This window comes from Hirundo rustica, chromosome 3 (genome assembly GCF_015227805.2).
Source record: "Hirundo rustica isolate bHirRus1 chromosome 3, bHirRus1.pri.v3, whole genome shotgun sequence".
Lineage (NCBI taxonomy): Eukaryota > Metazoa > Chordata > Aves > Passeriformes > Hirundinidae > Hirundo > Hirundo rustica.
In genome coordinates this window covers 52,424,506-52,496,594 of record NC_053452.1, presented here as the reverse complement: position 1 = coordinate 52,496,594, position 72,089 = coordinate 52,424,506, and the positions used below count along the sequence as shown (strand labels likewise).

The following is a 72,089-nucleotide window of genomic DNA, read 5'->3' as shown; positions in this document are numbered from 1 at the left end:
AATCAAGTCACCTCTCAATCTTCCTCACTTTAAAGGAGTGTGAGGGATGAAAGACCTAACAGGCTATGATCTCCGGAGAGGTACTAGAATGGGAAACCCAGTGTTCATTACGGGACCTATCATTCACCCTCAGGCAACGCGGTTTATCTAGCCCCATGTTTTCTTACCTATAGATTTTTCTTGGTTGTTTAAATTGCAAAGCTTTTGGGTGTGTCTGTAGCACAACAGATTAGAGACCTTTTTCAAATCTTTACTAGCGCAATTTAAAGCAGCTAAACCATAGTACAAAGGGGGGTGTCAGTTGTAGCTCATTTACGCTTATTTTGTTGGTAACTGTTCTTATAATTTTCCCTAAAGCTTTTCTTTGTTTGCTTGTCTGTTTTGTAGATGAAGCATTGATTTAGAAGACACATGAGGATCTCTCTTTGGATCATTGCTGACCTGCTTTCAGAAAATGTAGGATCTAGTTAATATCTTTGTGTGGGTTTTGTGAAGAGTCAGATAACTAACGCAGGAAATTCTGTCCTTTTGCAAAATTAGTTGTACCATTTTAATTAAGCATAGACAAGATATCCTACCGTATAGAAAAAGCATAATTAATAATATCAGAAAAAAATGTGTACTTTGTTCATTGCTTTTGTATGTATTTCTGCAGTAATTAAAGGCCTTGAGTGATCAAGGCAGAAGTAAAAGGCACCATTTAATGATATCTGAACTCCACTCCATAATGCTTATAGGTTTTGATGCAGGTTGAGTTAGATAAACTCAGAGTAAAGGTTAAAATGTTAATCAAGGGCAAAGTGAAAGATTTTTGAAAGTAAGAATTTCCACAGGTATAACTGCAGTCAGGACAGAACAATTCTGGAAATGCTTCTGAAAGACAAAATAGCAAGGTAGGATGAAATAGGTAACCCATGGCAGATAATTTGTGATAGATAACATTCCCTCCAGCCACACAGTTCTGCCTGCATCGTATGGACGTCATCACTGCCAGCTAAACTATAAACCCTGCTTCAGTAAAAGAGACCAAACCAATGGAATAGGAACATGGTATATTACTTTCATCAAGGTAATCACTTCTTATTGAATTCTGCAAACATGACTGGAAGGAATACTAAAAAGTCCCTGCTTGTTTACAACAACAACAGCAAAAAAAGACCGATGAGGCATAATGAATAAAAAATTAATTTTATTATTTTTTCACTGAATTCATATGGGAAAAGTTGGAGGCAGAAAAAATTAAATTTTGAACATTAAGTCAGGAAACTTTGAAACACCACAGGAGTTCTTTATCTTCATGCTGAGCCACCTTAGATATGACAGCAATGAATTTTAGTATAAGCTCTAATTTTGAAATGTACCTTTTTAAAGCAGAGACGCTTTATGAAAATTGTGGAATCAGAATTAAATTAACATTTAGACAGGTACATGAATCTACAAAGAAATATGCTTTCATGAATTTTAGTTAATTATTTCTTACCTATCCCAAGAAATGAACAGGACTAGGGTTTATTCTGTATCTCAGTCCACTCTGGAGGTCCTACAAAATTAATGAAGCTGAATATGAAGCATCACACCAGGGAAAGAGCAAGCTAAAGTGCTAAAGTGCTGTAGAAGACATAAACAAACTGATCAGGACATTGTGAGGAAGTTTGATTTCAGTAGTTATGTGAGATGAGTTTACTTCATAATTCTGTATAGCAAATTCCACTCCGACCTAATCAATAAATATAGAGAAAGAGAATCAAAAAAGGTCAGAGATGACGGATCATTAAAGTGAAGCTCCATCCCATTTTAAAATAAGGGTTAGGGTCATCATGGGTCACCTTAGTGCCAGCACATTATTTATGCTGTCTGTTTTAGGCCTTAGGGCAGAAGCCGGAAAGTAAAGCAGGTGTGGGCTGACATTTCCTCACAAAACCCATTCCAAGGCTGAATTCCTGTAACTGTGCAAGACACAAATTGATTCCTATGATAAAACAGAAAAGATGGTAAACCTACCCAGGTATGTTGACCCTGTAGAATCCAGGGATTCTACTGGTGGCATGAAATTATCATCCATTCTAGTCTCTGGGCTAAACCTTGCTATCTGCCTTCGTATTTTTTGCTGGCTCTTTCCAGCTCCAACATTTACGCTTTGGCTCTCATGGCTTGAACCTTAACTTAAGGGATGGCCCATATTGACCACGAAGAGATCCAAATTGCCATTTGGGAGCAGCTCGTGTGTTAGCACGGTGCCTTTTGGACATGTCTCCCTGTACAACCCTCTATCCTCTCTGATCCTAATTTCAAACCAGAGGCTGTTTCCATAGCCAGATATCATAAATTGGGCACAGTTCATGCTGGCTGATGCTGCTCCTTGAGCCTGCTCTAGCCCTAGTCCAGTTTGGCCCAGTTTGACTCTTAACACCACTTGCCCTGTGTGTGTATATGTCATATAGGTATGTAAAGGAATAGGCATAAAAATATGTATCTCTCTAGGTGTATGCACACCGTATACACAAATATGAAAATACACACCAGAATACACAAAAATATATAAACATAAACATAAAGTATAAATAAATATATATTGATAGATACGTTTAGCTAGGCTGGTAAAAAATACCACTGTAAAATTGTGATCTATAAAAACACAGGTGATATCTGTCCATGACAGTGTTAGTTTCTGCTATATCCATAGCTCAAATTCATAAAACCCCCTAGCCGCAGCCCTCCAAATAATGTTGTAGCAGTGCTTTCTGGTACAATAACCTCTGTAAGTCTCTCTTTCTTACTAGAATTCTGACAAAAATATTAAAAAAACAAACAGGCAAACAAAAACAAAAAAGCAAAAAAACAACAACACATGCAAGGGCTCTTGGAAGCTTGGTTTGAGTTTTGTTTTTCAAATCAGCAAATCTGATGTGATTCTGAAAGTACCTAAAATGTTCATAATGTATCAAGGACATAGAAAGGCTCTTTAACTGGTGCCCTGGATGGCTTAAAATTGTACTGGCGCCTTCCTGCCTGCTTCAGTATCTTAAACTAGGCATGAATCACAAGTAATTGCCCAGTCTAATCAAATTCTTCCTGAATATATGTTACATAGAGTTACAGGAGATGAGCTGCATCTTGAAAAAAGGAAATATTTCAAGGTCTAATCAGATCACTATAAGTAGAAAAGCAGTGATCACTAACACCAAATGAAATTAGATTGTGGAAAGTACAGGGGGGGTTATTAGATAAGGCCCAAGTGATCGCTAGTATAAATTATTGATCACTACTTTCAAATTCCACTGTATGACTGACATTGCCTCTGGTGTTTCTACATGTGGCTCAATTGTTATGTGATCTAGGAATAGATCAGTGAGATATACAAAGCCTGATTCATCACGCTTTAATTTCAGTTTTGGCAACATATGCAATGCTATTGAGTTCAATGGCAAATAAGTAGAGGTAGTGAATAAAGTTATAAAGATCAACAAGAAAATTGACAACTATCTTAAATTCCAGTATGAGGGTTCCAGGGCTGCAGGACTGAGCTGAGGGGGAGAATGCTGCAGAAGAAGCAGACAGAGAAAAAGCTCTGTGATTGCAAAGAACATATCTAGTCAGAAGCTAAGTCTTTTTTCACTGCCATAGGTACTCAGAGAGCCAAAACAACAGGGTGAAGAGTGTGCATGTGTGTGTTGGTGTACAAGGAAGACATGAATAAGAGCAAGGATATTAGCAGCAGTGGGCTAAGAATTCCCTTTGTTATGAAAGGTAACATCCTTCCTCCTTGGAAGGCTTTCAGACACAACCAAGAAAGATTCAGTTTACTCAGAGCACCGAAAGCCTCAAAGCATCAACTTCACAGATATCTGGAAACAGAGGATCCAAGCCCAGCAGCTCATGGGGCTTTGCCTGTGCCAGGTACGGACAGCACTAAGCAGCTACATAAAAGGAAGGGAAAAAACTACAGAATGACTCACAAAATATGGATCATTGGACTGATTTTCCTTCAGAGGATCACTGAAAATCTGTATCTTTTACTTTCATTGCAATTTATACTTCATGCTGCCTAGTCTTCTGAGCCAGGTGCACACACCAGGTTTTTGGCTCACTTAACACTTTACTTTCCTGTGGTTTTCAAGAATCTCCTCCTGACTATTCCATCATATTCCTGTGAAACATTAAAAAAAAAATCCATTTTTCTTATGCAAGAGCTCTACTGTCTCCCTCTAGGGTGTATGAAACAGACCATTTTTGTATGAAATCCAAAAAGGGAGTGGAAAAGAAAACAGGCAAAATCAGAGGAAAAGCCAGTTGCTCTGAATTGCTTTGTTGCAGTCAAAACTAAGTTCAAGTACTGTGAAGAGAACAAAGGATGTCTTTTGGTTTTCATACAGAAGTGTACTCCTCAAAGATTTCTTGTTTGATATTTAAATAAAAAGCACTCAATAGAACTATAAGTTCACCTTCTGCTCAACATCATGCACTGTATGTCAAACATATTATTTAGGTCAAAAGTATAATTTTCATTTTATCCCTTACTCTGAATGTTCATATCTGACTTGTTTTTTGAAGTGAAACAAAAATTGAAACAAGAGTTAATGCACACTAACTGTCCACATTTTTCACGATATTTTTTGCCAAAACAAGTTTCTGGATCAATTGAAACCAGCTGGCTTGAGAACTTGCTCTCAATTCAGATTGCATAGGTATGAAATCAGTAGAGCTGTTGAAATTAATAGTGCCATTCTAAAGAATATTACCTGCTAACTAACCAACATTTAAATAATCACTCCTGGGCTCAATATAAAATTTCCTTGGCTTAAAACAGTAGTTTGAGCAAATACACATTCATTAGCATGTCAGATTTTTTAGATATGATTTATTGATTTTGAAATCAATGAAGGATAGTTTGGAAAATGCAGCAGAGACTATTTATTAAAAGCTCTAATTTCAATCCACAGAATTGTTAACAGAAACCGCTAAAGATAAAACCTCTAATGTATAAAACATTAAGATCAGTTAAAGAAGGGCATCATTTTTGCAAGTACATTATGATTTTCTACATCTATCTGATCTTCCTAGTGTATGAGCAAGTGTCAGAAGAAGTCAAAAGCAACACATGAGAACATATGTACTGATGCAGCCAATAATGCTTTTAAAATTCTTGAAAATCAAGAGCGAAGGACAAACCTGTAGAAATCTAATTGATCCCATTAAAAGAAAATGCAAGGTCAGGAAAAATACACTGAGAAGCATCTACTTCAGAACAGTTCATCACCACTCAAAAGAAAACATTTATAGTTATTATTGTTCTCTTAAGATTCATTTTGCAATGTCAGTTCTAGATCAAGGCAAAGAACTTCACTTGATTTTTAAATGAATTTCCTATTGTATTCACCTTCTCAGCAATCCTGTTTTCTGGCACAAATGCAGAAGTGCATTTCAACTACATATAGAAATAGGATTTTCAATTCACCCATGCAAATACTCACACTGGCAGAGCACACGCAGTCGTCCAGTCCATAAATAGAAACTACATTGTGGATTTCTGACCAGCTACAACTGAGCAACACTATTATAAACTCTGGCTGTTCGCATATCAACTAGTCACAGAAAATTTTTTATGATTAGTGCCTTCAGGCAATAAACAGTGAAAGATGGCAACCAGAGTCCACTCAAGAAACAAGGAATCCTAACCTGAACACAGTTATTTCAGAGAACAAGCACACACACAAAAAGATGAAGTTATATAAATGATAGACTTCAAAACTACTTCTGGGACGGAAACAATTTGTTATTATTTTAGATATGGTGATTCTAAGTGAAAAATTAATTCTTTCCAGTTATCCAAAAAAGAAAATCAAGTCAGCATTGCTGACTCTTCATTTACTTACTAAACTATACATGGGAATGTTTTGCAGTATTTAGCCACAGCATAATAAGCTACAGAGAAGCAACTGTGCATGAATTATTGGATATACATAAATTCTAAGTGTTATATTTCTTTAACATATATTTTGTCTGGGTTTTTTGATACTGATCTTCACTTGAAAAGATTTTTTTTCTTCTTTTTTCTTCTTGCAGGTACATATAGTCTACCTTAACACAATAATATCACACAATTTTTCATGTGTTTCTTTAAGTTGTACAATTAGAAGAAAAGCACAGTCCACATTGGCTGTAAGAACACTGTCTGTATTGCCCTTCAGGAAGTCAGGCTGTACACACAGATTATCAGCAGGTTATTTTCTGCTGCTTGCCAGTAGCAGCTGCATTGTGGGATTTTTTTTTTTTCTTTTTATTCAGACATTTGGAATTGTTTGTTTCTGTTGGTAATGAGTTAGTGTTCCTAACTCATAAGTACTTGAAATTTTCTTATTTCAGAAAAATGACAGCATAACATGAAAGATGCTGTCACTTACTGCATTTTTCTGTAACCTCTGTGACATATCTGAAGTAAAGAAACAGAACATTTTCCTCCTCCCTCACTAGGAAAAGAGACTGTGGTGAATTCAAACCAGTTTAACTCTCTTGTGTCTGACAGCAGAAGAGAAGCAGACAGCAAGCACTAAAAAAGAATGTCTGAGTCAAGGTGGGTCAGATGGATGGGTGGATGGATGGATGGATGGATGGATGGATGGATGGATGGATGGATGGATGGATGAGTCAAGTAGACAGGAACAACAAATTAGAAATCCTCCACCCTCTCCATTAATAAGGAAGAGGGACTAACCATCTCAGGAACTTGAAGAAAGATGACAGGAGCTCTTGGGAAGAAAGGATTGCTGGATCCAGCTCAAACCATGGTGCTCTGTATGAACACAGCAGGACATTGCTCTAAACTGATTAAATGGGATTATTTTCATTAACAAATAAACTCCAGGAAGAAAAAACAGCCTGTCTCACAACACTAAGCTAAAGATATCTCATTTAGTACCTCTATCAGCCCTAGCTACAGGATCACAGAGCATCAGCTTAGTTGCTTATTACTACAAGCGCTCTTCAATGAATATAAAATTGGCTTAACAAGCTTCAAATCAAGAGAACTGTGACCGTGATGGCTAATACCTACTGTCTCCTCTCAGACTGACACAATAGCAGTGATCTTTTGTGACTGACTGAGCATGAATGTTATTTTCCCCAATGTGGCTTAATCTACTCTGTCAGACTCACAGGGGGTAAACTAACATCTGTGGGAACTGTTCAGTTAAATCCCTGTGAACTATTCTTTAAATTTTCCCTCCACACACATCACCTTTTAGAAAGGCAATTATACTGCACAACACCCCCTGAGTCTCTGGCATCTCATTGCCAAAGAAGGAACACAGTTTCAAGCTATCGGGACAAGTAGGGGTAACGCGGAACATCCCTGCTAAGGAAATCTCTTCTAAGTGGAATGAAAATGGAAAATTTCTAATGATAAATGGGACACACTAACAGCAAGAGACCCTACCTTGTCACTGGCATCTTGTCTGCTGATGGAGCTACTGATACTCCATAGTCAAAAAAACATTTCCAGAGTCATCTACCATGTCTATATTTGGCCCTCTGACTGAAAGAAAGAAGTATTTGAGGACTCAGGACCAGATCTATTCAACCAAACATGCCGAGTGAACTTTGTGCTGCTTCACTTTCATTCTTAGGATTACTATCAGGAAGGCAAAGGAAGCCTTAGCTAGCAAAAATAGATTACCATACTTATGGGCTGAGGCATGCTAAGCCCTATTTACCTTTCAATATCTTTAAAACTTTAACTTTGAATTTTGATGCCTTTTTTCCTTGCAAGCTCCCCGTATGACTCCACATGTGTCATGCCTACTGCTTTAATTATAGTTACAGCAGTCATGACCACAACCAGCTCTCATCCTTCCCCATCATTTATCTTGCAATATGAATTAATGAACTGAAGGACTAAGAAATCTTAATTCAGATTTCATTTCTCTGTTTTGGCGGTGGCTAACTATCTGCCTGTAGTGACACAAAGCATTGTTTTCTATCCACTGCTGTGTGTGCTATACTCCAAAGAGAGTCCAGGCACTGCAAACCCAGACAAAGATCACTTCAAATTTCTGCTTATCACTTCTTGGAGCATTTTTATCCAGCAGTATTATTCTCCTACAACTTTTTTGCCATGGAGAAAAATTTAGGTTCAAGATGCTGGTAAGTAATTTCTTCTTTCCAAGACCTGAATATTCCACCAACAGCAATTCATTGCTACTTTTCTGTAAATGGGTTTGTATTCAAGGATACTAAATACCTCATTTTAAAAGGGGCACACAGAAATAAGTAACTCTTTTCCATTAGAGCTGTTCTCTCCACACTCTAGCTCTTCTTGTCTCTTCACATAAACACTTTTTTTTTAATGTAATTTTTCAAAAAGCATTAAGAATATATAATAATTTAAGACTAGTCTTTTTTTAAATTTTTTTCCTGTACCTATTTGCAACATTCATCATCTTTTCCTGAAATTCCCATCAGCTTCTCCCATTACAAGCGCTACACTGTTGCTTTTTTTTTTTTTTTTCTCTGTGAATATCCTGTGACTACAGACTTTAATTAGTAGAGCGTTTTCCCTAAGGGTACACTTTATTAAGGACCCTCCCAGGCCCACTGGATCTCTTCAGCTTAAAGTGAAGCTGAGAAATGCGGGTGGAATGAAAACTGTCAGAAGAAATTCCTAGAAGTATCTCTAATCCCATTCTATACTTCAGAGGAGTATGCTCAGGTTAGTATCAAGAAGAGTGGCATGGAAATTTTCTCCCCTCTTTTATAGTGTTGAGTCACTGGTATGGGGCTCATGAAGTTCAGCTGCTCTGGACAGCTTAGATGTGGAAAAGGTAAACATATTTTCCCTCAAAAATGTGAAATATCATATGCTGAAATTTGGATATATGCACACTCATTGTCATAAATAAAAAACGTGCAGAAAAGGAAAGGGCTTAAACAGTCCTATGGGGGACCATTCACTGGCCTGACACTTTAGCTCACCATGGAATATTTGCTTATGTTATAAACTACTATTGCCTAATAAGCAATTTTGAGTTTCACTTTGTTCTTTTTTGTATTCAATACTAGTTTGTACGTTGTGTTTCACATATTATCTTTGCACTGTATAGATCAAATACAATTCTCTTCAGAGTCATAGAGAAAAGATTACACCTGTAAGCAAGGGTCTGAAAAGCTTCTCAGTGAAAAACAGCTTTTAGTGCTCTTGTCTGAGCACAAGAGAACCTGGTAGGATATTGAAATATTGTCTGTGTTTCCCTTCCTCAGCTAGACACTCACCTTTGAAGACTGACAATTGTGCGATCCTTTTCTGCACTGCCTGGCAATGCTTATTGCCTGGATACCCTCTGAGGAACAGGGGTGAACAGCAGCTAAGGAGTGAAGCAAAGCTCTCAAAGGCAGTCAAACTACTGCACTTTCTCTTCAACAACATTGCAAATATTTATTCTTTTTAATTTCATTTCTGCAGCATTTAGATGGAGATAACCACCTTCTTCATACTTCCACACAGGTGAAATTATTTCACTCATCTTCCAGTTTGATAGCCACTGTTTCTTTTATTATCCCCAATATTTTGTGAGATCCCAAATTTAGAGCAAACAACCTCTGCCCTCCAGGCCAGCACAGGGTTTCTTAGATAAACAGCTCCATATATGCTAATGATGATGTCTGCCTGGAAGTAGGGTTATAAAACTCAGAACCACTCCTAGCTGCTTTTCCACAGCATAAAAGAAACAGGTCAAAGCATGCCCCTTGGGCTTCAAGAGCAGCTTATATTACGAAAGAAAAAATCCATGACAGCGTTAAGCCCCTGCACATTATTGCACAGGGAAAGTTAAGTTCTTTTAAAAGTGATGGATGCATAGTTTAAAAAAGAGCTGAATCCATTTTGGCACTTGCAGATGCAGGTTGCTCTCAGGTACAGCACAACGTAATTCCTCTTACTAATTGACTAATTTATGCATGAGAGACCTTTGCCAAGACCTGCTCCTGCTTTCCTCTCTCACACTATCAGGTGAGATCTTTCACTATGACTGGACCCTTGTCAAAAAAGAAGGAAGGGTGCCACAGTGCTCAGACTACAGAGAATGGGTTTTGTGCTGAGAATTCTTCTAGGACTCCGGAGCATCTAAATTACGCTTGTGCATTTTGAAATCCTACTTCAATGTGCTTCTCATACATCCTAATTCCTCCATCAGGAAGGTAAGACAGAGCTGGAACACCCAAGATTTCCTCCTTATATGAGATAACTTTTTCTCCTTATGACACCTCCTTTTTTATCGTGACAAAACACAAAAAGGTATCTGGGGTAGTGATACAAGGATCTAAGTCCTATCCCTTTTTAGGAATGTTCCCACTTCCAATCTAAGTAACAACTTGGACTGGAAGTCTTCTTATAAGTGCCTCTACATTAAGGTTGTTAACACCCCATACTGTGTTTCTTTAAAACAAACAAGATCATCTTTTTTCCTGCTGTTACTCATGGTTGAACAGTGAGGCAAACTAAGTAGCATATCTTGATTCTCAGCCGAAAAGTTGACGATCAGTTGAGAAAGTAGTCACTACCACTGAAAAGATGCAACAGCAAAGTATGTCAGGAAACAGAAGGGAAGGTGGGGTGGGCTGTTTATGAGACTTATATGAACCAAATGCCTGGACAAGCCTAGCCCACACACAAACACACACATACACACACACACACACACACACACACACACACACACACACACACACACAAAAAAAAAAAAAAAAAAAAAAATAGAGAGAGAGAGAGAGAGAGAAAGACATTAAAAAGAAAAGAAAAACCACACCAACCTAACTGTTCAGGTTTACTCCTAGAGACTACGACATGAACTTTACCAGGAAAAATTCTCATCAAATTTTTCTCAGGACAGATGGATATAGCACTATTACAAGTAAAGAAAAAAAAAGAAAAAAAGAAAAAAAGGAAAAAAAAAAAAAAAGTAGGAATATCTGGCTCATAATATGCCAGCTGGGATGTCTGGTTATATTACCCCACTCTTAGTCTATTAAATACTTTTACGGTTCTTACCATGAAAATGAAACCACTGGGTTTGTTGTGCTGTTTGCTTCTTCTTTTCTTTACAGCATTTAAGAATTACATGATAGAAATCTTATTCCAAACACAAACATTCAGCAAACTCACTAGTTTGATGGTTGTTTGCAGGCTTCTCATTCAGAGGAATTCATCCCCCAGATGAGTTACCAGATCAGAAGCACTCCCACCTGATCAGTCTAGGATTTGTTCCTATTTAGGAGTGCTAGGGGTGTGCCCAAGGAGGCTGGCTGGCAAGACGCCCTAGAGAGATGGTACTGCTTAGTGCTGAGGTTTCGAAAGTGGTTTAACAGAAAGAATCAGACAAAAACACTGGCACAGAAAAACAGGAAATTAATGTAAGGAAAGTCCTTCCACTGTATGCCTTTAGTCCTTGAAAATGGCTAATTGAAGCACAAAAGAAGAGTTTATGTGCTCAAATATTTCTGTATTTTTAATGTTATGACTTGCTCCCACAGAAAATAGTGCCTCTTTCCACAAACCTGGCTGATCAACAGGAGAACTCTGCTTCAACTGAATCAGCAAAAAGAAGTAGGTAAAAGGAAGAAAAAATAATATTAAACCAACCTCAGCAACAATCGTGCAAAGGCCTTGTTAGCTTGGTAGTTTATTTTAGTTTGGGGTTTAATGCGCACAAATAATGTTCTGTTTCACGTTAAGAAGTAGGAAACAAGTTTCATTGCCAACAAACAACCACCTCCAACAAGGATGTGACAACACCTTGAAATTAAACGCACTCTTGGTCTAAAATAAGTTTAGCAGAAGGAAGAAATTTTCTTGCATTTTTATCATTATAGATTCTTTTTGCAGTACATTGCCAACAAAGTGACGATTTAGACTTATTCTACCAGTCTGGAATTTAGACAATGTTTAAACGGTTACTTTTGCCTACACAAGCCCTTGAAATATTTTCTTTGGTGTTTATGGCCTGATTATCAAAAGAACCAAGCAGATTTTGAAAATCTGGACACCATATTTTACTGGGAGGCAGAAGGAGATTGATTGTGTGACTGAAAACTTTTCTGTTTTGTTTTTTTTTTTTAATTGATACCAAACCTTCATCATCACTAGGCACTGTACCTCAGAACTTTGGCATCAAACTGCTAACTTCTACCTTTTGAAATAAGCAACTAAACTGTTGGCTTCTAACTTTATGTCAACAGCCTTTAGAAAGGAAAGAGTTTGTATGGATTGTTCACCTATATGCCATTTCTATCAACTGAATCTCTTCCAATTCTGACACATGTCGTTTGGGCAACCAAAATGGAGACTCATGTGCATAGACAAATGGGTCACAGACAAGACCCATCTGTGAAAATACCCCTGGAAACTAAAATCCCATTAAGTCCTCTGGTAGGACTGCCTACACCTATTGGTACACACCCTTTAGAAAATAGTGCTCTCAGCAAGTATGAAGTGTTCTTTAGCCATTCCACTTTCCTTCAGCTTTCTGCATGCCTGTGAAGGTATGAGCATCATCAGAGCCCTACATATTTTCATTTTGAAACGCTGCACCAGAACAGCTATTTTTCATTGCAGCTGTGCTGCCCAGTACAGCACAGGAGAAATCAGCTTTAACATCTACAACAAACTTCCCACCCCAGCAGTGAGCTACTCTCCTCAGGTATTGGCAAGCTCACTGGACTGCATCATCAGGAAAAAGCTGCCTCCAGAGAGGACTGCTGAACTACCTGGATCAACTTTGTATTGGACCTGGAGGCAGCAGTAATATTAAAAAACAGATAAAACAATGGTATCCAGAGACTACTGCATCATGTCATGGTAATTGTCCTTGCAAGCAGTTGCCTTCCAGCCAAGACTAATGCTAGAGCTGTGGAACAATAACCAAAATATAGAACAAATATACTTTACCTACATGTTCCCTTGTCATGGGAAGAAAACAGTTTTCCCAAGAACACAGAACGTCTTTCAGCTCCATCATCCAATGACTTCTGAGAGTTCCAAGTTCATCTGATAGGAAACATTCATTATTAAAAGCAGGATAAACTGAGACTGTATCCACCACTAAAACTTTTATTTGTTTTTTCAGAAGATACACCACCACCCAGTTTCACAAAAATGAACTTTATTCACCTCATTTTGTATAGACTAGGCTCAATAGGGTTTACAACCTACTGTTGTATAATAAAAAACTATGATTATATTGGTGAGCCACTTGTTTTCACTGCAAACAATAGATGATTTTCACCATAAAGGCTGCTAACTCTACCTTGTCTCAGCTTCTGAGATCCTTAGGACTCTAACCTAAGTGTGGCTAACTAATAATTCTTCCTGGGAAAGGTTTGTTACTAAACAATTACTTTTATCTAAGAAATATGGCAAGAGACACACATTTATGGTAATATAATAAATCACCCTCCTCATCATAATTCATCAGGGTCAATTACCATTTTTTGACATAAAACTTGCATGTTATCATCACTACAATGTATGCTAACTCATAGGAACACAGTAAATAATTTCTTAAAGAAATAATACAGCATATTGTCTGTACAGTACAAAACATCTAATAGGATTATAATCTAGTCCGTCTGTATTCAGCACAATGTTTGTGTTACTCCATAATCCTAGAGTGTGACACTCTGTGTCATGTATTAAATATTTACTTTTGACTTATTGGGCTCTTAATATAATATAAAACACCTTTTGGGTCCACTTATCCTCTCATATAAACCAATATTATTTGCTAGGGAAAAGCATTCCATATTCCCAGGGGCATATTAACAGCTGCCTGGCTTAAATCCAAAATCAAAATGAACGACACATAAAAAAAAATCTTTTCAATGACTATTTTATTTCTGAGGGGTTTACTATCACAGGAGGCATTATCAAGTATGACAAACAATTTTCTTGTCTTGAGTTGCACACAAAATCTTGGCCACATGATTCACTGTCCTTTATTTTATGCAGGTCAGTGACTACCTCCTTCATTTGACACCTAAACCACCAATTTTCCCAGTCCACCTCAACATCAGGAAACTTTCATCCCAAACTATTTGCAAGGAATAATAGAACCCAAAATCAGTATCTGAAAAAAAAAAAAAAAAAAAAAAAAAAAAAATCAACAAATAATGGAGAAACCTTTATTAATTAAGCAAACCTTTACTTCATAATTTTTCCCACCTTTCAGGCATGGCATATGGACTTAGACTGCCTCTTCATACATTGGGAAGCAGAGCATGTTTCTTTGAATATCAGAGTGCTTATTTTAATATGACTATGGCACCAGCTGAACACACTTACATGCACATTAGGGAAAGACTGGCAGAATTGATTACTTGGTCCTGCCAAGCACTTAAAAATACGTGACTAATGACTTTTAACCTAGCATTTGAATGAACCTGCAAGTTCAATGAACCCTCATAAGGTGACAGAGTTACTGTGGACTGTCTTTTACAAACATTCTCATCCACGTCTGCCTTTTTTGGCACAATGTTGCAGTCAAACAAAATTTGTGAAAAGCACACAAACGAATGACCCTCTCAAGGTCATTCTCTTGCTTCTGGTAGCCTGCAACCCCTTTCTGTATAGCTTTCTCCAGCTTCTACCTAAAGTATTTTAACAGGCCATGTTTCTTATGAGCCATTAGTGTTGTATAGTCAAATTTTCACATTAGCTGCAAATATTTTCTCCTTATAACTGCTCCTTTTAATTTCCTTCTATTAAGATTCCTCATTTGCAAGTTGTTTTCCTTTTTTAATGACTAAGCATTACACCAATTAATTACTTGGGCTTATGTGTCCTGCATCTATGGACATATCATGTTCTGTCCTAGCTCTAATATTTGTCATGCAACTTGTAGTCATTACAGAACACTTTAGCCTTTATTTTATCGTGTCCTGTTTGACTTACTGTTTAGTTGAAAAGATCTCCCTACTGCTGCATTGTGTGGACCCTACAAACATCCCATAGAAATAAAAACTTGTCTAAATTAAAATATAAATCAGTATGCTACTTTACTGCAGTCACAAAAAATATGAGCAGCTACGACCATATCCTAACATAAAATAGTCTTTATCAAGCATCAATACATCTCTACACGTGATTGCAGTTTCCTAATTATTAGGAGAAGAGGTTTTTGAAATGTTGTGGATGGAAGGAGTCACTGAGTACCCTTGTCACAGTAGCTGAAAAAATGACATCTGGGAAATTGCAGTTTTCTGAGAGGGTGTGTAGCTGCAGAGCTAGTGCAGCTCCCTCAAATATAGAGAAAGAATAAGGTAAAGAAAGATCCATTAACAAACTTCGAAAAAGGTATTCTGTAAATCAAATTACCAAAAGCATTTCTGGTAAAAAACCAAACAAAAATCCCTGGGATTCATATCAGCATGGAGCAAAGAAGGCAACAAACATGCAAGGAAGTGACAAACCTCAGAGGAACATGGGGACACATGTCAGTGGGAATTCTCTGGGGCTTGGAAGACTGAGGAGGAAAACCAAAAGTAACCAACTCTGCTTTGGGAGATCAAGATAGCTCCAGGACCTGCCCATGTGGGAAAAGCCTGAATGCTTCATACACACAGATAGTCTGACATATGTTTTTTTATATATAACATATGGTCTGTGTGAGGACTGTAATTAAAGGGAACCACTCTTATGAATCAATATATGATCTCACAAAAGTTCAATATGCAAAACATATGCTGTTTAGGCATATATAGCACATGCATATAGCTTACATTTTTGATGCATCATGGGCAAGGATAATAGGAGACATTTGGATGACAGTGGATGCAGAGGGAAGGGATTTTCAAGGCAGGAGAAGACAATATTCTAAGGATGTATAATAGTGGGAATGATGGAAAAGACACAAAGAAAAATCAGTGAAATTACTTAAAGACAGTAAAACAGCAGTGTGAAAGGAGGAGGAGGAGGAGAAGGAGGAAGAGGAGGAGGAGGAGGAAAAGGTTTACTTCTGTTTTCTAGCTTGGAGTGCAAAAAACCTATAGTGAGAAAAATGCATCTCATAGAATGATTTCTATGACAGATGGGACAGAAGCAAAAAGCAGATACCAAAAAAATATAGTTATAAGAAAATAAATAAAGAAAACTCTCACAGAAAATAAAAAGAAAAATAACAGAAGAATGAAAGGAAAATCAATGTTAAAAGCAAGGAAGTAAAAGAAAATTAAATGCTAAAAAAAATCTCACATAAAGAAGTACAGAAAAAGAAACAAAAACAGTTGATTATTTTATTGATAGCAATTAAATGCATTAATACAGCTTGAAAAATAAAGTATCATTTTCTGTGTATTAACAAAGTAATATTAGACATTTTTTTCTCAGCCTTTGTCACATCATGCCTCCTCCGGATGTTGAGATTATACATCATTAGGATCCATTCCGATGAAAGGCACTATGTAAATTTAAACTTATTAGCATAGTAATTGTGACATTTTCACAAATGCATCATGATTCACTCTAATTTATTTGTTATTTGAAATGATTTGCCAACTAATTTCTATAATTCTTGGTCTGCAGCTCATCCATAGTTCATTGTGAAGAACTGAAATTCATAATCCAAGCTATTTTAGTTGAAGAAATAATCACATGGTGATATTTTTGTTTCCTGATTGGAGGACTGTGACTCTTAGAATATTCATTTTTCTCCTTGATTACCAATTTAAAATCTGTTTGTAGCTAACAGTCTGTATTTTTCATATAGAACCCTGTGCTCTAGAAAGAAATCTCGCAAGAAACTTGTTTGTCAGAATGGATATTGATGGAAAGTGAATAAAATAGTTATATCTACAAAGTCATTAAAATTCATTTAAAATTGCAAATGAATGTTCACAGTATGTTTCTTCTAGCATTTGCCAGCTCTGGAAATAATCATGGCCTAAATTACACCCAAGAACATGTGTGTACACCATATTTAAGACAGATTTAAAATTCTCACTAATTTATGTGTGAAAAACGGAGTCGATAACACTTCTAATTAGCTTGGTTTACAAAAGAGCAACATACTATTGTTCTTCTAAAGACAATAAGCTGATAGGCCCTAATACATCTGCAGCAAATGTAGTTATATCTGTATTTGTGTGTCTTTTTTTAAAATGTAGATTTGTTTGGATAATTCAATGTTTGACATGACTCATTAAACCTGAATTCACAGTAAACACCAAGCAATTTCTTTATTCTTAAGGAAATCTTGTGTCAAACTCTAGGATGAAAACACTGCTCATGATTTCATCTCACTTAGAAATATTGTGTGCATTTACATTTGTATTGAAGAACTGTCTTCCCGTCAGAAATATTTCAATTTGAACCCATAATCAATCTCTAGTTTCTATAATGGCTAATTTCTGTTTCACATGGAACTTTGCTGCATCAGCTTGTGTTTCACCTATAGAGAGAGAAATGAATCATAGCAAGGATACAGTAAGATACCTCCAGATGCAGATTTAACTGGGATTTTTTAATTACATCCACATACTGAGTTATTGGTCCTGTACATCACATGCTAATTCTTTGGCCCTCATAGCCATAGCCTCATCTTCATTTGAAGACACAGTTTTCTTTTACAACACTTTCTGCCCATTAGTGAAGTTTTCATTAGGGAGAGAGTGTTTGTACAACCAAAGACCTGAGATACCCAAATTTTTGCTGAGAATTTGAAATTAAACAGACTCTGTCAACAACCATTTGCTTATGTAAGCAAAATAACCTTACTAGTTATATGTTTGTAGTCAATCTGTGTCTCTCCCAAAATACAGAATAGAGTGGCAGGTCTACACACAAGCAGAAACAGAATATTCATAGGTAGGCTATAAATTGGCTCTGAGAATAACAAAGGATAATTTTTAATTCCATTATTTCATTTTCTGTCAACTTGATGCTTGTAAAAAATGACAGAATAACTGTCTATGGGAATTAGTTCCTGTGTTCATCAGCTGTAAATTTACAGTAGCACTAAGAGGAGTTTCCATAATTTTCCCTGAAAAATGCCTCAATCCTCATTTTGAAGATCAATAAAAAAATCATTCATCCAATTTTCTGTTTCTGTTAGATTCCTAACAAGTGGTGACTGTCATGATTTTATGTAGGTAACACTCTGAGGGCTCAGATACACAGCCAGTCAATCTAGATGCGTAAGATAATGTTTAGATTAGTAAGCAGACATTCTAGACAGCCACACTGTGGTGCATATAAATATTTTTCTGTTGTTTCCTGCACATTAAGGAATTACATTCCATTGAATGATAACTAACTAAGCAAGTAAACTAGTGCAAAATACTCTATATACTAGATGTTTGATAACAAAATTATAAAAATAAGAAGGGGTTAAGCCGGTGAATGCAATTATATTGTCTAAATTGGTGTTATTATTTCCCACTGAAAATGGATACCGTACTGAGGCATTTTAAATGACAAGACTCCATGATGAAAGAAGGACCAGACACTGAGGTATCTGAAAAAACATTTTTTTCTGCTAAAAGTGTGTTGTGTTTTTAGCTCTAATTATACTCTTCTAGGAGAATAATTTGAGTAGTTTGACATACTTAGAGGTTCTCCACAGAGCATCAATAAACTTCAATAAACTTCAGCAAAATTTTAAGAAAATCAAGCTGTGTTTTGAGCAAACTTGATTCAAGTTATGGAAACCATTCAAATTGTACAGTTTAAAATTATTCTTGTCACTAAACATAACAAAAATATAGTTGCCAGTTTGATTCCATTTTAAGAACTTAGTACTCTCCAATTTAACATGAAAGCAAAACTCTGTGGGTAAAACAAAACCAGAAACAAAATTATTGATGTGAAGGCAATCTGTTGAATCTCATAGAGTCCTATCAGTATCTCTGTGAAATTAAATATTATATTCAGAAACAACAGGCAGAAGAAACAGTACAGTTGCTGTTTACTACTATAAAAGCTTTTCTTATTGTTTTCCTTTCAAAGCTATCACTTGTTCCAAGATTTAATTGGCTAGTTATAAAAGCTGTCGAACATCTATTATAGAACTCAACATGGTCCTTAAACATATATATTTAGTCCTTCACATCTGTTCCTAAGCCCCCACACACTCTTAGACGCAAAGAGAATTTACAAGCAGGTGGAAAACCTCGAGTGTCGGATCATGTGACTAATCCAAAACACATTCAAAATAGATGAAGAGTAGGCAGAGCTAGAATCTAAATACACCCAAAAAAAAAAGCACAAGGAAAATATGTGGGCAACTTCCCCTAGTGGTGGACAACATTATTTTTTAAAGACTATGCTTACTATATAGTAAATTACTCATTAAAATACAAATTAAACTCATCAGGTTTTATGTAGAAGAAACTGTCACATACAACATGAAGAAGGTACCACCTTTCAAAGGGAGTATTGAAGTACAGAACAATGCTCAAAGGGAGCATTGAAGTACAGTTACTGCTCATCTTTGAATCAGCAGTATGCACTTCTGAGGGTAATGTAAATTTATTGAATGGCAGTGTAAAACTTTATAGTGTATTTATAAAAGAAATATACTATAATGTTTCCTCTGTAAAAGAAAACAGCATCACTCCAGTGATTACCTTTTTAAATGAGGAAAAAAAAAAAAGACAACTTACATAATTCTCCTAATAAATCAGTAATGGATATTTTTTTTTCTATTATATAACCTGAAATAATTTTCTTTGCCACTAGGGCAAGGACAGGCGTTTGAAAGATCAACATCGCAGTTTGGTCCTGTCATTTTTTTCAACCACAGTGTTCCTGAGACTCTCTAAACATATATGTTCAAAAATCAGACGTGATAGATTATATTTTCAGTCTCAGTAGCAATTCATATATCATCTCAGCCACACCATAAGGGGTAGTTCAACATATAGTTCAGTATTTGTGGAAGACAATTTTGGGACCAAATTACAGGACTGAGAGTGTTAGCTGCTTGAGTGAGCTGATTGGCTGAACACTGCTGAGTGTTCTTTAATAAGTGCTCTCTATATTCTTCTCATGTGGAAGACTGGGTTACAAAGCTGATGGGCTTTGTGGGTGGAAGCAGGCAATTAAAGTCTCTTTCAAAAGTGTAAACCCTTGTAAACTGAAAATAATCTTCAGCAGGGCATTTTGGTTCTTGAAATTTATTTTAGCTGCTTTGAATATTAACTTTGGTGTTAAATTGTTTTCTTCTGTTTTAATGGTGGAACTTCTATGCAGACCTCCCACACACATCTAATACAATATACTTCACGTTGCACTGTGCTTTCCTGTTCTTTCAGGCAAAATTTTCATTCAGGCTTGAGGCTTTTTCTAGGCTCCATGCCAATACAGTGCTCCTGAAGGTCAGTTAACTGCACTAAGAGGAAGATTGGTCCCAGTTGGAGGTTGTAGGCATGCACCATCCTCTCTTGGGCTCACCACTGCATTTCCCATATTAGTCTGCAACACCTCCAGGAGAGACTTTTTATTTGCAAATCTTCCCAAAACCAGGCAATTTGGTCACTGCCTTTGATCCCAGCAAAAATCTGCGAGGAGTGAGAAAAGTTTGCAGATGTATTTCAGCTGATCAACACTCGGCCTAGGTGCACAATTCTACTACTCAGATTTAGGTAGTTGCCATGAAGATACCTGCATCTGAGGTAGTCACCCTGGCTTCTGTTTGTAACTGAGAGGAGGGGTGAAGTCACTCTGAGATGCATCAGATTGATTATCAAGTGTTCACATTAGGAAAAGTTAAACCTTATGCTGGAAATGCCTAAGAGGCATAAAAGAGAGGGATGTTTGAGCAGGATGGAACTATTGGGCAAGTTTTTTCTGGCAGATGGAGACTTTTCAACTGTCAGCATGTGAGAAAATGGGAAGCTGGCAACAAAGGCAGGAAATGTAAAAGGAAAGGAGGAAATTTCTATTCAAAAGAGACTAGTCAAAATAGATGAAGACATACATTACACTGAAATTCCTGGACTCCTAAATGACCCAAAACATTTAAGTACCTTAAGAAATCTGATGGTTTCCCCTGTATTGCATAGTTATTTTTCTTTCTGGATTTTTCTTTTAACTAACTAAAATGCAGGTGGCTCTGCAAAGCTTGTAGGTTTGACTGTTTTCACCATCAAGTGTCATAGAAGAAATGAGCTGTAAGCCAGAGCCGTGATAGGGTAAATCTTCAGGGAAGTTTTCCTGGGAGCCTTTAGACACCAGCTAGTCTTAAAGAGCTGAAGCTGTAATTTCCCATTTCTATCAGCTGTGAAGTCTTTTTGCCTAGACAGCGTGCAAAAGAGGCCACAGAAAGTACTGAGCCTGGAACGTCCTTGGAAGATAAAGGCCCATGACCCAAAACAGAATGTGGAGACCCAGTGCCTGAAACTACCAAGTATTTAGCTGAAGTGCTTGGCCAGAATTTACTTTGCAGAGTGTTTGATCTCATGCCAAAGTAACTCTCATCCTCCTACCAAGTGCTCCTTTACAAATCTAAGATTGTATAAGAGGATTTAGATTGTGGCAGTAAAGAATTTAAGAAATAAAACATGATCTAATAAGCAAAAATTCCCATTTCACTAGCAGTATCACTGTGTCTTAAAACATTTGTTCTGCTTTAAATAGGTCTCCAACACAGTGACCCACACAACCAGTAAGAGAGAATTCTGCTAAGTGAAAAAAAATGTTTAACCATCTATGGGAAAAAATAGCTAAAGGAAAGGAAATTAAGAAATATTTTTGAACCTCAATGTGCAAGGCTGCAATCATAAGCATAATTAAAATCTGGAATTACCAATTTTCATGGGAAGTAGGAGAAATTTCATTCTTTTAATAATCTGAATTGCATAATATGCTGTAGGTTAGAATCTCAACATGGCAGAAAAATGGATAAAATGACCTTATGCCATTATTAGTATCTAGCTTGCATGACACTAGAAGTCAGATGCTTGGTCAATGTGAATTTGCATAGCTACAGTGAATTCAATGGGCCCTTGAAGATCAACAAGCAAAGGGAAAGAAGGGCACTCCTACGTACAGCAATTGGAGATTTATTAATTATGCAGCAAGTGTTTACATCTCCATTTGAGTGGAATACCATCCTATTTCTTTTGCAGGTCTTGAATTCTTCAGTGTAAAGATATTTGAAGCTGGCCTTAATTCAGTTCTGAAGGTCTAACAACTTTTTTCAGAGCCTCTAATTCAGTCTATAATGAATTGGAACACGTTCTCTTGACATAGCATAACTACATGATTACGTATGTTAAGAAGTGCTCAGGATCTTAAATCTTCTGTCAAAATATACAAAATGCAAGTGCTAGGTTAAGAGCATATGTGAATGCCATCACAGAAGCTGATCACACATTTTCCTTTCAACACTTCTTTTCATCTGTATTTAGCACTTAGCAATAGTAACATACATTAAATGATTTGGAGCCTTCGCAGGTGTAATTAAGTGAATGAACACAAAAAGAATGGAGAACATTTACCTCTCTAGCAACAGCATAATATTTATCTTTCAGATATTGAGTAAGGGAATATTTGTTTTTTTGACAAACACTTGATTTTTCTTATATTGCAAGGGTATCAGGCAGCAACAAAAAAACAATCTTAGTCAAAAATCTTAGCTAAAGTGTAATTTTCACAAACTGACACAAAAACTGCTTAATTGAACAAAAAATTTCAGAGAAATTTAGCAAAAAGTTTTATTTTAAAAAAGAATTTAAATTATTTTAAGTTTAGGGAAAAAGAAAGTATGTGTGTTAAAGAGGACTCTGGTTCCATGAAGACCCCTATAGAAAGTTTAAGGGCTTAAATTAACTATGATCTCATGGAAAAAAGGAGAAAGGTGGAATATAAAAGTCCAGAGCTGCATTTAGCACCAAAAAATTGCTTAAAAGGCAAGGAAGTATATAATATATAATTATATATTTCAGCAAACCTTGATATTTAACTTTGGGCCCCCAAAAATATTATTTCTTAGCATTTCCTCATCTGAAGATGTAAATTGCAGTCATAAATAGTTATCAGCTGATCCTTAAGGCCTAAAGTTTCTTAATGATTTCTCCAAAGAATCAAAGATTAGTCACATTCTAGCCCCATTTGGCAGGCCTGCCCTCTACTGAGGAAAAGCCTTTGGCTAGAAGCAGCCACCCCTAAGCCTCTGGCTTCATTGGGTTCCCCAGCTCTGAGCTATCTGATCTTCCAAAACCAATCCTGATGAAAAGCTGTGCTGCCCTCCAAATCATTAAAACAAGCTCATGACAGTGCAGTGCAAAGGCTGAGTTGATTAATGCTTGTAAGGGCTTGCAAACATTAAATGTTTACATTCAGGAAAATACATACAGGACTATCTGGGACTTGGAAGCCAAAAGGCCTCCAGCTTGGGCATTTCCTATAACATGTTCCCAAGGTCAAATTTTGCAAGGCTGCCCATGCAAACTGGTGACACTTGTGAGCAGAGTTGGCACAGATATCTGTGGGTCATCTTAAAGACAAGTAATTTATGGTTAGAGGAGAAGGGATGAGAAAAAAGACATGCAATACTTTTGCTGCTGATTGACATTACCATATTCAAATTCCTTTTCTCTAACTGTACAATATACTTTCCTATAAGATTTGCTTGATTCATTGGATGCCAATACCATTATTTTTGACTTTTAACCACTCCAGAGCAAGAGCTATCTTTTTCAACACTTTCTTCTTTCTTTTCCCTAGAATATCACCACCTTACAGGACTTTCTGTAGATTAATCCTTCCCCACATGATGATGACTTTTGTCAAAAGCCTCTTAAAATGCAAAGCAGTAAAATTTGCTTTAATTTGACACTGAAAATATCTTGACAGTTTTCTTTCTAAAGAGGATATATTTCTTAGCCTTGCTTTCAGAAAAGAAAGGACTTAAACTCACAGATACAAAATAATAATTACTGTTCATATTTCCAAACTTATATCGATTTCACCAGCAGAAAAACTGCAGAGTGTATCTTCATATCATAGATATCAGCCATGCTGCTCAAAGCAGATCTAGAAAGTGCTTTTCGGATATGATGGTGGCAGTAGAATTTGGGTTAAGACAATATCTATGGCTATGATTAATTAGACCCAGGCACCACATTTGATTCCATGATTGCCCGCCCATGTGGCATTTACCACATGGTTAATGTGGGAAACGGGAAGCTTTGTAAAGGGCTGGAACAGTACATGACTCAGATGCTAATTGTCCAGGAACTAGTTCCCCCTTTTTATCTCATTGCTCATGTTAACCACAACTAGGAGGCAGATCTGAAAATAAATAAGAGTAAATGGGGGACTCAGAGACTAACAGATCCAGCCTTTTGTAACTGAACGTCATTGCTTCTTGTATGATTTGTCCTGGTATTTTTTTGAAGAAATTGTTCCTAATGGTTTCTCTGTATAGACAACTCTGTTGAAAGCAAAGACCAGAGTTATACTGTGGGATTTAGGCGTGCTCTGTTGTGGTTGAAAGAGGGTGAATATCAGCCCTCTCTTTCTTACCACAAACCCAAGTTTCCACATAAGGACATCTGAGTCCAAGCAGGAAGGAAGTTGTGGTACACTTTAGTGCATCTATAATGAGACAAGGTGGGGGGACCAGAATTTTATTACTATATAGAATATCTATCATACAGTATAAACACACCTGACACATGACTTTGCAAGTGTATGAAATTAATCTAATATGCAGATTATTAAGGAATATTGAAAAGTGTGAAACCAGCACTGTGCTCAGAATTCTGAAATCTCACTTTCCAAAGTTGTTCCCTTATGCCATATATTTATACTTGCACTCTTCATCCATTAAAACACAGCTTTATTAGTCATGCTGGACAGGCACACAGCAAATCATGAAATTTCAGTTGCGCTGAAATTACTTGCTTGTGGTTGATCAAGGTGATAAAAGTGGGATATCTTCTCTCCCTCTCACACACAGCTTCTTGCTCAAACACATTAAAAAACCAGAGAGCTGACATTCTGAGGAAAGCATCCACAGTTTCCTATTTTAAATATCAGTGGAATATCACGACTGGAAAAAGCAGATGACCTGAAAAGTTACGAATATTTCACAGTCCTTCAAAGTTAAGATATCACATTTCAAAAACTTGATACAATTCCTTTAAAGGGCAGAAGTCAGAAAACTTGAAAGCACCTCATCCATTCTAAGTGCCTACTTTCCAACTGAATCAGTCTTTTTCTAGCAGATTCTTTGAGTTGGAGGTCTGTGTCTGAACTATATATAGAGATCACATCCCACTGAAATATTTGGAGTCACATGTGGAAACCAACTGAAACAGCTGTCTCATATTTTGAAGCCAGGCTATTAATTGTTAAGTACCCATTCATCCCATTCACAAACCTGTATCTACAGAGCTTTATAATACAAGCAAAAATAAATATTCTATGAAACATCTTGGCATGGAGCAGTATTTCTAAAGACCACATTCTGCACAACCTTAAGCATGCCTGCACAGGGAAATTGCCCATTGCAACTACAGTAGAATAAGCTCTCCCTGTAAGCTCTACCAGAACAGCTATTCAATGAATACTTCATTCCAGAATAAAAGTGATTTAATATCAAAATAATTATTCCACTGAGATTTACTTTGCCATTGGGAAGCTGGACAATTTCCCATTTCCAATTTTTCTGTTCCAACAGGAATACCTATCTGAAGGTTTTATCATGTACTAAAACCAGAAAAAAGTCAAATGTTGTTTGTGCTTTCATTATACTTCTGTTACAATTAACATTATTTATTTGCTCAAATGTGGTCTAATTTATGTGATATTATTAATTATTTCTACATTGACAGATTTTGTAATTCAGCAATCTTGTAATTCTGCACACCTCTAGCAAATACTGCAAGATAATTTTTGGAAGGATTTTGTTCACAACATTGCTACATTTTCTAAAAATGCAGAACTACCTTTTAGACTGGCTTCAACAAAATTACTTCCTATGCATATATAAATAGAGGCTTCATACATAAAAGTGAAAGTCTTTTGGTACAGTATCACTCCATTCAGATATGATAATGTTTTCTTTTTGCTTTAAGGAATTTATTTGCTAGTGACCATGTATTGGAATTCACTACACAACATTCTTATATTTAAAAAAGGTTTTGTGTGAAATATTTTTAAAGAACAAACAAGTGTGACTAAATATTTCTTTCACACACTCATGCTAGATATGCTAAAATTCAAAGGGAGTTAAAGATTTCTGAGACATCACACTTTTGCTCTTACTTTTCCCTTTCTCCATCATGGCCTTCTCATTCCTTTATAGGATATCACAAGTTAAATGAGGACTATTGACTTGTATTTACTCCTTATTTCTAGCCTTAAAACAGATGCTTATTGTAGTTCAAACATTTATGATGGAACTTAATCTTTTGAGTCATGTAAATATCTTCAATCGAGGATTTTCATATACCTATAATAAGTAGTTTATGCAAAATAAGTTTATAGCATAACTGAAGAGTTTTTGTCTTCCACCACTTCCTCTACAGCATATACTCATTGTATGAGTATATCTCACACAATGTTGATAAGGCCCACGCTGAACTAATAGTCGCCTTGAGCGGTGACTTGAAGCCAGATCGACAAGAGAAGAGGGAAAAAAGATTTCTCAGGAAACTCCAGTCTCCATAAAGTTTATTCCTCAGTTGCTTGTTTGAAAAGTGAACCAAGGAGAGAGAGTTTGATTAGCTGATGTATGTGCAGATCCTTCAAATGCAACAATGAAATTATCTTAACAAGCTCTGTGGTATTCTTATACCTGAGCATCCCCAGAAACTTTAGTTGTATTTAATCAGCCTAAAGACTTATCTTCTTCATAGTGAAAATATTTGAGAGAAAAACCCTAATCCCAGAAAAGCGGTAGATGATTGGATAAAAAAGAGAATTAACAACAATTGCACAATTATTTCAGAAAAGGATATAAAAAAGTTAGCATAGATTCCATATTTAATTTAAAGAGTATCTGTACTTGTGTCCTAGAACAGCACCCCAAAAGAAATACAAAAAAGCATGGTATTATGAAGTATAATCTCCTTTTGAAGGTCATAACCCTCTTTTAAATCTGGAAACTTGATACTTCTCTTCAGAGTCATTCTGAAACAGGTGCCAGAGAATTCCTGTTCACCTTGGAGGACTCATGTAAAGTACTGGCCATTTTCCTTTTCCTGGAGCTTGAGCCACATCTGACCTAGTGGGAATCACCATGTTATTAGCCATTCTCCCCTTCAAATCCAGCCAAGGTACCAAGCTCTAAGGGTTAAACTAAACTATCATTGAGAGTAATGAAATCGTCATATAGTTATAAAATGAATATTTTTGCTATTGATTTTATAGCTATGCTAGCAAGATGAAATGCATTTCAATTCTTGGAGCTCAGTCTGTGTGTGTGCTGTGTCTGTGAAAGTTCTAAATATTTATTAGACCACTGTCACTGGAGAATGACTCTGCACCTTCTGTTAGCACTCAGGTAGAAGTACAGAAGCTAAGCTTCCGGCTTTAAGCTAGAGCTCTAATGTTTTAGTGAAACAGATTCTGAGTGTACCTTTGTAAGACGAAAAAAAAATTGGATACCAAAACTGCAATAAGAAAGAGAATTATGGTGTGAACTTTGACATGGGAAAACAATAAAACAGGTACCTACTAATTCCTTGCTGCTAAAATTTTGGAAGTTATTCTGATGCCTTTCAACAGGAATTTGAGTATGTATGCAGTTTTAAGCACCTATGAAAATGTGGGAGGGGTGATGCGGGGGTGTTGAATACCACTAGCATTTAAATGTCAACCCTGGATGCCTGAAGAGGTATTTATGTGCCTACATTCTCCTTGTGAATCTAGGTCTTTAATGTTTAATGTGGATGTTACTGATTGCTAGAGTGAGATGAATAATTCACAATTAGCAATGTATTCATCCAGCCTAGCTCTTTTCTGCTTGCAGAATGTGCAAGAGTAAATCTAGATTTTCCTGAATTTATTTGCTTTATTCCTTTAGAAGGATTACAAACAGCCTCTGTCAGAGATTTTTCCATCGCAATAGAATCCTGAGTTCATAAATTAAATTGTAAGGGTTCAGATTATTTGATATATTTTTCTGATCTCTGATTGTGGTTTCTAATAGGTTTTGAACGTCTTGGGGAATTTCAGTAGATAAAGAAGATTAAGAAATTTTAGAACATTTTAATTCTTATCCTCTTTAGTCACGTAGCTTTTCAAGAATTCATAGCCACCAATATTAGTTTTCTATTGAATGCCTTTCCTGAAAACTGAGATGAAGTTACTTTTTTGTTCACTCTGTTAGAAAGTGTTTGCATAGAAGACTTTGAACTTGAGTAAGGGCAGGGGGAGGACCACAGGAGCCTGATAGAGTAGTCTCAGTCACCATGTTTTTTTACGTACATCTTCATTCTCTTGGATTGCAAATTATTACGGTCAATACATGGCATTGCTACCTTCCAGTCTGTGGAAGTCACCCATTCTCAGCGGGACAGCTGGGTGCCACTGTTGTCCATCTCTCTGTGTGATGTGCATCTCTGAAGCGGCTCTTTTGAGACATCAAACCTGCACTGCAACAGACAGCATTAATCCAGTTAGATTACAGTAAATCCCTAATAACACAAAAATTATTTTTGAATCAGTTTTGCACCCAGGTGTATTGTTTCTGTTTCCTCTGTACAGTAATAAATGTCACCTATTGTGTAGAATGGTGCAAATAAAACCTGTTTGCTCAAGCATTTGTTGAAAGCAAGTGCAAAAGGGATAGGAAAGGGATATAGAACCTCAATCAAAAATGCACAGAAGATATTTTAGAGTATTTGTCTAGCTCTTAATGATTAAACAATCAACATGTCAAGCAGTTGCCATGCACAGTACATTCACAGTTTGTTTGGCAGTTTAAGGCACCTAATGTGCTCCAGTGCAAAACGCTGGTGTTTTATTGACATATCAAGCTTTTTAATGTGTCTTTAATTAAACATTTAAAAAATTCTCCAGGATAAATGTTTTGATAATACTCCAGTATTTGTCACTGCTTTCCAACCTTGTGCCTTATCCTCTAAATCTCTACAGAACCAACTGCACTGTGGCAATGGGAATACCCTGAATGTCCATCTTGGTTTTAGAATAGTTTTGCTTCAGTTTCTTCTCTGGACAGCCTCACCTCTTCCTTCTCTGGAAGCGGAAAGGTTCATATTGTGCAGGGTTTCAAACAGGCAATCTATTTACAATCAGAATCAGGCACTTGTTTATTTTATCAGATCTTGGCCTAACCTGTCTGGATTCAGTGTGGACACGACACGGCAGAAAGAGCAGTCTCCTCTAGAAATGTCCTCAAGGAGCATTTTCACTCCATGAAATTTATGGGAGCCTTGAAAATATTAGAGAACACTTCTTAAACACGTATTTTGCATTTATTATAGCAGCATTTTTTGACATTATGCCACTGGGAAATTAGACAGAGGTCAGTAACATATAATAAGGGATCCAAAAAATATATCCACTTAATTGCTGCCACAAGAAGCTGGACTTGAATGAATATTAAAACCTCTCTTGATGTTCAACTTCTAGTAGCATTTACATTTCACATCTTATCCAGCTTGGATAATCATATCAGAATCAAGTGTCTGTTTCTGGTTTGCTTTAATTTCATAAGTTTACACGTAATTCCTTAAGTTTCAACGTAGTACTTCAAATTTCCTCCAACCTGAAAGAATGTTTAAAAGCCCCTAAAATGCTTTTCCATATAATAAACAGATAGACAGATAGATAGATAGATAGACAGATTACAGTTCATGGCTATTTCTTTAAAAATTAGTTGACAGTTCATTAGTAGAGTTGTTAGACTTTGATCCTCTCAAAAACTGAGAGCAGGGGTAATACTTGTAGGACACAGGTGACACATCAACTTTTGAAGTGGACTTTGATTCAGGAGAACCTACTAATACTCTTCCTGGCAACATCACTGCACTGACAATGGATCACAAGAGAGCACATCCAAGGGAATACCTAAGTAAATTGCAGTCCTTGACATTTTTGTTTATAGAAATACTAACATGTGGTGCTTATTCAAAGTGGCTATGCTCCAGTATATTTCATAGCCTACTATAACTAAGACATACTCATGCCTTTGAGCACACAACATTTGAAAAAGTAGTTGCTAAAACAGGTAAGTAATCAAACACATGGAAATATCTTTCTACAAAAATTTCCGAAGAATGACGTTTTCCCACAACCTGTGGCAAATTAATACAGAAAGAGGATGTTTTAGAGGAATGTTCTTGTCACAAAACTCCATATTTATAAGATCTAGGCTGGTACCCATGGGATAAATAAAAAATACAGTGCTAGAGTTACAGTCATTCCGCCTCTTGATAAAGGGAATCTCATAACAAACTCCACTGACCTTTCTTTCATTGGCAAAAGCTTATGAAATCCAAAGGCTTTTGAAAGTTTATGCTAGTCTTTTCATCAAAGACCATAAAATCATTAAGGCTGGAAAATACCCTTAAAATCATTGGGTCCAGCTATTAAAATGGCAGTCCATAAGTGCCACATGTACACATTTTTTAAACCCTACCAGGAGTGGCAATTTCACCACTTCCCTGGGGAGCCTGCTCCAAGGCCTGAACACCCTTTCAGTGAAGACATTTTTCCTAATGTCCAATCTAAACCCTCCCCTGGTGCAACTTGAGGTTCTTTCCTCTTGTCCTATTGCTTGTTACTTGGGAGAAGAGCCTGAACCCCCACCAGGATACAGCCTTCTTTCAGGGAGTTGTAGCGAGCGATAAGATCTCCCTGAGCCTCCTTTTCTCTACACAAAACACCCACAGCTCCCTCAGCCGCTCCTCACGATACGTGCTCCAGACACTTGACCATCTTCGTTGACCTTCTCTGTACATGTTATGGCACCACAATGTCTTTCTTATAGATCTACTGTAGCATCATAAAACATTATTGCTATAAGACTCAGAACCTTATATTCCTGTTGTCCTCTTAAAAGAATTTCACTTGTAAAGTTCATTGCTGCTATGAAATATCTGCCCATAATTTTAGATTTCCTGCCAATAACACTTCAAGTGATAGATCCCAGTTGTACAACTTTTAATTTTAAAAAAGCATGACAACTCTAGTAAATCAAGATGAAATTTCTGTCAGTCCAATTTACTCAACATCCATGGGGGAATCTAGTGACCTTGGGATTTTCTCTGCTTCGGATGGTTGAAATCAGATGTGTGTCTGTAATAATGAGATGGTTTTCAGAAGAGAAAGGGAAAATAATCATTTTTTTCTCAACTTCTTTCTCTAATCTTGTCCTGGAGATGCCATTAATGATAATCAGATGACTGCAAGTTCCACTCTGCTTGTTTTCTCATCAGCTGTCCTGATTTACTCAAGTCTCTCCTGATTGCAGTCTCTCATGAAACTTGAAGTTAGTAAGCATTCTAGAGATCTAAATATGTACTCAATTGTTACCTAAAAATTTACTTGTTTGTTTGCCTTTAATGCTGGAGTTCTGGGGCGGGGTTGCCCTGTACTCAAGAACTGAATAGTTAGAGCCTGTCTGCATGACCTCAGCCCTAAACCAGGACACAAATTTACACTGCAGATTAACATTCCTGTGCTCAGCACTGAAAAATAATCAGGTAGCTCCACCTCTCTCACAATTTAGATAGTTCCCATCTAGCTGTATGATTTTTAATGGTGTTTATGTTCAGCTGGCACTGGTGAACAAACCTACGAGGGAATTCTGGACAAGCACTGAATTGAAAATTTAAGTTTCTAAGGGACTGATCTGCCAAAGAACTGAGTCTTCAAGGTATGAGCTAAGGCAAAGAAAATGCAAGGTGATTAAGATCTCTAAATATCCAAGGCTGCCTTCTGAAATCATACACTTCTGAGGGAAGGCCACATGGGCACTTGAAAGTGTCCACTATAATTATTATATTTAATATCTTTGCTTTACTACTGAGCATTCAGGAGCCAGTCTTGTGAACATGAACGCTGACAAAAATAATTTCATTCCAGCCTACCCACTGGCTCTAGTGACATCACTGTTTGATTAAGCATTCAGCCCAAGAGCAGGAAATTGCCAGATCAGTCCAAAATGGTGGCAGGAATAAGAAAAGTTTGTAACAAAAACTGATTATTAGAACAGGGGGCATAAGATCAGAATCTCTTCTTATTGCTTCATAAGTCAAAACTTATGCTTTTAGGCCACTTGAATATTTTCTAGGAAGATTGACATATAAATACTGAATATTTCTTGCTGTTTCAGAACAGTATGTAGTTTCAAGCATCAGTTATATTTTCTCAGTTGTTTTAGTGGTTGTGTACATCCACAAAATAATCTGATTGTGCTACAAAAAGTGAATATACATAATATATATAACATGCTAATTGCATTTCATATAATCTCTATTTTATTATTAATAAATGCATTTCTTTTCTCATAAACAAAAATAGGCAACTAAAAAATTAGAATAATCTGCTGTTCATATTAAGTAGATATATATGGATTTTATTTGCACTGTTCTTCATTATCCAGAAATCAAATTAAATTCAAAATCCTCTCAATAAATAAATAATATAATAAAAATATTCCAATACTTTCACACATGTGGACAAAACTTGATCTCTATGATATTTCCTGGAAAATGTCTTTTTTTAGAAGAGTTAGTATTTGAGCATTAGCGTTCATAATTCTTATTAGATATCTGGACCTGTGTATCACAAAAGGATCAGAATCTTATTCTTAGTGGGGTTTTCCACCTAAATAATAATATCTTAATATCAGTATTGATGTTAAAAGCCTGATAATAGATGGCCAGTATACCAAGAGGTCTCTAGGACTAGCTAAACTTGTCATAAACCCAAAGAATTGCTGCAGAAGTAGCTTTTTCCTAAAGGCTGATGAAGATAAAGAAGATCACGTTTAATTACTGCATAAATAGGATACCATCACATATTTCTCAGCATATGTTCTCACAGAAGATAAAGGTTACTTTTATGTTAATTTCCAAACTTGTTTTATACATAAATTATCATTGGATGGAATTAATTTCTCATTTTCTTTCAGGAGAAAAGATCTTCGAAGTACCACACGCAGCAGGTAGAGTTTATTTAAGCTGAAATGCAGAATTACTCCAACAGACTTCCTAGGAAACTTCCTTCATCAGTGCCCAGTTCAGAAGGCAGAAACAAGGGGAGGATCCTGGTGAAGGTGGATGAAGGGTAGGCAGGTACAGATTTACTGTGCATGAGGTGGGGGTTTCCTTCTTTGCCATAAATAAAATGTATTGAGTGGATGGATAATACTTTCCTCACGTTCATCAGAGGTGCCTGTTGCCACCACGAGCTGGCAGCCTCCCAAGTGTAATTGTTTAGACACAAGAAAGACAGAGTTATGCAGATGTTGAGCAATTGCCGATAAAGATCGGGGGAACTTTAGAGGGAAAAATCCCAGTAGCTTAGCACAATATCTCCGTAACACAAGACTAATTTTAACCTAGTAAGTTAAACATTGCCAGAGAAGACAAACAGTACGGAAACAAAAAATGAGGTCAGAAGATTAAAATAACAATGCCAAATACAAGTGCATGAAAGCCAGGACTTCAATGAATGGCTTGCTTCTGATTCTTTTTTGTTTTATAGTACAAGCTTCAGAGCAGCTACAAGTACCTTTGAGTTCAGTTTATCCTCTGGGCTACTGTAACCTTTTTACTTTTATGATCAGCTGAAATATAAGCAGCAATACCATTTACCTCTCACAGTGGGACACTCACTGTTGTGGGCACAAACTGCTATTCTCATATTCACCCTACTTGTTCCCCAGAGCTACAGGGTGAGCAGGCAGGCTCCTCATCTCTGAGACATCTCTGGTACCTTGGGTCTGCTGAGGAAAGGCAGGGGCATCACGTAGAAAGGCATTGCAAATAGCGAGCCAGCTTACTCACTTGAATTGCTTCAGGTCAGGAGTCATGTGTTGCCCTGGCTTATTCAGGTGGAAAAGGCTAATAAAGAAGGGCCCTGTACTACCCAAAAACACAGGAGGAACCACAGAGGGATAGAAGGGAAGGAGTCACCAGCTCAGCATTCACAGAGTTTATACAGACCAATGCTTAAGGGTATATAGCTTATGGATTGAGGTGTCCAGTTGTATGCCATTTGTACATGGGGTATGCATCATTGGATGGACTGCAGGTAATTAATACTGAGAACAGGAAAGTAAATTGATAGATATGAAATTTCATTTAGCCAAGAAATGTGATTTCTGATACTGGTCTTCACATGCCTTCAATCTGTCCTTCACAGAAGGGAAAGGGGAATCCCTGTAATATATCCTAGTGGGTCTGACAGAGGACAGTTTACTTGGCATTCCTCCTTCATATAGGAATGGGAAAAAAATCTAGAAATTCTTAGTGCTGGGTATTCATATACCAAGAACTGTTAATACTCACAGGCACCTTCAGTGCTCAAAAGGGCTTTTAAAACCTAGCAATATAGTCTTTACAGTATGTTTGCACAGGATATTATTCCTTCAACCTAACACTTTCAATTTCCCTCCCTCAAACAATATATTTGTCCAAATCCACTTCAAAATTAGTTGGTTGTTATGCAGTAGCAGATTAAATGTCATATTGCTAATTGTTAACCAAACAATTAGTGTGGCTCAAAGGAGAACCCATCCTATCACTTGTACCAAGGTTGAAGAATAGACTTCTGCGTTTAACCAACGAACAGCAACTCCACCTAGCCTGCTTTTTCCACGACCTTTAGTTTCAGTGGAATTTATTTTAACTGTATTTCATAACTGAGTATCATAAAAAAGTAATAAAAAGATACATATTTGTTTCCCTCGAAGTGATATGAAAACACATCTTATTGTATTTATAATCTTTTTAGGCTATAACTTCATGATCAAACAGCTGTTGAAACAGTGAATTTTATCTTCATAATCTCATCTAGTGATCTCTCTTAAAAAATGATACTATCTTTTGTAATATTAATAATTTAATCTACAAATAGCTACACAATATAGATGCACTATTAAAACTAAAGAACAGTCCGGGCACAAGGACAAATGAATATAAACTGATTATGAATAAATTTAGTCTGGAAATCAGAAGAAGGTTTTTAACCATCTGGGGACTGTGGTTCAAAAATAGCCTTCCAAGAAAAAAAAGGAAAGAAAAAGATGAAACAAACCTGTAGTGAGGGCATGGAAGCATTTAATTTCTGGGAGAATTTGATTCCTGCTGTCTCAGCAAATGTTTCTTTTGAAGGCATATGCTCTCTGGTGTTCTTGCTCAGTTTGGAAGGGTTTTTGAATTAACGAATGTTTTAAAAATTTTTCTCCATATTTATTCTGCCCTTGACACTGCAATTATGAACAGCATTCTTTAATATGTATTTTAACATTTTCAGAAGACTTTTGAGTTTTGAACATTTTACCATGAAAAAACTGGAAGCCTCTTCCAAAAACCCCACAACCTGTTCTTGGGATCGCCCATGAGGGAAATTATATGTTCACACTTGAGATAGATTTGTTCTTAGAGTTTTGCTCTTCAATACCTCTTCTAGACCATTACCAGCATTTTATGTTTTTTCATACCAGTGAAAGCTCCTTTATTTATAAGAGCATATTTTTTTCTAGAGTAAAAGATTTAATTCACATCTTTGATATTTCTCAGTCTCTCCTGTGTGGACAAATTCTTTCTGCATGTAAGGAAGTCTTTCCTTCAGCACATTGTTTCTCCATGTCAGCCTGTACCCACAAAGTGTTTGAATTTCTTACGTCTTCCTGTTTGCCCTAATAACAGAAAAAGCCTGTACTCATGCTACTTGTCAGATCATTGACATTTCTCCTCACTTCACTTGCCTATTTTTTTAATTTTATCTTCTCTCTTCTGTATTTTTCCTTGTTTAGTTGTGCTCTATGTCTCCTTCAAGGACCACAGCATGTTTTCCTGGTTGTTATTCAGCATAAGTGTCAGGGCTCTGAATACATTTCCTATTTACCTTCTATTTCTGCACCAAAAGTTATTTAATTTTTAATGAGAAAGACTTTGAACAAGACTTTTTATCATTATGAAAAATTACTATCTTGCTTTCTCTTCTTACTCAGTCTGAACATTTTGAAATATATATTTCTAGAAAATTTATTAAGATTTTCTGACTTGAGGTCTGCCTGCATGTGCCTCCCCACAGACTCAGAAAAATCAAACTGCTCACACTTTCACAAGACAACTGATTGTGAGGGGCTGTAACTCCCTCTTTTAAGAGAGACTTCAGACCTCCTGAAGATTTACTGACACTCTTGCTGGCCAAATGCTATGTTAAAGCTCCTTTGAAGCCACTCAGCTCAGTCTTCTCTGGGAAGACTTGAAAATATTGTAAGCACTTGGAGTTTGCATTTTCCCTTCATGTCTCTCTCTACTCAAGGCATACCATGACCTCCTCCTGTATAGGCTCACATGTGTGCATGCACATGTTCTCAGGAGAGCTAGACAGGCACATATCTGTAACTGAAGCTTTGTCACCTTGCTCATTTTAATCAAGAAATAATTTCAGGGATAATGAGATTCTGTGAACAAGAGTTTCATACATAGAATTGCAGATTCCTGGTAGTGATTTTAAAATACCAGCAAAACTCATTTTTTCTCTCTGTTCTTCCACAGACTTTATTGTGACCCAGTCAAGTCAGCACTCCAGTTCTCCCAGTGAATGGTCCTTCACAAAGGTATGAGAATAGTAATTTACCCACTGATTGGTTGATGCTCAGGTGTTGTGCAGACAGGGAAGCACAAATGTGATACAGCATCTTTCTCTGAATACAAAGGTTCTTCTGATTAGAGCATTTAGTGACAGATAGATGGTTTTGAGCTGGAAGAGAGTAGGTTTAGAATAGGCATAAGGAAGAAATTCTTTACTGTGAGGGTGATGAGGCAGTGGAAGAGGTTGCCCAGAGAAGTGTGGATGCCCCATGTCTGGAAATGTTTAAAGGACAGGTTGGATGGATCTCAAATCAAACTGGTCTAGTGAAAGGTATCCCTTTCCATGGTGGGGGAATTGAAAGTAGATGAACTTAAAGTCCCTTCCAACCCAGGTCATTCTATGATTCTTTGATTTTCATTGATAGTACCTATCTCAAATTGTTGTTAGACAATCAGCAGAAGGTTCTGAATGCACTTCAAATTATTGCACTTCAAGTTATTTGAATGTTTCTTTTTTCCTATTTAAATTATACCCTGGCTAAAGTTGTGGGTAAAGCAGCATAATTTTTTTCTTTTTTTTTTTCTGTCTGAAAATTGCACTTTTTGTAGAGACTAAAAGCACACTGGAAGCTGTCCCTATCTTAGTCATTATTCTGAATGCAAACTTCAATAATGTAGGGAATCCAAGGCCACACATTGGATTATATCTATTTGGCTATAATTATATAATTTGGCTATTATTTAGAGAGTTTTGTCCTTCCCTCAAACAAGAAAAACCTTAATTTGTAAATAGAAATATTTGCAGGCCTTTAGTATGTGAAGAAACTTGAGGGGATTTCTGGAAAAAGTTAGTTATTTATTCTAAAAAAAAAAATATGCTCTACTGGAGCACACATACTCTACTGGAGTACACATACTGGAGAATATATTCTAATTCCACGTCAAAATAATACTGTTGCATTCATTAGCAGCACGACATCAATATTCAAAGTCTTTTTAGACTCTACGATAGCATACCTAGTTCAGAATTATCAGAGCACCACCAGATGTAATGCATAGTAATCTTATTACACATTGACAGCATACACCCTAATGGCTCTGATGGAGCTGTTATGATGTATTGTGTCACATCCTAATAGGGATATAGCACTAAAAACAGCTGTATCTTGACAAGCTCCACACAAACTAGATGTGAAGGATCTATGGCTCTGTATGCTGACAGTGCATATAAGCTAAAAAAGTTTATATGAAATGAAAAATTAACTGCTCAGGAGAGGTCTGCTTTAGTAACAATAATACTTTGTTCTTATCTAGACACTTCTGTGTGAAGATATTGAATGACTTTGATTAATTGAACCTTACAAACACTTCTGCAAGCTAGGAAATGTTTTAATATACCACATCTCACACTGAGGCATAGATATGTTCTGTGACTTGTCAAGGTCACCCTGCAAGTCTGTGACTGGGAACTCAATGTTCCTTGCTTCAGCCCTAAGCCTTAGGCAGAGAGTCATCTTCTGCTATTGTTTAGAAATATTAATGAACTCGAATTTCACCCAGTTATCATCTCCTTCGAAGACCATTTAGTAATGTAAATTCATATTAATTCTAGAGCTAATCCTTTTGCACTGGTAGATAATAAAACTGATGGTTTTGCCTTGCCTTTCCTTAATTCCATTCATTAGACTCATGATATTATTTGTATATAATTTTTGGAATTTGATTTTGAGTCAGGCTGAAAGCAAAAGAAATATTTTGTATTCTCTTGCAGGTTGGTTCAGAAGTGTCACAAGCTTGTGCTTCTACATAATTTAATGCAGTCAGTGTGACTGAAGAAAGAACTGCAGGACCATAAAATATAAAAACATAGAGACAGTTCAGGTGCAGTGTAAAATGAGATTCTTGTACTGGCATTATCCTTTGCTTTTCCCATGGGGAGGAGTTGAAGTTTTGAGCCTTTAAGCTCAAAATAAAAGAAAAAAAAAGCATAATATTTTAGTACAAATTAATATTTGAATATTAAATCTGGGGGGATGTTTCTGCTTAGAGACATTTAAGCCAACCAGGAAAGTGAAGAGGAGATGCACCATACTTGTTCTCTATTGCTGCTGCTATACAAGAACAGGGGAAAAAAAAGGCAAAATATTTTAAGCGTAATTGGTTGAGAATGCAACCAAGAGATTTGTGCAATAGAGCTAATTTCCTCCTCACCATGCTACCTCTCATGCTATCTTTCAGCAAGCAGTTTGCACTAACTCAAATAATCGATGTGCCAGCATTATTCAGAAGTGTGCGCGGGCATGAATTGTGCTCCTAATTTTCCTACTCAAAGCCCAAGCTGCCAAATACGGCCTTCCCCCAACAAAGATCGACCAAAGGAAAAAGATTCAAGGTGGCTTCCTCAAAGGCCCTGGGTAGGCAGTTTTACTTTGTCCTTAATCATACATATTTACAAGAGACAGAAAGAAGAGTGAAAGACGGATACCAAGAGATGAGAAATAATATATTAAAAGGCACCTGCACACATTTAGAGCAAAGAACCAATAGTCTGTCACTTTCATGTCATTACACTAAAACATGATTGATACTATAACTTATATGAGGCTTACGAAGTCATGAAATATCAAAATGCAATGAGTAGTTTAAGACATGTGCTTGAGAAGGTGTAAATGCAACAATTTCCAGATCACATCCACAAGAGCTGCTTAATGGTCAGTACAGTATGAGGAAAAAATCCACGGCCTAGAGGGATGAGAGACTTAATGTCAGTTAATAACATTTCATGCAGCATATACATGTACACTTCCCCAAGAGAATTGCAAGAGGATAAAAGGATGAAGAAATAATAGATATCCCAGTGGCTCTTTTATACTGGCTTCTCAATTTAATCTAGTCAGCTTATTATAGAAGAGGAAATAATTCAGAATATATCTTTTATTCAAAAAATTTCTTCTCTAATCCAAATGACAATTTTCTCTAATTTGTTTAGTATTCCAAATGATTTATGAAATGTTTTTTGTGCACAGTGATGGGTCTGAAATGACTTCTGAGATTTGCTGTGTAAGTATGCAAACTATACTGATTGGAGAGAGAGAGAGAGCGAGAGAGAGAGAGAAATCTGTACTTCAGTGAGTGTCAATTGAAAAATCTGGGACTCTATTTAAATTTAGTAATCCATTCAGCCATCCTGTAGCTTTATATTACTATCTACTGATTATTCAAGGGAGTGAGATAACAGTAAATTTACCTGCATATTGCTAATAATACAGTGAGTTCTTTGTGTCTGTAAGCCTAATTATTACTAGGTGGTTTATGTGAGCATTATTTTATATCAAATCTAAAACAAATAAATACATAATAGTTTTTATAAAACTATCAATTACCTTATAGAAATGCTTTTCCTAGGACAATGCAGGACAGCATTTTGACATGTTCTTAATTTTACTTCTAATCCAAATAGCACAGAAGCACTTGTTTATCTTTAGGAACATAAATAAAATCCATTGAGTTCATTGCATTATATAAGTGTCCTAAATAAAAATTATTTTCTCGGGAAAATAAAAATTATGTTGAGCTAATTTTTCACACAAAATTGCACTGTAAATCAGAATATTTGACCATTTTTAAATCTACATGTAGAATCCTTTTCACAGGTTACCCACCTGAGTGTAATTATAGGCATTGAATAATTTTTAAATCCTCATTATTAAAAGTATTCATTAAAGGTATTATTAAAATAATGCAACAGTCTTTGTTTAAACACCCTGATCCCAAACAACCCAAATTACCAATAAGACCATTTCTGAATGGAAAAAATTTTCCTGGATTTCTCCAAACAAGACCTACTGGAAACCTCTTGTCCTTTATAATTCTTGAATGGTTCAGAATAACAGAGCTGCACTTCATCTTTTGCTGCAAAGTTTAGTTGAAAGATCTATAGTACACAACTTAATGACTAAAATGTTTTCCCTTTGCATCTCAGGCTTCCTGTGTCCTGATTTCTAAAACCTTCATACAGTGCACCATCTTTGAACTGTCCAAAATAGGAGAGATTACTATGCCTCACAAGTAGAAGAAATGTCAACATATTCTGTTTATTTGACATCTGTTCATTATTTTTCCATATAGTCTCTTTGAAATAAGAAGTTTAAAGTTTGCTGTGCCCTGGTATTTGTTCTCTAACTCAATTATATATGTGCTCCTTACCCTGGAAAGAAATACTAACATATTTTGAATTATGTATCCCAAGGCTCATAATCAGGTGTTCTTCCTTACAGAGGCCTGTGGCAATGTAACTTACCAGTTAGGTAAATGATATAAAATGTGACACTGCACTTCATTTATTCCACTTCTATTTGCCTGTGATATTTATTCTTGTACACCCAGAAACCTATTGACTTGTTACCTTCTCCTTAATTTGCCATACGTGACTGTGACATTAATCTGTATCTGCTACTTGTTTTACTGGCAGGGAAAACAAAATGACATAAGAAACTTCTTTCTCCTTTCTGCCAAGAGATCGCTGGTTTTGCCCTTTTTGTATACTCAATTTTGAGCATTGTCTAACCTTTTCAGGACTTGCAATTTACTTGTTGATTTACCAGATTAAGCAGAACATATAGACCATCTTGATCTCTGCATAGAAATCGTTATCTAATAGCATTACTTTCACAGTGGTTGAGACAACCTGGCTACTGCACAAGTATATGCAGTCCTCATCAGTGAGACCATAAAAAAGTCAGTCTTGTTTAAAAAATAGATTTGGCATTCACAGAAAGAAACCACATATAAAATCCTTTGACTGAATAAGGGAAAAGGGTAAGTAAGAAATGCCCCTGAGGTGCAGGTTAATCCTCAATACAGCCCAGTATGCTGCTTGCATTAACAACAGAGACACAAGAAGCTTGATCACTTTCTGCAATCTATTCTCCACATGGCTGTTTCAGTGTGGGGAATGGTTTAATTAATATTGTCAGTGGGTACACTCCTGCCCAGTATTAAAAAAACTAAATAGCATCTTTATGAGTGAGTTATTTACGACTAACTCCTTTCCAAACCTGCCAGTAGTGGTTACCTCCAACCTCTCTAGTGAGTCTCAGTTCAAGAAATTGACTATGTTAAAGACTATATTCACTGGTTTTAAACAAAAGCTTTACTGGTTTCAAGTTCCCATAGGTCAAGATCCCATAGGTTGTGTATTCAGTTCATATTATTGCCACTGAATCCATTGGTATTGAAGGAAAATGACATTGATTGTCAAGCGAGAATTTATCCACAAGCTTGCAGATTTCACTGTTTGTTGTCCTCACCAGAGCAGAGATGCTGATTAAAATTTGTCCCAGTATCAATTTCATTCTGAAATGTTGCCATTATTAAGGCCCATCACAGATTCCTCTTCCTTAAAAAGCTTTCCTCCAATCCCATGGCAATACAGTTTTGTAATGAGCCTTTGATCTGGAACCGCATCACAGACATTTTTAAAAACAATGTATGTTATGTCAATTTGATCCCGTTTATCATTATTACTGAAAACATCCCTGAAATCCAGAAGCCATGTAACTTCTTCTAAACAGGTTGTTTTCATTCATACACATTTACACAGTCTTAACAGAAATAGAAATCAGGTTCACTGGTTTGTCATCTCCAAGATCATCTCTAAAGCCCTTCTGACAGATGGCAGGTTCAACAGCTGTCCTAGTCCTTTTGTTCAGTGTCCATTTGTAATGACATTTTACATCCCTTAGACAGAAGTTTGGGAATTTCATATTCAGAGCTCTTGGTTTTATGCCATCTGGTCCCAGTGACCTTCCTAACCTGCCTGACTGGTCTAATATTTCCTGTTCATTTACTTCAAATTGATCTATCTCTTATAGACAATCTACTACAGAAATGCATCAGGTGAGAGAGTCAGAGCACTGAATGCCTATGCAAAGATTTCACTGAGTTTCTCTGCTATGTCTCTGTCAACCCTGCATGTCCCTTCTATGCCCTTGCCATGAAGCAGTAAAGATTAAGTCTTTGACGATCCTCACCTTATGAATTATCCATCTTTGTCAAGGATAAAAATGGTCTGTCCCAATTATTGAGTGGAGTAAATGTTAAATTTTGTGAACATAACCTTAATGTATATGTATGATGTGATTGGAGTCCTAAATAGAAGTTCTGAAGAGTAATGTTCTAGAGAATATTAGAACATAGAACTTAAAACATACTTTGCTGTTAGGTACTATCTTCACAAACGACATAATTTTCAAATATTTCAGGACTTTGATATCCTTGAGAAAAGTGTAAGGCTGAGATTGTACACTGCAAAACACACAGAGTTCACTTCCACAAAGGGCTTATCAAAGGGCAAAGGTGTAAGAGAAAAATTAGATACCACTTCAACCAAGACTACAGCAGCTTCATTCCTTTCTTAATGGCTTTGGAAAAATAAGTTCTTATTTTTGGAAAGTAAGCCTTCAAAAAAGATCAACAACAGTATCATTAAAGTTTGTGTGCTGTTACATGTGTTCTGTTCCTACAAAGCAAAAATTTTTCAGTTTCTGTACTTCATGCAGACTAGATTTTAGGGAAACAATGGAATATACAGGAGCGTAAATCAAAAGCACTCACAAACTGAAGGAAAAAGAGAGGTTATCAATTGCCGTTGGTAATTAAAGTGATGAGAGAAAATCTATCTTATTTCTCTAGAACTACTTAAGCTATTAAAAGTAGATTTGGTTCTCACACAATGCTTTTCAGTTTTAAAACATTTACAAACACAAAGCTGTAAAAATTCTGAATGATATCTAAACCTGCACAGGGAATAGTGTAAGGTTTATACACCTCATATTGTGTACTTCAGACTATATTTTGGAGGCATGAGAGTGTTTGGGGAGTGATGAGAGAGTCAGAAATTCTTCACCTCAAATGGGTGTTTGAATTAGAATTTGGGAGTCCTAACTCCCACACCTGTGCTCTGCTCATAACAACCTTTATAAGTTTGGCTCAAAAGCCTGCAAGTCTGAGTTATTTTGTTCGTGGAAGAACATACCTCTCTCTGAGAATAACCACATTTTTCAAACCAAAAAGAAGTTGTTATTATCAGGGTTTTTTGTTTTTGTTGTGGGGTTTTTTTGTGAGGGCACATCAGACTTATTTAATATTAACATGTATTATTTAAGTTAATTTTAAAACAGATTTTTCAGTTAAATGTTTAAACTATACTCAGGAAAAAATGTTCATGAACTCATGACACACAGTGAGTGAGATCAACCCTCACAAATATGTCATTAAAACAGATGACTAATTTCAAACAGCAGTTTGAAATATTTTCTTCTGCAAAATATTTTTGCATAACCTCAAATAGACCAGAAGGTACTAGAAAATGCTTATACACAAACAACTGAATGTTTCCAACTTCACGTATGGCATTAGTTCTAGTAGCCTAAACATTTCCACCTGATATAAGCAGTTTTAAACAGATTCAGTTGATGTTTGAAGACCAAATACTGCTCTTCTTCTCAAATGGCATAAAATTTTCACTATTCTTAATATTTCTTAAAAAGTTCCTTCTTAAAAGATATGCAGAGATTTTTTTATTAGCACGTTGATTTCACTTAATGGTAGCACACGAAACGAAACTTTGGCCATAATCACTCCTTAACTGAAAAGACAGAAATCACACTACCTTTATAACAGTCCATTAATTCACATCTGCGCAAATAACTGACTGGAGTGAAATACTGAGGTAATATTTTGTATAGCTCTATTAAACTCCCTTCTCAAGGTTTGGGTTAACTCTTTGCTGGAGCAGAGAGCACTCTTGTCTTTTCTGAGACATTAAGCATGATTAAGCTGCATACAGTAACTTATAACCTGAAACTAGGTCCTGACTACATTTCACACACCAAAGTGCAATTTCTACACTCAAAATGTCATAAAACAGTCTAAATATTGCCTGAGAAATGACAGAAAGCTTGAACAGAAATATAAACACTAAATCTATTGATAATGCCTCCTCAACTTAACAGTATATGTTACACATATATTCCCATGTGAGGTTTTTACACGATGCCTTCATGTTTTATCTTTAGCAAACATACCAATACATTTACCTTTGAATTCTATTCAAAGACAATTTCATATTCTTTGTAGTACACCTAGACTCTTAAGATTTGATAAAACTGTACCAGTGTCCGTTCTTTCTGAGAGCTAGACATGAACTCTGCAAAAAAAAACAACTTGCAATCTTCACATCAGTCTTTGAACACACAGGTCCAATCCCAACAGAGTAGAGATGAGGGCATTTTGGTGAGATATGAATACCACTGCCTCCACCCAAGGTGGTACAGAGAGAGTTTCAGCATATGAAATAATCATCTCAGGAACTCCCTAAGACTATCACTCTGCATGTTATTGAAAAAATTAAAAACGCACTATATATGTTCACCTCACTGACTTATTCTTTCTGCTCTCCATGTCTGAGGGAAAAAAAAAAAAAAAAAAAAAAAAAAAAAAAAAAAAAAAAAAAAAAAAAAAAAAACCAAAACAACACCACCCAGCTTGAATTTCATTAATAAGTCTGTTAGAGTCTTTAATCTCTGAAACTAGCCAAAGTTTCCCCCCTGACCTGCCAATTGAATCCATAAAATATGCTGAGAAAAGGTTCCCTGAAAAATAAAGTTGAAATAACACACAAAACTGAGGAATTTATATGAAAAATCTTTTTAATAGATGGAATTCAGCTCTTGCTCATATCTCAGACATCCTTGACTTTAACTTCAGCATTTGAACTACTCCCAACTTGAACTCTTAAGGTCTGACGTCTCAGATTATGAGAACTATAATGTGAGTAATGTCAATATACTGCATGTGAAGTGTAGCAATGAAAACTGTAGCTGGACACGGAGTGAATTATATCCTATATCATGTGAACCAAAACTGGTGGAACAAAGATGAATCCCACTTGAATGGGAAGACATTAGTACCGGGTGTTCACATTACCAAAAAGAAATTACTTTTGTTTAAATTACCTTTGTGAATGAGAAGGAGAAAAATGACATTTGGGGAATGGGAAATAGAGAGAGTAGAGTAAAATCAGTTAATCCTGTATTTAGAAGTTATAGTAATTTAAGCAGAATTTAAAGGAATGGCCATAAAAACAGGGAACACTGCAGGAGAGCAGAACAAGAAGAAATGGAAATTATTTTCTACTTGAGAATGTTCAGGAAAACAGGAACTGATTTCACGGTGTACAAAGGGAGTATCCATGCTTCTGAAGAGAAACCAGAGGGACAGTGAAGACTCTGGGACATGCATTGGCCATTTTGGTGCAAATAAAACTTCCATGCAACCCAGAACGTTGTCAAGAGCAATAACTATAAACAAGATACAAAATGAAATACAACATGATAAATTATACTTTCCCAGCTATTTTCAGCTATGGGGATTTCCTGATTCTGATGTGACTTGTCTGCTTAATGACACTCAATACATTTCTCTTTCAATTACTTGTCCAGTTTTTCTTGACACTTGTAAAATTTCTGTATCTCAAACATATTTTGGAAACAAAAATTCCATAGTGCTGTTTGTGATTCTGTCCTCTAGCAGTTTCATCTTACGGTCTTTTTTTCTTAGATTGGAAGAAATGAAGATGCAGAAGTTCAGACCTTAACATTTGTGTCTTTTCTACTCTGCTTTTTCCACCAGCCTTAACCAAAAGAATGCTGCTATGGAATCTGCACAAGATGACTACAGAACTGAAAAGTCAGCACAGCGTTAATATTTCTCTTATAGTTGGGGAAAGCACAATGCCATATTTGAACTCCAATGATTTATAAGTAGCACACGTCCTGGACAACCCTGACTATGTGGATATCAACCAAAGTCGTACTACATTGCAGCACCAGCTGACAAAAAGGCAGCCTAGAAAGTGGTCAGTACTTTTCAGTCTCACAACCACCAGTTAGAGCTCAACAAATAGTAATGTGGCAAGGAATGCCAGGTAGTCATCTTCAAGATTTACAGTGACAGTGTGAAATTAATTTACAAATTAATAACTTTATAGAGTTAAAAAGCAGGAAGAAATTATGTGGGCCTAAAAGATAATGGTGTTTGCTCAGAATACACAGGATAGGCAGAGAATGGCAAGATGATATTTACCATTCTCATCATTGCTATTATTATTATACAATCCCACCCATAATTCAGTCTGAAAGTGTCCTTGTTAAAGCAGCTGGGGCCTGAAGGATAAACAACAGTACAAGTAGTCACCATTGGGAAAGAAGGAATTCAACAAACAAAGCCTCATGATTTGCTATCAAGGTTGTCTTGTTTTCAGATGACCTCCCTTCTTCTGAATTCCCCTTGGTAAAGGTTATTTGCAAATGCCTATTAAACACTGCTTCTTAACATTCTCTCTGTGTCTTGTCATTGTAGCACAAAACAAATGATTAAACCTTCAAACTGACTGTTTTGTTTCATCTTTTTCCAGATTTCATGGAGATATCAGAAAAACTTGACACTGTCTTGAACTCTTCACCTCAGAATCGAACACGTGTTGTATTTCATATACCCCTTTGGGATTCATGTCCTCTAGTTAATCTTCAGCATGTAAGAAAGCTAAATGGAAAGAGACTTTTCAGCTAAGAAACATATCTGAAGACAAAATTTTATGGTTTCTATCCTTCCAAGTTTATATATATCAATTTTTGTTTTCTGCAACTCATTCAGTTATATTCATTACACTGTTGGTCAGATCACTAATTAAGCATGCTGTTCACGGTGCCCTATCTGATGATACGTTACAAAATCCCCAGCCCAATAACAAATATTTGTGAACAATTGAAATTCAACCATAAAAGAAATATGAATACCATTTGATTTAACACATGATATAAATGGCATACAGCAACAACAAAAAAAGTTAATGAGTAGGTAAACCTGAAAGACATTGTGTGATGAACTAACTGCTGGATAGAGATGCCAAGAAAAACCTTAACAGGAGAGGGGGAAAAAAGCATGGGATCATTCTGGATAAGAAACTCCAAGTGAAATCCAACAAGGTGTATCTCTAATAACAGAAATAAACAATGGAAATTTCAAAACGCCAGCAAATATTTTTGTGATGTATATCCTGCCTTTTCTACATTCACCCTACTTTCATATTGCTCTTCTTGCTAAAATAAAGGAAATTGGAAGGGAATAAATAATTCTACATCTAAGGTGCTCTATATGGACAATTGAATTCACTACACATCCCTCAGAAAGAATTGAAGTTCAGTGCTTATAAGTACCTACACTTTCATTGCTAGGTAAGATTTCTGCTGTACAAAACTTTCTCCCTGTTATGAATTGAATGCTTTTCTTGCACTATACCTTTTACACATTTGATCAACAAATGTAAGACTTCATTAAATCTCAAAGAGCTTAAGCTAATACAGGAGGAGTTTATTTTTCTAGGCATGGTTCGCATTATAACTACCTGCAGTTCATTTTAGACCTGAAGTTTTATTTGCCAGGAAAAGAAAGGAATGTGCTTATCTTTAATATATGATCATTAAATAAACATCTTTCATGCAAGAGATTTGTTATATTAAAGAGTATTAAAATTATATCAGCCACCTCTTTTATTTTGAAAGACTGCATACAAGTGAGGAAATACAATAATACTGATGTAGAGAGGTATAAATAATAAGAACAGCTTTTCTCTCTCTCTCTCTCCAAAGAAAAACTCTATTATTTTACGTGCTACCCTGACAGTCCTCCCTGGGATATAAAATTACTCCAATTCATAGCTGACTTTGGGTTAGATATTTTGAGTTTCTACCATGAGTATGCAACCCCATCTCATTTTCCATAAGACCTGAGTATCAACCTCTCTTTTCAATCCTAGATCAATCAGGGAGCCTCAAATGTCCCATTTTTCCAGTGATTCTCACATTGTTAATGAAGAGAGAAAATGTAACTAAGCTTTTCTAACTGCCAGAAACAACCAGTTGCATGAACAAAATTTGTCAGCTAAAAAATCTATGGTTCACTAAGGACTATTAAAATTCTCCTTGGGCCCAACAGTGCTTAAATTTTGCAAAAAATGCAAAGTATTTCTCTTGTACCTTCAGAATGAATCTTCCAGAAAAGCGTGACATATGGGTGCTGGCTGTTTAGAACTACTAATTTTAAGCAAACTGGGCACACAAATTAACTGTACTCTCCACCTACCCTATGCCATGCCCTGAACTGATCATCCTTGAGTCTAACTCTTCCCATTCAGAAATGGGAAAGCAAAAACTCCTGGAATGAGCTGTTATGTCAGTGAAGGCAGGCAGGGAAGAACTTCTATACAAAACTTTTCCTCACATATAGCAAAAAAGATAAGGCAACTGCATAAAGAAGCAACCTCAGAAAAGCAGAATTGTTAATAGGTCCAGAGTGAAGCCGTGGAAAGCATTGGCCCCTCACACCAGATCTAACAACACTCTTATACACTGGGTTTTTAATCTTCTTAGGAGTTGCTAAGGCTCTTGATTATTGCTAATGGAGCATTTGTCCTACATCAACATTATATGCAATTATTATCAGAAAAGTATTGCCCCAGATCTAACGCTAGGAAATATCTGAAGAGTCAGGGTTCATCTAAATATCTGAAGAGTCAGGGTTCATCTGTGTTCAAAAGAATGTGTTACAGGTAATATGTTTTTCTGAAGCACTCAGATAAGGTATTACTTCTGGTTTGTTTTTGTTGGGTTTTTTTGTTTGTTTGTTTGGTTGGTTTTTTTTTGGGGGGGGGTTGTTGTTATTATTGTTTATAAGAAAAGAAGTTTAAAAACATGAGTTCATCGGAGTTGTGTGAAATCTGCTGCTTACAATTCTCACAGTTTTGTTAAACAAGAACAACAAGCTTTAGTTCATATCCTGTTCCTGCGTAAAATTCATTTTCATGCACATTTTCTCCCTTTGCACGGGTTTTGTTCCATGGAAGCCGTTATTTCTACTGGTTTCAGTCAAGCAACTCTAGATTACTCAGGCAGAGAAGCAGGTTTTCCAACAGTTCTATAAATCTCTGATGCTCCTCTGAAACTGCTGCCAACAGGTGGTAAACTGCTACCACTCACTGCAAACAATTTTGCAGCATGGGCATCAGGATGCTACACTAACATTTAGTGCAAAACAAATGGACTTGCAGAATTCCTGGGACCACACAGTAGGTTTATTCCAGCCATGAAGCAGCCATCAGATGGCAACAATTTTGTCACCACTAGTACAGAACATAATGGAATATGTGTCCTGGAGCTGAAAAGCTCCATAACACATTAACTATCCCCTGAGTCATGCCTGTCACCACTAGCGTTAAGTTTTAATTTCCTTGCTTTCACTAGTTGTCAGGGCTATTTGACTATATCTCTTTCGTGTTTAATCAGCAGTACCAATGCTTTTGATGAGATTATGTTGCTAACCTGGTGCTCCAGGAAGCCACAAACATAGATCTGTTTATACAGGAACAAATTAAGTACAGCTCTTCACTTTGAGACAGAAAAAATAACTAGTCTTATGAAACACAACATCTTTAGCAGAAATGCTTTGGAGAGCTAGATTATCAAATGTAACAGTTCAGTGGTTCAATTCATACCTGACAGGCTTCAAAGAATATATATGCAAATTGATCTCCCAGCTGCAAGGGTAATTAACATGGGCTGCTGCAGGGGGCTCTTCTTCCACCCATTCTGTTTCATTATTATTTTAGTGACTTTACATTTTTCTCAACCCACTGTCTTTTGGTATGGAAATAAATTTAACTTCCTCCTTTATGTAAACTTCATTACACCACAATCAGCAGGGAGTCTAGCCTGCTGGAAGTGAGAGCGTTTGAAAACCAATATAGCCTGACATAAAGCTTAGCTCTGTACAAATACTTTTGTTGTTGATATTCTTATGTGTATGTTTGTGGCTTTTCCCAGTACACTCCTTGTACTGTTAAAAGGGACTACAGTAAGCCCAATTCATCTCTTGCACTTAAACCAGTTTAACAACACTGAGACAGAGCTAGCAAAGGATGAGAGTAGACAAAGAATCTTGGATCATGCTGTTTAATTCATCTTTTCCTGGGACATTAAAATTATATTTGTACTCAAGCCAGAACTTCCTCCTCCCAAAGCAGAAAGGATACAGCCCTAAGGATAGTGCACTTCATGCAGTATTGGACCTGCTGGCCATGTACTGGAAGTATGGGGTTCTGTTTCCACAGAGATGTGCCCTCTGAATTATATATTGTTAAATGTTCTCCATGTGGTTATGAAGAAACATCAAAACTATTTTCCCGTTGTACAATAAGAGTGAAACTTACATGGAAACAATCATGCTACACATGTCTGGGAAAACCATAGACATAAAAACATTACTGCATTTGGGTACCTTTCATAACTCGAAACTTATGTATGAAGCCATTTCTACAAATTATGAAGGAAAATCATATGTTAAATCATTTTAAGGAAATGTTTATGAGTAGATATAAAGCAACAGGTATATCTATAATTCATAAGTGGCCAAACTTTCCTTTACAGAGGGCCACTCAAGTCAATTGATTTACTAAAAACATAAATGTAATCCAGCCCACAGCATGTTTCCATGGTTCCACCTTTATATCAAAGTTTTATCAAAAAGCTTTTTATCCACAAAAGCCTTTACAAGCTTGAAAGAACAGTGTGTATGTGAATGCGTGCATGTGCATAAACACACATCTATGTTGAATAAGGTTGGGGAAATCCTGTCAGTGGTTGTACTATTATGTTAAGCATTCAGGCAGTTTCCTCATCAAACCAGTGTCAGCTACACAGAAAAACTTCAGTCTATATGCTACTAGATCTAGGCCAGTGCCCTGAAGGGCCAGGTCATGCCCTGTATTTATTCTCATCTGATGCCGGAGTGCTAAACAACTAGAGCAGCTCTTCTGCTGCCTACATACTATTGCATACCCAACACTTAACCAAGGTTAATTGTATGTATGCCAAGAAGGCTCCGGCGGGAGTGGGAACAGAATCACTACTGCATGGCTGGATGAGGCTAATCCCAACCCTGGGCATCAATCCCACGTCTTTCCAGAAAGTAAGTAAATGAACTATGAGATAGAAAAAGGAAAAATATGAAAGAGAGAGAGCATGCATGCGATAGCTGTTTGAATCAATTTAATATTTATGAAGATATATTGTTTTAAGCATTAACAAATGGGATTTTTCAGAAGTGCTTTATAGAATTAGGTATCCATTTTCCCTTGAATTTTATTTCTGGTTGGGAGTTTATCTTTTTTAGCCTCCTTGGAATAAGCCAACCTGTATTTTGGTCTGAAAAAGGAGACTTCATAAATTACATGTTGCCAGTATGGCGAATTGCACCTTTATGAGGCAATTTCTGGCAGCTTAGCTGATGTGCATCACCACAGATTCACATTCAAGTGATTTGGACATGGCCCATAATGAATAAGGCATTCCCAGCAACAGAACACTGATTTTGCATTATTATAAACCAGGGGTTGACAGCAGAATACTGATTTTGCATTATTATAAACTGAGGACTGAAAGTTACTGCTGCCTGGCAAGTGTTCAGCAATCATTTGTTGGCAGCCTTAGTTAAAAGGCCAAGGACTGGGAGAGCAGGGAATCTGAACACATATATCTGAACACATGTATGAAAGTCTCTCCGCTCAGTGTTGAGAAATACTTCAGCACCCAGAGACAGGACTGAGGGTTTGGCTTCCCATTATCACTCCTGCATCATAGAAGAACAAAATTTGAATTTTCAGTGTGGACAAACCTTCACATACCACAAAACTCAGGCTTTAAAATAATTACAGAGAAAATGGCAGACCTGTAATAAAAACCTGAAATGCTGACAGGATAAGCAAACAGTCACAAGCAGGGAAGAGGGACTGATTTTTTTTTAACCTCTTTCCAGCTCTACTGTAGAGCTGAAAAGGACGAAGTGGCTAACAAAAATTCAGCTTCTGTAATTTTCCACTGTGTCTGCAGAACAGTTCTTTAAATGCCACTTGACCTTGAATGCAAAAATAATCTGTCCTTTATCTGTCGTGTCTTTTCATGGCCTGGCTTAGAACATCAAATTTATATCCTGCCTTACTGTGGAGCTCCTTGTCATAATGAATTCAAGCATGTGTGCTCCAGAAATGCATTCCTCTTCACTGTATGAAATTATGCCTCTTGTCTGTCACTTGCCACCTGACTCTGACCTATGTGCACACCACCCTGCATTAGATCTGGCCCAGAAACCCACCCCTCCCTTCCACTCAAGGCCTATGTGTTTTACAGGAATGCAGTACTGGGGCTTTTGAAAACTGAAAACCTCAAGTCATTCTTATGCAATATCACACATTTCTCCATTATGGGTCTGTGGAAAACAACACTGCCCTTCTACATCCTCACCAGCAGTTGTTTCAAGGAAAATGCCCCAGAACTGTTGAGAGCACTGTAATTCCTTTGCCCACTTTCAGAAGGCCTCTCAAGCATCATGCAGAGTGCACTGACACTCCCTGTTGAACACTGAGTCATGCAAAACTGATGATGGCAACCATCCTATGTCCTCTCAGCAGCATATAATCGACAAACAAGACTGCTGGACAGCACAAGCCACTGGGCTTTTTCTGTGCAAGAGCTGCTATTCTTTGATTCTTTTTGTCAAGTCATGGAAGTAGGAGAAACAAATGTCCTCAACATCTACACGGGGCCACCAAACTGCAGCTCTGAAGAAGAACCTCTGATTAGACACCAGCTGATGACACACCAGTGTCAGCAGAAAGAGCAGCGAGCTGCACTATGCCCAGCATGTGCAGAGTGGAGACAAATATATTGGAGAAATTGCAACTTAACACCAGAGAAAAGCCAATGAACTTCACTCTCTTCACTATCTTTATCAGGACCTAATAAAGATATCAAGATAGAGACACATCCCTATTGTGCCTCTGAATGGACTTCTGGAAAGAATCACTCTTTGGTAAGTAAACCACTGCCAGGCTAATCCCAACTCATATAGTCAGTAACAATTTCATTGCAGTCCAACCATTAAGCTTCACATCCCCTGTACAGACTTATCCTCAGTTTGGCCTCCTCTTCAAGTCGAAAGTTTATTTATGCCATAACAAAGCCACGTTTTTAAGCAGGTATTTACCTTCATCTACTGTGCCATGAAGTATGTCTGGGCATGACATTCCAAGTGCCCCAATGAACTGGCACTATTCTGGCCAATATAAAGCTCAAGAGAATTTCTTGTAATGCCTTCACTGACTTGGAAAGTATCAGATATGGGTCACTGTAAATTAGAATTTCGCTGACTCATTTCACATGTTTTTAGTGAAAAAGTTCTCAGCAAGACCCAGCACCTGGACACTTTCAGGTTAGTCTGTTTCCTGCAAGATAGGAATGTGTCTTAAATAATTCTATCAAGTGAGAAGTTGCCAAGTGAGGAAAAAAATGCACAAACATTTGAAATGCACGCACTATCACTGTATCGAAAAGAAACATCTCACTAACATAGAAATACATTGGCATTTAATTATTTTCATCAAAAAGATGATTCTGCCCCTGAAAAGTGATGATGCACGATGGTATTTCTGAATCTGGTTGATCTAACCATGATACAATGTGCCAAGGAAATCTATTACTACTCCTGTGACTGTATTTCCTCCAGGTAGCTCAAAAATTCTTGCAGCCCTAGAGAAAGAGGCTGTTGATCTCACTCATCAGCCCAGTGCCTGAAAAGAAGCCAAGTAGGAACATCACAGATATAATGTCCTCCACAGAGGGATCCAACACAGAGCTGACAGCTTAAAAAGTCCTGGGGACTCTTCCCCTAAATGTTTTCAAGGGCTGATATAAAATGTGGAGGGGACTTTGTATCATTAAAATGTTCTAGACCTTTTGGCACGCAGTCACACGTGCTGGGAGTGGTAAGTGAGGGAGTTTGCAGTGCCATGCCTGCAGGCTGAAAAACCTGGCGACGCCTCATGAGAGTCCTCCCCCTCCCCAGTTAAAGTCCTCCTCACTGCCAAGCCTACACACAGAGCACAGGTGGTATTACGGGCAAGTACCGGCTAGATAGATCCATAGAAGTGTTTTTAATCCTTGACACATGGAGCAGCAAGTGCAACACTGAAAAAAAGGACACACCTTTGGCTTTTCTCAGATCACCCATCCCCAGCCGTTGCCAATAGCAGTTTATCACCTGGCAGAAGGCATGAAAGCCAATGCAGCAACCCCACAGGTGAGCTGGTCCGTGTTTTCTGGGCTCCTTGGCAATTGGGTGTGGTTAAAGTTCCCACACTGCCTACTGAAACTGTGTCACCTGCAGAGGATCAAAGCATTGAAGGATCTGCCCTTTTCCAAAACAACAAAATTAGAATTTGAGTCTTAGTCTTCTTCCTTTAAAGCACAACTGGGAAACCTGAGCATTGAAACTGCAGAAAAAGCAAGAACCAAGAAAAACAGCCAGGTGACAATGAGAGTTATGGTATCCTGTAGAAAGAAATATATTTGGAGGTCTGGGCCAAAAGAATAGCTTGGAAAAACTCTGGGGAGAAGGAAAAGAAAAATGGAGGTGAAGGTGAAGGCAAGAGTGTGTTAGTAATTAGATTAGAACAATAAGTCTAACTATCATTTATTTGCTTTACTTGGTGTTTCAGATCCCTAGATAGGAGGTTAAGAAGATGTAGGAATAGCAGCTGTGGCATCATTTTCAAGACAATCCCTGGGAAGCTGCCCAAAATACATTTGGCCAAGAAATGTTAGGGGAGGCAAAAGCATCATCCTTCCACAAGGTTCTGATTTTTTTGCAGTCATAAAACAGACCCCGCATTTCTCAGGTAGCTTGGGGCTAATTCCAGACTCCTGGCAGTCTGCTTTTCAGGTATTTCTTATCAAGTTCAGATATGCATACTATTTCTTCCTTACTTCCCACTTTTTGTCTGGAGGTGACTGCAGTTCAGTCATGGGAGTTTGTGAAGCCCAGTGATTCAGTTTTTGATTCCAAAGTTTTTGCATGAAGGATTAGTATCCTGTAAATATCCATATTGTGACACAGAAAAATACTGCAAAAAAGAGTCTCTAAATTATGTGATCCCTTAAACTTTAGATAGGTGATTTTACTTTTAATTTTTAGTCCTCAGACTCTCAAAATAAAGTCCATATTGACATCTTCTACGGCCTGACTTTCTTTATTGACCCTATTTCTCTTTCCAACACCAACTTTTCTACCTTGACACCACATTTGTTTAGCTCTGGTCACTCACTTGGAGAAACATAGGGTCAGTAGTTTTAGGCGCAGGGCTCACACCGAGATCCAGTGCCAGGTGACTTCCAGACACAGGGCCTAAGTCAGAAAGATGGGGCTGCATTACCAAATCCTGCTGGCAGCACCCCACTGCCCACATTCGCCACCTCTAGTCTGTTGCTGGCGCTCATGCTTTTTCCCACTTCAAACAAAATGACATCTGTTATCTTAGACAGTACAAATACTGATTCTTCAGTAACCTTGTTCTTTTCGACTGAGGCAGACGAATTCAGCTGGCAGATCAATGGGTAGTGTCTTTTGGAAGAGGAAAGGTCTGGAGGTGATAATTTCTTGATCCAACACAACTAGATGATGACATGAGAATGAATCTGCCACTAATAACTGCAGTGACAAAATCCAAAATTCAAATAAGCGAAAATTTTCCCTTTTCCTGGTAACAGCTACTTTATCTTAGTGCTTAAACAGTAGCTAAGTGCACAAAGATCTTTGCATATTTGTATAAATGGCTTTTTAAATGACAATATTATGAGAAATTGAAAGCAAAAGCTTTATTATATACATCTATATTTCTATATAACTCAGTTAGTCAGCTTCTATTAATATTTTACAGGATGTGTCTTCTGGGATTATCGTATTACTTACATGTACATCCATACCCATTTAAAGATAATTGAAAGTTGTGATTAATACAAGGATATTTTTCTCTTTATGAAGAAGAGAATTTTTTAACACTTTTATATCAGGATTTCATTTCTAAAAATTTTTGGGAAGATTATATTAGAAGACTATTTTCCAAAAAAATTTTTATGCAAGGTGTAACTAGCTTTTTCAAAACAGTTCCACTAAAGAGGCAGAAAACTAGCCCTACCCTGCTCTTTTTATTGCTTATAAAATATTGCAGGTACTTCTGGATATCACAGGGAAGCATTAATAGTTTCTGTCAAGCCTAAATTTTGTCACCCATCCCTGCCACTTTCCAGTAGCAGGAAGCTGCAGACTTAAATGTTCAAGATACTCTGGTTTTCAAGAATATTTCTCCTCAAACCCTTTACAAAAATGTTATATGAAGTTCCCATGCAGTGACAGAGTATCCTTCAGACCCACAAGAGTCTCCAGGAGATCCTTCCCACAGGTAATTTACTCCTGTAAATTCTGTGCTAGGAGGATCTTGCACACATCTCTGAAGTTCCTGTGCTAATAAATTCTATCAGCTGCAGAAATAGGAGACGCAGAGAATGTTTGTAGACATGGAGCTTACATCCTAAGATGCAAAATCCTGATTTGACTGGAAGACCTACATTTAAAAATAACACCTACTCACAGTGAAGACTGAGAGGCTACATGGATAAATGATATCTGAGAGCACAGCAGATCCGTGTATGAGGGAAGGAGGAGTACTTTCAGGACCAGCAATTTAGCCAATTGCCTGCTACTGTTTCCCAATTAGCCAAAAGAGGGGGCTAGTTCATTCCTTTTTTGCCACGATTAAAAAAAAAAAAAAAAAAAAAAAAAAAAAAAAAAAAAAAAAAAAAAATTACTACTTCCTGACCTTGGGTTATTGGAATATTTCTGACAGAAAATGAGCTGGAATTTTCTCCAGTGGCACTTTTATTGCCAGCAGATTGACTCACAGTGAGGACCTTTGCTTTCCATTTTGTTCACAACACTTCCACTGCATGAATGTGCCTCATAATAAAAGGCCTCCACCTAACCACAGTACTCCACATCTCTGCTAGACCATTTAATGGGACCAAATTGTCTGCATCCAGCAAAGACCTGTTGGATGGTGCATCTTCAGCAATGGGAGTGTGCCTTATAATCTTCTTTGCTGGTAGCCCAGCAGAGAACCAGGAGCAGAAAAGTTGTTACGCAAGTTTCAGCATTAAACATCTTTGACTTATTGCTGTGATTATACTAATTGCTCATCTTCCTAGTGGGAGGTTGCAGGAAGCTGTTTTGAAGTAATCAAGCTGAGATGCAGTCTTCTATTTATAAGAGGCCTAGAAATCTTACTCTCCCAAAAAGAGCATCTAATTGAATCTCTAAAAAAGAGAGGATACGATTTCACTTTCTCTTCCTTGGAATCTCACAGAAGAGTTTGTGACTTCATTCTTCCTCACTGTGAATGTCTGTGAGTGATGCTGCCTGACAGTACTACAGGCAGGGCTTCCTCTCCCCTTTTCCCAGGCTTTGATCGCACAGCAAAACCTCTGCACCGCTGTAGGAACTGCAGGGTCATCTAACGGAGCTACATGGTGCTACGTATCACCCAGCTCCTAAGTAGGAAAGCAAAGTTTTGTATTTACATCGAGGCTTTTTGGCCCAAAGCAGTTTAACGTAGTGATAAACGCGTTCGGCACTGGTTAAAGAGTAGTGGCTGCCATACAACCAAGCCCCAAGGAAGGTCTCCCCCTCTACTGATGGGAAAAGGTATCTGGGGTCAAGAACACTTTGATCTGTGCTGATCACAATAAGGACCACTGAACATTTTTTTCTCACACAAGTCCTTTCATAGCAAAAAAAAAAAAAAAAAAAAACCACAAAACAAAACAAAAAAAAAAAAAAAAAAAAAAAAAAAAAAAAAAAACCACCCCCAAAAGTCTTGTATTTCTTGTATTAAACTCAGACAAATCAAGGCAGAGCCCAGCATCTGCAGGATTTTAAGGAACATTTCTAACTGAACTATAGAGAACCTTTGTGTGATAAAGCCAAGGTAGCCTTCTTCAGAGCAACAAGATCATTCAGCAGAGATGAGGTTAAATTTCATCATAGATTACTGGCAGGACTTTGCTGTTGTAGATAATGTTGTTCTGTTTGAGGTTATTTCCTAGTTTATGACTACAGTTTCTTGGTAAAACTGGGCATGTATTCTTAATAAGTTGTTCCAGGAAAGTAAAAACTTCTTGATAGAAAAGGTTATGTTTTGCCCAATGTTTTCAACCAAAGAAAAAGAAAGTGGAAAATATAAGTGAACTGTTCTGACATTTCTGCAGCACTTCATTTACAGGCACATGCAATAAACACAAAGGAAATAAAGAGCTAAATCCACACTGGTACTGAAGAAAGTATCAGAAGTGATTTTTTTTCACAGTAGATTCACTAGTAGGGATTTTACGGAGGCTGAACAAAACTCAGGTTAAAATCCCTCCTCAGCACAAGGGGATTTGAAGCCATGTGTTTCATCTCCCAAGGAAATATCTTACTCACTGACTGTTCTGTAAGGTACCCTGGGGTAGGGAAAATGCAAGAAAGACAAGATGCCTCTTCGATCTATATTTGCCTTGAATATGAATATGGATTTATAGGAGGGGCTTTAATTATTAATTAAGATGGCTTAAGGACTTGGTTCTTTAAATTCTAAGCACTTTCTTGCCTAAACACTGGTATTTCTGGATGTAGCCCCATCTCACCAAATGTCTCCCAAAAACTGTACAACAACATCAACAGGACTGTGGGTGCACTGGCATGCATGTCAAGGCACTTTCCTGGCAAATCATTTCAAATCACCTTTGGCAAAAGGATCTCAGCTGAGGTCTCCTACACCGTGTATGAATGCCCCACAGCTGAACTTTTCAGGGAGAGGGATTGATGCCTGTGTAAGGCCTATTTTTAGATATCCACAGATACTGGCTGCTGAGACACAAGAAAAGAGGGGTTGAGAGAGCAGAACTTAGCATGGGAAACTGGCAGGATTAGGGACTACCATTTGATTGTTTTATTAGACAGACTCATAGGAGTCAGAGGCCAGGGAGAAAAGATTGTTCTTGAAATGGGATTTGAAGACAGTCAGGAGGTCACAGAAGCGAACAGCAGGGTATCTGTTACAGAAGCTGATATTCACGGGAAAAAGACTAGGAAAAAAAGGTTCAGAATTAAAAAGCCTCATCTCCCTCTATACATCATCACAAATCAATACAAAACAAGTAATTCACAGAAAGAGACAATTTTGTGTGTTTGTTTACAAGCCCTGGTGGATCTATTGGCTGGAATGCCTATTGTTCCTATCCTTGGCATGACACACACGGCATAGGTATCATGATGTATATAAACCAGGAAAAACTCCAGCGTGTTTCATTACCATGAGAAATGAAGGGACTGGCTGCTTTTGACAGCCAGTGATGCTATTAGCTAGCCTTTTGCGTTGGTAGCTGAAGAAAATTCAGTCAACATATTTTAACCTTCTGAGCAATCCCAGCACACTGTGATCCTACCAAAGCAGCTGATAACAACAGAAGTACAAGCTCTGCGTCAGACAAACAGCAGCTGGGGGAAGGGAGCTCTGCTCTTGTTCCTCCCCCACGCCAGCCTAGCTTGTGGATCAAGCTTGTCATCCCTTTCAAGGCAAAAGGCATTGACAACATCTTTCTTCCTCAAATAACAGAGAGGGAAGGGAGCTTACCACTGCACTGGATTACAGAGTGGTGAAAATACACTAAAGCACCGGACGGCTGTAGGACAGCCCACGGAGGACAGCCCAAACCTACCTGATGCTGGGACTCCAGCATTACAAACTGAATTAGGCTCTGCTCCAAGACAAATCGTGAACTCTGCTGACTTAATTTCAGCTCTTCTCTGCAGCCTTTCATTAGCAGTTGTAAAGGTTCCTTCTGAGCTCTTTCAAAGTAAGGAAACCCAAGTGGTCTCCAATTTCAATTGTGTACTGTGATGAAAGTAGGCTGTCTGGGAGGAAAAGGGGGGTAAACTGGCCAGCCCTTTGAGTTCAGTCCTGGACTCACATATGTAGGAGTGCAGGAATTCCTCAGCTTCGCATTTGGAAATGGGCCCAGGTCAGAAAGTAAAAATAGAAAAGTGTGTATGCGATTCTAAGAAGCTCAGCTGCAAGGAAGGGAGAAAAAACTTTCCTGTAGACCTTGATTCAAACTTTTTCAGAAGTCTCAAGGACAAAGATGAAGCAGCTCCAGGGCTCCATTTCATTTTAGAAGCCATAATTCATTTTGCTGCACAGTGGAAAACTATTCCAAACCAAATTGAACTTTTTTCTTTTAATCTTTTTTATAATTTACTTTAATTTAAAAAAAGAACAAACAAACATTTAGGCAAAATATTAATATATAGTTTACATGGTTATTTTATGTCAGGACCACATTTTATCCATTAGCCTTTCTACACAAGAAAATGAGAAAATATCTGGTGAATTAAGAGAATTAACAATAAATAACACTTTTTCTTTAAGCTCTAGCCTTAGCAGAGAGCAGCTGTATCATTTCCCTCAGGGAATACAGTTCTGCTTCCTCGCTCAGATCCCAGAATGGGTGAAACAGGTTTGCATGAGTACATGTATCAAAGAGAACTGAGCTTAGAGCAGAATGCAGAAATTATCTATATATGTAAAGCTCATGCAAATTCCCTGTAAAGACCCTCCGCCTTGAGAATGTAAGTACAGAGGAAACCAAGGAATAGCCACATGGGATTAAAATATCCATCTCTTGATCCTGTCTGCTTGGTGATGGATTGTGAAGGACTTAGCCAGCCATACCTGGCTGTACACATAGCTCTGTGTGAGTGTGTGCATGCAGATACAGCTACACACAAAGGAAGCAGCTGTAGGTGGAGACACAAAAAGGCCAGGACATCACCACATACTTTATTTTTTTTTCCTTCCCAAAAAATAGCCTGGCTCTACTGCTGTTGCTAAAGAAAGAAGCGCTAAATGCAGCTCTGCTGCTCCTTCTTTCCCATTTCACCGTGATCTACACCATAGCCCTCAGGCTGGGACTACCTGTCCCACAGCGTGGGACCAGCATGGGGACAGGGTAACTGCAGGTGAAAGGGGCACAGATCCTTTTACCAGGCTCCTTCCCATCACTGGCAAAATCTACAGCATCCCTGGACAGCCAAGGAAAAGCTAGGCTTTGCCTAGGACTTACTAGACCAAATAGGATAAGGTCATCTTCCTGGACCTTTTCTTTTTAGCTGTATTTTTATATCAACACAAATGAGGAGGAAACATAACTGCAGAACCTCAGAGGAAGGATACATGCGTGGGAAAATGCATGCACTTTCAAAAAAAGTTAACAGCACTATCAATTCACTGATGTCCATTTTGACCCAAGATTCCGTTCTGATCTTATTTCACAATTTTTGGGGGGGTGAGAGGAGTAACAGTAATAAATTAATTTTACATAAAACAAGCACACTCAAAATTTCAAACAGATCACACATGGAACAGCAGAAGTGTAAGACCAGCTTTTCAGCAGTTCTACTTGCAGAATCAGAGCAGAATATAGCTTAAATGAATAAATAAAAATACCAGTAATTTTATTGAATTATGTTGTTCAGTTTCAGTTTTGTCTCCCAATTCAAACAGCCTAGTGACTGATAACATTATTGTGAATTTGTGTATTGTGTCTGTAATTAATGTGCTTTGGAATGACCCTTAGGGAGTAAATAAATATTGGATATAAGAGGCCTCCAGTGCTTTGGATTTTTGACTCTGCTACATCAGTTTTCAAATGGTAAGAAATTCACAAATCATCCCAAAATATGAAGAGCGACTGTTTCTACAATTCCTCACATCCTTGAATGTTCTTACAAAGTACTTCATGACTTTCAAACTCCTTGGAACAAAGGCAGATAGGGGGAGGAATCTGGTACACATTTTCCAAAACAAGTCTCCAACCCTGATCTTCTCAAAGCCACAGGCTAAATGGCATACAAAGAAAATCTATGAAGAACAAACTGTCTGTGGATACTCTTGGTTTGGGAAGGAGCCCACAGATCAAAACTCATTAATCTCTTCTTTTACAATACCATAAGGCAAGATCTGCAAAATTCATCTTTCAGTATTCAATCAGTAAGAAGCTGAGCCAATGTAGTCCTTTCTCCTCACTTTCAGAGTGGTCCATGAAACCAAATCCTTTCATTTGAGGGTAAGGCTGGATGGTAAATCTGTTTGTCTGATACTGTACTCTGGAAAGTTTCACCATTTCAAGCACTGCTGAGGCTCATGCTGCTAAAGTAATGCAGGTGCTGGAGGTGCCCTGAATACCCCCATCACCTCAGGTCTATGTCCTAGAGAAGCAGCGTGACTGTCGTCTTGCCCTTGGTTTTCACATGCTTTATCAATTCCAAACAGAAACCCAAAACTAGATCTCTTCAATTCTAGTGGAGAATTTTCTAGCTATGTAGCCAAAGTTTTCTAATCACTCTGTCATTATTTTATTAATTTAGAAGTCTCAAGCTGGCACTAGTTTATTCCCTTCCCTCATCTGCACTGCAACAAAACAGACAGGGTTTAAATTTGCACAAGCATCTAGTGTTGCTGAGTCACAGTTGCTGAGCTCCAGTTTGGTTTTGCGACTTTCAACATCTCTTGCTGTTTGTTATGAAATGGATATTGCTGCTGTGAGGTTAAATGGGGCAGGACAGCCTAAATCTTACTGATGAGCAACTTTAGTACTTTGGGGGTAAAGAAGAACATATTTCTTAAGCTGCAAAAAATGAATATGCATGCTGTAAGGAGAAATTACTCAGTGAGTAGGTATAGGGCAGGTGATAGTAAAAGTCACAAGTGTCACTGTGACAGAGCTGCTAAAGTGGAATAATATTTATATACTGCAAACAAGTCTATACTGCTAGAAAATTTGACTGCTTTTGCAAGTAAACGTTGGAAATGTGTTCCTATGCAGGCAGCACAGTGGACAAACACTTTGGTGTCAAATAGAATGAAATATAAAACAATATAGAAGAGCTCAAATGGGAAAGTGAGAGGTGGATATTCTGTATCATCACTTCTCAAGGCCCTTGTTTGAGAAAGGATGACTGGGAAGATTATTTACTTTTCTTTGTTATTATTTATTATAACCTCAATGCCCCAGAAGAGGGTAAGTGGGTACACCAAACTTACAGAAGTTGGTAGGAGGAGAGATTACAGTCACAGTCATGTCCTCCTCTGACTGCTAGTCACCAGCACCTAGTTCCAAAAGCACATCCCTTTACTCCTTCCAGTACCAAGCCTGCATTAACAGCGCCCTAAAGTGACAGGAGGTGTCGGTCTTCTGTGTACTGTGTTCAGCTCTCAACAGCAATGCATTGAAAAACAAGATCAAAAACAAGCAATGGTTCAAGCCAATGGTTAAGCCAATCCTGTGTTCCATTCTGGGGAGAATGTGGTGTTTAGACACACGGAAAAACAGGCAGCACGTAAAATACGCTCAAAGCAGCACACATATGGCTGTTTGTTGTTTATTGAGTTCCAATGGTATGTTCAGCAACTTGCATGGGAATATTCCAATGAAATTATTTAAGTCATTCCAAGTTATAGCATGTCGTTTTTCCACCCCAATATTTACAGATTGGCCTGATTCCTTAGGCAGGCTCCAGCTCTTACAGACTGTGTGGAAATTTTACCAGCAGGATGTAAGGGATTGTTCATCCTTCGTATCTATAGCCAAATGTTACGACCTGTCCCATGGATATATAGGTCGCCCAGTTCTTTTGAATTTGCAAGGCCAAATTGTTCTGCTTCATACTAGTTCAGAGACTTGCCTGATTACACTGGTTTTATTCCCAAGATCACTAGGTGGTTAAAGAGAAGAGCAAACAGGACAAATGCATTCCTGATGTAAGCAGATGAAACCTTATAACCCCATTTTTCCTCTGCCCCCATTTTAGAACTTGTCAGTTGAGCAGCAGCTGTTTACACCAATTATGAATTTGGCCTAAGATATAGAAATAAAGCAGCAGATTATATTCCATGGAGAGTACATTAAAAATAAACAATGCATTCGTGTGTGTGTGGCAGTACTGAGACTTGAGTCCTTAATTATAGGAAACAGGAAATACTTTGGTTGCTCTCCTTCCCAAGATCAAAATTCGTTAATAATTACACCACTTCTTAAAGGTTCCTTCTCCCTTTAGCTTTACTGCCACTGCAGAGGGGGAGGGAAGGGTGGAGGAGAGAGGAGGAAACCAGGGATCATGATAACAATGTGAAGGTGGAAAAAAGAGACATTACATGTACAAAGATAAGAGCAAGGAAAGCCTTGCATGATAAAATCGGGCAGTCCTTCCCATTCACAGCACGCTAGGTCATTTGGGAGCATCCAGGAGAATTCTTTTGCTTCATTATGTTTTTTTCATATTTCAGAATCGGCAGAGGACTACCAAAAGATATTCAGGAGCTGGGGTGGGGGCAGTCTAAGCAAAGATTTCAACAGTCTTTAAACCACATGGCAAATTCTGCAGAGGTCCAGCCAGAGGTGAAGATGAGGAGACAGGAGTTTTTCTTAAATGAGAATAACCTGACACCCTTACCTATTTTAAGGCATTGTCTCCTCTGTATTTGCATTTCTTTCTTTTTAAACTAAACAAATTTAAAATTAACAACTCTTTAGTTAATCTGAGACAGACTTCCAAAAATGTTGCATGAGACAACCCTGTGGCAGCACTTAGTCTGTTGCAGGCAGTCTGCAAAGGCTCAAACCCCATTAAAACACCTTTGTTAACATTTTCTTAGACCAGTATAATGACACACACTGTACAATACCATAGGTAGAGAGTGAAAATCCAGTCTGCAGCTTCATTGTAGAAAGAAAATTCACATCCTGTCAATATTGGGGAAAAAAAGGCTGCAAATGAAGATGTAAAATCAGGTTCATGTTTAAAACATCTAAACTGATATTGCTTTAGGAAAGAAGCAACACATTAAGAACAATGTGTGAATATCCACTGACAGCCCTGAGTGCAGAATATTGTTTCAATAGTGCAGTTTGCTCATATACATAATATAAGTAGGATTCAGTTGGTTAATAATTTATCTGGTGACTTCTTAATCTTGAACCAAAAATATCCTTGAATGTTTCCAGAGAAGCTGATATCAGGCATCCACAGCAACTGTAAAATCAGCCCTTTTTCTGCTGTATACTCTTTGACAGTTCATCACAGTCTTGGCTCTGCAAAAGACGTGATTAATTAAATGCAAAGCAAGTGGTGCCATTAACATCATGTGCTTGTGCCTTCCAAACCCAAGGGCTTAGATTTGCCCGGTCCCCTCTCAACACACACAGACCTCTTGGAGGGGCTTTGAGTAAATCTGATTTCAAAGAATGAAGGAGAAGGGGAAAAATACTTTTCTCCATACAGGAAATATCTCTGCAAGCAGTAAAAGCCACAACTGTCCATAGGGGGTTGCAGGATTCCCTCTCATGTCTGGCAGCACCAGGACACTACTCAGCCCCAGTGGCCACCACCCCACCACCGGCTCTGAAATTGTTAGCCTTGAACACTCAGCAGCAGGATCAAGAGGGTTGGAATTTAGATAAAAGTTCCCCAAACAATGCAAATGGATATACAGTTGTTTTTCCCACAGTGGCAAAACCTCTGCCATTTGTACCTTTGGCTTCCCTCAAAGAGTCCTGGCCTTGTTTCCATGAAATCCCTCAGAGACAACCCCGGGGCTAAGGCAGCAAGCATCCAACTGCTGCCGGTCTTCCAGCAGATGCCATTAACCCTTTGGCTGCTAATTCCCCTCTGTCTAAAAAAATGGATGTCTGCTCTCGGGCTCCTCAGCATTTATCTGCTGTCCTCCTGTCCTTGAAAGTTCAGGGTTCAACAGCAGCTGAGCACTTAAGCAAGTACTTACTGCAGCTTGGTGGTCAAAGAGATAAGAGCGATTACCTCAGAGGGCTCCTTGAGTGTTTTCAGCCCTGCTGCTGACTCACTAGCTGTCCCCAAGCAGCTCCCTCCAGCTTCGCTGCGTGATGTGCATTAATAGTGATGTGCATTAATACTGAATCTGTGAGGCTTATTTACCCACTGGTGTAAAAGCCTTTGCACCTCCGGCATAAGAGGCAGCAATGTGAGGGAAGACACCTCATGGTAGAGTGGATTTTAGACTATATACCAAATCAGAGATTTTGAAGGGCAGCTATGCTGAGCGCACGCATTCGATTGTAGTGAGTGTTGATACCTCACCTTTCCAGCTGGACAACCACAGAGAAAATTTCTTATATCAACCTTGCAAAGAGTGGGCTCCCTTGCTGCAACAAAACAAAGCAAAACACATTCAAACAGCCTGGTACAGCTCCCCTTAATCTGTGTATTTACACATACAGTGGGCATAAAATAAGTGTTTGGAATTTAAATAGATTTGTAACACAATGATGTAAAAAATAATATCTTGGTGTTAAGTGGTGATTTCAGAACGCTGAGGAGAGGCTCTTAATGAGTTTACTGTTGGCTTCCCCAGGAGAAGATGATAGGACTGGGATGCTGGATCATTAAATGCTTGGAATTATTATTCCTTTAATATTGCAGTGACCATAAAGGCCAGCTCCGTCTCTGCTGCAGATATCTTACTACTGAGTCTTCATTTTTCCTACAGTTTATTTGTTGCTTTTGTTTTTCTAAGTTTGAGAACATCCAGCTATATTTCTGCCCTCTCACACTCCATAAATAGCTTTCAAGGCTATATTTAGTGAGAATATAGTGTGGATAATAAATACACTGAATAGCCACCCACCTCATTGTATTATCTTTCACTGCAAAACACCACAAAAGCAATTACCATGATAGAAATTCAGCTTAGTGTTACTGACTGGTTATCAGACTCATCTAGCATAATTCTCACAGAGGAAAAAAAAAAAAAAAAGGCTTATGATAAAAGGAATAGACTGTCATCTGAAATATGTCCCTTCCTACCCATTTCCCCCTACCTTCCCATTACTCTGGAAGGACCCCTAAGTATTAAACATGTGCTACAAGCCATAGAAAGCAGAATGAAGGCTGAATTTCTGTTTCATGGGTCATTGTCTGCTCCCTTAGCAATTTTTTTTTTTTTTTTTTAAGGAAGAACTTTCTTAAAGTGTAATAATTAATAGCATGTTCTTTGGGTGCCTCAGATGAGACTTGAGTTTCCACAATAAGCATACTTGCTTGTGATTGCCTCGGGAATAAGAGGGTCTGAGTGCTAGTGCCCTGCCTTTCCACTAACAGGTAACACTGAAGATTCTATCCCTGGGAAGCTGTTTTACAGCCTGACCTGCTTTGAACAAGGATGGCTAGTGCAAGCACAGTTTCACTTACACACTGACAACACTGACTCCTGGCAAACTGTCTCGGAAGTCTTGCACTGCTCTGAAATATTTTAAGACCAAGTCATGATTTTCTATAAGCCATTTTACACTGCTCAAGAGGCTGAGAAAAAACCCAGACCCCATGGTTTTGACAGAAATTATTCCAAGTGGCCTAGTGATTTGGGATATGGAACAGAGGTGCCCGGATGATCCTGAGGTCCAAAAACCACTGTTCACAGTGTTTTAGACTGAACTAAAATTCCTTGCCTCTTAGATACTTATTTTAATATATGAAGAGCACAAGAAATTTACACTGGCTTACACAAGCAAGAAACAAATGGGTAAGGAGAAAGAAGAAGAGGGAGTTAAATTGCCTTGGAATACAGTGGATTTTCTCAAAGGGGAAAAAAACTGGCTTGGTTCCACCTAGCATGCAATATATTGATTATTTCATTATTTGTTAGAATATGTAATGCAATATTCTTCTATATTATTAGATTGTTTTTGCTGCACTGTTGCCTTGGGCAAACCTTATAAATTGTGAAATCAGAACAAGCACAAAAATAGCATAAAAATCTCTAGGCAGATACATCATCACACAGGTTTAATCTGCTAGCATCTCCTGTGGTCACATCAGGTGTTGGCTAAGAGTTCAATTTCTGCTTTTTCCAACAATGACAAAACTGCTAGCTCCTGCATGAAATATAGGTCATTTGGAGAGACAGATAGCAGATACAGAGATGTACACTTACCTATATATTCAGAGAGAAAAAGAAAGGAAGAGAATCATAATATATATGTTCTTTTCTAGAAAAGAGATCATGTTTGCATCTATAGGTAGTATCCTTTATTCCAATGAGGCAATTATTAGAAATTTCTTTCTCATATTTAGTCATGTTTGGAATTGTTTTCAGGATGTTTAGACTCTTTTCTTCAAGTTGTCACCAGCTCATTACCACAGAATTACATTTTACAAACAAGAGCCGGCTAGAGCCAACTTGGCTTGGTTACTGCTGCCTGAGGGAATTTGAAAAAATTATCATTTCCTTGCCTTTGGAAATAGACAGGCATGGACCCAACTGCAGGCAATCTCACCTCTTTACTGCCTTTCTGAGCTCAAACAGATTTTTTATTCTTGGAGTTCTATTATTTGAAAAGAGAACACACGTACAGATTTTTGTCCCCAAAACACAGCACACCTGAGCAGACATTAATTTTCACCTTAATGAATCTCCAAATGCTGTGCTGAACAATAAAGTCCCCCTTGCATCCCCTAGTAACTATTATTGAAGTTCTTCCATTGCAGCAGTGAATCCTGCCATTACAACAAGTGCTCAGAGCGGGGAGGCCACGGAAGGTTCAAAGAAGCCCAGCTCCTCGTCTTTTCCAAAAGAGGCAGAGTTGAGGAGAGCACTGACTGCACCCACAGCATTTTCCCCTAAGGGTCCCTGGGACCTAAAGCTTGTTGTATTTATGATTGGCCCTTCTGCACCTTGACGGATAATTTGCACACCACTACCCCTTACACACACACCTGAACTGTGGTAATTTTGTAGTTAGAAATTGACCCTTTTTTTCTAATAAACACTGTCTTCTTCTGCCTTTGATCTTTCTGAAGGTCTCCCTCCTCAGTTTCAGCTTCATAAACCACCTTCAAAACTTCAGCCTCCACTTCCCTGAAATGCTCCTTTTGCAGAAAAGCAAGTGCTACCGTTATAGAAAATTAGAGGCAAACTTTAAGGGATGGTCTGCCCACATGATCGCTCAAAGGTCAAAATGATGTGGGTTTTTTCAATAATTGCAGTTAGATAGTAGCTGCTGGTTAGTGATAAATTAAGTTAGCACATCTCTAAGTTGACTTGGCATAAGAACAGGATATTAATCACTAAATAGCCATCATTTACCTTCAGTTAAAGCATAAATTGCAGTTCTGAATAGATTAAGCTTATATGCTTATTCCAAAAGCAATCTACAGGACAGATTCTCAGGCAGTAAGAGCTTCCAAAATTTAATTAAATTCAGAGCTACATCAATTAGCACTTGCTGAGATGTTGGTCCAAAGCATGATCTGTGGAGTAAATCGAAAGCCGTGTGCCTTAATATCAGTAAGATTATCCACATTTTTTTGTTCTGATGGAATATCCAATCCATCTTGAGTGCACAGGACCATTTTATGATGCTTTTCCCAAGTGGAACTGTACAAAGAGTTCCACTGCAGTCTGCAGAAGAATTCCTTCATTATCATGCTCTAAGTGTAATTGGCTACCTGTACTTGTAAGGAACATCAGGATAATTCCCAGCTAGTGATTCTCAGAGCGAAGACCTCCTGCAACAGAAAGGCAAATTATCTAAAAGGTGTGTCTTCACACAGACTGCATGAACAAAACCAATGTAGCCATCAACTTCAAGTGTTCAGGTCTTCAGGTGGGGGAACTGCATTGCCTTGTAAAAGCCAGAAAAGTACTGTGCCCTTGAATAATCCTCAAAACACAATGCAGAATTCCACGTTTGGTGAAACTTTCTTGAAAGAGAGAGGGTTACAATTAAGAATAAAAGCCTGTAGAAATTGCTCCTCTGCTGTGGGCTCCAGGACGGTGTGTATGAATGTAGATGAGAGATCCCTGAAGTTGGGTTTTAGAAGATGAGGTTTATTGTAAGGGACATGAGGCGTTGCTCTGAGCTGCCAGACTGCAGCTCGTGGCAAGGCCTAGGGAGTGGGGGAAGGGAGAGGTAGGGAGAGGAAATTCCAAGAGCAGAGAGGCAAGAGGCAAGGGGAGAGGGCAAAGAGGAAGAGGGCCAAGAGCCCGGCCCACCCTCGCAGCCCCCTGATAAGGGGTCTCAAGGTGGGCTGGAACAGGACTTGTGCCAATGGGGTTACAGATCCCTGATACTTCAGGGGAGGGGTACAGGTGTGGGATGAGCCATACATTGGGGTGAGACAGGACATTCCATTTGACCTCTGGGTCTGGCTGCAGGTGACCTTCAGATGGTCACATAACTGTTTTCCCAGACATCCAGTAGCTAGGACATCTCAAACATCAAAACTTACTTTTAATTCTATCTCACTTACAGGTTTCACATTCTCAGAATCTAAGCAATCATATTTATAGGGTTTTCTGGCTTCATCCTCCCCAACAAAAGCTGATCAGTGTTTCAGAAGCTGTTATTTCCTGGCTCATAATCATTCTTTTGGGGATGATTTGAGACAGTGTAGTGCCTTGTGAAAGCAAGAAATCCCACTTTTCAATTTTTACTCTCATTTTCTTATAAGATTCTGGTCAGAAAATTAGGCTAACATTTTATAAAAGTGCTTGCAATGTTTTTGTCACTGTCTCAAAATGGATAAAAATGTGTCAGAAAATTTGACAAACATCAAGAATGTGCCTCTATGCTGTCAAGAGCATCCCCCTTCTTGATGAGCCAAGACATGTAATACTCCTCATTTCACACTTCTGCCTAAAGCTCTGTAACTTTTTCCTGTGGGGATTCCTAAACCCTGAACTGAGAGATTTTCCTTCAATTTGCATTAGGTGGAGCACAGCCTTTTGCCACATTAACAGAAAGGCCACTTATCTTGGAAACTGGCTGGGCATCTGAACACTACATCATCTGAGTACTTTTAGATGATCAGCAGCTGAAGTGTCCTATTGTGGCTCATTCCCTTGCAGAACAAATGTTGCTGTCTGAGACTGCTCCAAACATTTGTTTGGCACACGAGAATTCCCTCTCCTTTTGAAGCAGTATTAAAAGCACTGTCAGCTCATTAATGGATTTTTTTTAACTTTTCTTTTGGCAGAAGTGAAACGATCACTGAAGGAAATATCTTGTAAACATTGAAACAACCACAACACATTCCATGCGTACATGCTGGACAACAAAAACAAAATAAAAGCAGCCTTTTGCAATGAAACACGTCTTTCCTGAATCAGCAAAGACTCCCATGACCTCGCAGACATTCTTTGGAATAGCCACTGAGAGCTGCATGAATCTCATAACAAAATAAAAGCACCATAAGTGCAAAGGACAAATCGTCCAGGGTTAGAGGAG

General features: G+C 37.6%; 1 long non-coding RNA gene across 1 annotated transcript; it reads right to left on the bottom strand.

Annotated features, from left to right (window-relative positions):
* Positions 1-12,984: 12,984 nt before the first annotated feature.
* On the bottom strand, positions 12,985-60,649 carry LOC120750549 (uncharacterized). Its single transcript, XR_005700040.1, has 3 exons — positions 60,492-60,649; positions 28,474-28,587; positions 12,985-13,033 (listed from the first exon to the last, which is right to left on the bottom strand). It is a non-coding gene; the product is annotated as an uncharacterized LOC120750549 (long non-coding RNA).
* Positions 60,650-72,089: the final 11,440 nt, after the last annotated feature.